The following is a 72,089-nucleotide window of genomic DNA, read 5'->3' as shown; positions in this document are numbered from 1 at the left end:
AATAAGATTAGTCCTTCTCCTTTGGGAATATGGCCATCATTGAGACAAGCAGGTCAGGAACTACTTCCACATTTTTGTGTGTAAAACATAGCACCTGAAATTAGTTTCTAGAAGCTAAAATAGAAAATTAGCAGGTTTAGAGAGGTAAGTATTTTCAAACAGAAGTAAATGACAGAAGCTGTATTTTTTTGATACAAAACACGTGAGAAATATGTCCCCTGGAATTTCCAAAATAAGTTGACCACTTTTCAGCAACTGAAATGATCACAGAAGGCTGCCAAATGAAATGTAATTATGTCATGAACATTTGAAATAAATAAAAATTTTCCTCTTTATACCTGATGCCACAAAAGCACATCTGCTTGTCCAGGGAGAGAGAGCAGTAAAGAAATGGGACAAAAGATATAGAGGGAAGAAAACTTTTTGCCTCCACAATACACATGTTGAAAGGTTTCAGCTGTGTTATCAGGAAGCTCGTTAGCCTAATCCCAAATTGTAATTCCAAGTAAGCACTTATGTTGTGATAAACACTAGAAGAGCTCACATACAATGAAATGCAGAGGAAGAGCGTGTTTGCATGCTGCATGTCCAGTGCTGGTATTAGCCCTTTGGCAATGATGCTGACTAAATGATGCTGTTTTTCTTCCGAACAAATGTGACAAAGCTTTCTTTGAAGTCATAGAATCATATAGCTTAGGGTAGTTTGGTTTGGACTTCTGGCTTGCCAGAACCACATCTAAGGAAAGGGGTACTCAGGCTGCTGGGTATTGAATACCAGCAGCTGAGACCTGTATTTGTGTATCCATCTTGCAAGTACTGCTGGTTGGTGCCTGGTGAACCTGTGAATGCCATTGAGACTTCAGCTCCTTAGTGACAGAGTTCTTTGAAATGATGACTTAAGTTCCTAAGTCATTGGATCGTCCTTTCCTAAGTCATTGGATTGTCCTTGAAAATATTTTCCTTCTCAGAGGCTTGTTGAAAAAAATACGGTATTCACTGTTACCCTTGACTCAAGGCTACTCTTGGCTGCAAGTGTTTAGATGATTGGATCCTGTGTTAGCCAGTGTTTCTGAGACTAACATTCTTAGGGATTTTTTTTTAAAAAAAGCAGGGATTTTGAACATAAAAATTCTTCTGTTCTTATGGGCCTCTGTGCATCTCAGAGACCCATCTTGGGATGGTGACAAGATAAACTGCTGTGTTGTAAGAGGGGAGGAAATTTTGCAGGATGCTGGATCATGGAATCTTTATAATGTATTCTTGAAAAAATAACATCTGTTCCCTGTGGTATATTTCACTAGGTCTTAAATGACACCCTTTACGCTATATAGTGTCACCTATAGGGTTTGTGTCTGCTCTATATACTTGCATCTGATATTTTGGGGGGTTTTCATAAACAAGCAGACCACTCAGTGTAATTCAGGAGTCATACAACTTGCTACTGAGTTCAACACAATTATTTTTCTTTCAAGCAACAATTATTTTTCTTTCACAAAGAAAACTTGGAACTAGAATCTCAAGTTGCATTCATAGTTTTTTTTCCAGTTTTATCTTAAGTAGTGTTGTTATTAATGAATCTTAGGTGGACCTTGATTCAAATTCATTGTATACATGTTTAATTTATGTTTTTTTTCTCTCTCTCTTTGTCTCCCTCCTTGTCTTTTTCCCCTTTTCAACAGTCCTGGTACCTGGGCTAGCTTGGTTCCTTTCCAAGTATCAAATAGAACACCGATCCTGCCGACAAATGTCCCAAATTATGGCTTGAACATAATTGGAGAGCCTTTCCTTCAAGCAGAAACAAGCAACTGAGGGAAACAAAATTAAAAGAAAAAATAAAAAAATTAAAAAAAAAAAAAAAAAAAAAAGGAGAAAGAAAGAAAGAAAAAGAAAAAAGAAAAGAAGACAGTATGAGAAAAGAACCTGAAGAAAGAAGAACAAAAATAGACCAGCAATTGCAGCTCTTACAATCACTAATTCCCTTATGGTTGAAACTGAAATGATATACAAAGGGTCGATGATATTTCACTGATGGGTAGAATGCAGCTCCTCCTAAGTAGCCTTTGTTATATGAAGTCCGCTGGGAAATAGATGTTCTGTCTCCGATAATATATTTTAACTGACTTTCTAGATGCCTTAATATTTGCATGATAAGCTAGTTATATTGGTTTAGTATTCTTGTTGTTTACGCATGAGATCACTATTCCTGGTTATCTCACAAAACAAAGGCTAGGCAGCAAGAGCAGAGCTGCAGGAGGACAACGGCTGTGAGCCAGCCATTTTCTCAGTAGTCTGATTTCTAAATGTTATAAAAATAAGCTCTGTAGCTGTTAGTTATCAGTATGGATTTATTAAACTTTGGCCCTTAATTCAGACTTTTTCTAGTGTGTTATGCAGTCTGAAATTTTCAATCAGTATGGACACACAGGCTCTATGGAAGAAATGCCTCTATGCAGGTAAAAGTGTTATCTTTTCATGCAACAAGAAAAGAAAAGAAAAAAGAAAAGAAAAGAAAAGAAAAGAAAAGAAAAGAAAAGAAAAGAGGAAAAAAGTGACAGTTTCCCCACTAAAGAAACACTTACAGAGGCAAGTGCAATTTAAAAATCATATCTAAGAGGTCATCACTATAAGTCCTTCAGCCCTTGGACTCTAAATTGAGGGGTTTAAAAATAAAAAATTACTTTGAACAAACTTATTTTTCCCCTCAGTTTTTGAGGGCATTACAAATCACATCCTTGAGAACAAGAAATAAATGGAAACACAGCACTTATGTTGGTTTAGCTGCTGCCTCCACAGAGGGGTAGGATTTATTTATTTAAAGTTACTTGTTGCATCAAGAACCCATAGGGTTTACATGTTTCTGTAAAATCTACATCATAGAGACAAAGACATAGGCAAATCCATGTCACAAGGGCAAAGCTTTCCGTTTACAAACTGGTAATACCAGGATGGGGATATGTTGTATTTAAATAATGCACTCTTAATGTAAGTCTAATTACAGGGTGCTGTAAACTTGCATGGTGCTTTCAGAAGTTAGCCTTGTTCAACAATTTTCACATATTGACAGAAATATAATGTGCATGGGCAGACATTTTGCCTCTATGTCTCTTTAAAAATTTAAAATACTCTTTCCAGTAATCCTAATTTGCACGAAGATATAATGTCCACATTACGTGCCTTGCCTTGAAATGTAAAAAATGGAAAAAAAACAAAAAGAAGAAAAAAAATACAAAAAAATTGACATCACTACACTTTTTTTGCTGCATTTATTATAATTTTAAATCTTTACCATTTTTATGACAAAATATTTTGTACTCCAGATACGAAAAATGTGTGACATCGTGGATTTTTTAAACAGTTATACCTTTATCTTACATTTATAAAGCATATCATGGCTGTTTATAGTTGCCGCTTAAAAATTGTAATCGACCAGCAATATTTTCAGTATTTTGGTGTTTTTTCTATTAACCTTTCATGTTTTTTCATCTTCCAATTAATATTGTGGGGAGGGGATACAAATTTATATGAATTATGCAATACCAAGTTTTGCCTATGTAGGTAGTGCTTTTAGCTGTATTGGTTATTATAGGTAAGTACACAAATCTAAAAAAAAAAAAAAAAAAAAAAAAAAAAAAAAAAAAAAAAAGGAAAGAAAAAAAAGTATGCTTTTTTTGTTTGTTTTAATTGACCAAAGTGGGTACTGCTATTTTTGCAGTGTGATGAGGTCCTTTTCTGTACTGAGGTGGACAGGGGATTTTTTTTTATACATACATATATATATATTCTGGGGTTGGGGGGAGGATTTTTAACACTTTACAGTGTAGCTGTGAAGCAGTGCACCCTTAGCCAGGCAAGCTGCAAAGCAACTGTTCTGCCTACTGTGACAAACTTTTGAATCGGTTCCCTCTTTTTAACTTCCCACCTGGGGTGCAAGCTGAAATCATTTCTGGATTTAAAAAATAAATAATGAATTCTGTTGGAGGCAGACTTGACTTGAGGAAATTGTTTTCCTTCAAGATTTTTTTTCATGAGAAAGAGAGACAGACATAGAAAGAGGTCAAGACCCACAGTGAGATGAAGCCTTTTCCATTCTGGCGAAGATAGTGCATCCTGAAGTGTTCATGTTAAAAAATGTTTTTAGCTCAGAATGACAAAGACATTCACTTTGTCTAGGAAATGCAAGTACAGGGCCAAAATCTTTGCTGGCAAAATTCCACTGGCTCCAATTCCAGTGGACTCCTGAGCTGTGCAAATTGAGAATTTTCCTCCCTTATCCTGCTTGATTTTTTCCCTGTACATAACTTTTTAATATTCTACTCCCCTCTCACCCCACCAAGTTTCTTAATTCAGCATTTGAATTACAATTTTCAGCCTGCTTGGGCTAGTGTCAGAAGTTTGCAGTCTTCTCATGGAGCAGATCAGATGGAGACCTCTGGGCTGTAGCAGAGAAGGAGTTTCTTTATGCAAGGAATTAAACCATGGTGGAAATAAAAGTGTGTTTCCAGTAAAATCCCATTTTGCAGTAGTGGGCCTAATGCTTGTGACCTCTTACACAAAAGGGATATTTGCAATGTATAGCTCAAATCAGGGTGTTTTCTTTAAAGCCCAGTCTTCTAATAGCATGAAAACAGAGAAGCAAATAGTCCTGTGGATAGGAAAATTCATCCCTTTGCAGTTCTCTGTGTTTTTGTGTTTTTCCTACCCTGGAGATATCCCAGAGGCACACCTCCAGCATCAGCCACCCCAGTGAGCACTGGTCAGGGGTGTACCACCCTCAGTCCCTTCTGGCTCCAGCTGTGGTTAACAGCAGTGGTAGTGGCATGTCCCCATGTCTCCAGGAGGAGAGAGGGTGTAGGCAGGGCTTGAATGGCTACAGAGATGGGAATTGTAGGAAAATGAACCTTTGAGATTTAGCTGAACTGGGAAGGGGAAAAAAAAAAAAAAAAAAAAAAAAAAAAAAAAAAAAAAAAAGAGAGAGAGAGAGAAAAAAAAAGATAAGGTGCAAAAAGAAATGTGGGGTTCTTTGGTTCTTTTCAGAACCCTGCAATAAGTAAATTTATTTGCTGAGCACATGGCAGTCTGCTTGACCCAAGCACAGTGCACCTTAGGCTCTGACCTGGTAAAACAAAGTATGTGTTGTCCTTCACACATGTCATGGTACAGAGCAGTTTGGGAGCAGAGCTGTGCTGTCCTAGATTAGTTCCATTAACAAGGTCTTCCCTGAAAGCACATTGAGACAAAACTGGAACAAGTTCCAACTTCAACGTGAAATATCCGGAATAGTGATTGCCCTCTGTAGGAAGATAGATGCCCTTAACAGAGAGTTGTTTATGTTTTAATCTCTGGTGTCCTGTATGAAAAAAAGGTGAGCTTAAAGATGCAACTTTTTTAGAGATGTAAACTCCTTCTTTAACATGGGTTATCCAGCAACTGTGGGTTTTGTCACCTGCCTCTCTAATAGAAATGCCTGCTTGAAAGATAATGAACTTTTCTTTTACTGTATATGTGAATTTAGGTTGGCTTTTTTTTTTTTTTTTTTTTTTTTTTTTAGCTCAGCAGTCAAAAGATTAAGATAAGATTGAGAACTCAAATCCAGTCTCTGGCCTCCTCCTTCACCAGGAAGTGTATTCTGACTAAATTGAGCCACCCCGTTCTATGTGCACTGTTCTGCCTTTATCAAGTTGCTTTGCAGCCCTGGCCTCATGGCTGTGCCACTGAAGTGTGTTTCCCCTGGAATGACATGAACACTTGAGGCTTGACTAAGGAAAGTTAAAAAAGGCAGTGAAGGAGACTGTACATAAAGACATGGCAAAAATATTAATTATAGCAATATAGTTGTGGGGTGATGTTCAGGTGGGCAGCTCCATTGAAAATATGTGAATGAGTTTGTGAAGCTGCAGGTAGCAAGAAGAAAGGATGATATTCTGAATAAATCGCCTGCCTTGTAGACAGTCATTTGTACACTGTATAGTTTTGTTATGATTTTTTTTTTAATTAAAATACCCTTGTTTGTAAAGCTAACTTTTTAACAATTATAATGGAAATATGTTTCCATTTTTAAAAAAGAATATTCTTTGTTTAGAAACTGGACTTGAGTTAAAACTCTCCAGTTTCTTAATTTATGTATTAAAAAAAAAAAAAAATCTGTCCATGTTAGGAGTTATTTCGCAGATTCCTGTGCTTGAAAAGCATAGGTTACTAATCCTTTAAAAATGTAAATGGAGAAAAGTTATATTTTATGAAGGTTATTTTGTTGTATTTAGTATTGGAAAAGTTGGTTTTCAGAGCATTTCAAAATGTTGGAAGTACCACTGTCTTTTTTATTAGTATATATGGCCTTTAGCAAAAGTTTTTGTGATTGTTACATGATGGTATTTAAGATTAGGTTCACAGAGCTATTCAGGATAGGCAGAGAGCTAAAACAGTACTTAAATCTCACACAGCTGTGTCCTCAGGGAGCAGAATTTTGGATTTGCAACTTGTAGCTTCATAAGGACTTAATGAAAGAGATTGCACAAAGACATCTGTGACACCGGAGTGTGTTCTGTACCTAAACTTAAATTATATGTACTGTGTGAGATTATGAAGGCTGCAGAAAGTTATCCCATATTCAGTGTACAGTTTTCACTTAAAATGAAAAAACTCTAATGTTGCTGGCAGTAAGGCCCCGAGCATGACATCCTTTTTGGTTTACATGATCCTGTCAAGGTCTTTTGTTAATGTTAACCAGCTGTATGCTCCTGGATTTTTTTTTAATTGGGTTTCTATAGAAAAATTTAGGAAAAAAAACAGAGTAAATTCCCATGCCAGCTAATCAAGTGAAACAGGAACGGCTCAAAGCTGAATGTTCTCCATGCTGAAGGAGCTGAAAACTGCCTCCTTCTTATTTGCACTTTCTGCTAGTTCCCCAGTTTTATTAATTCCTCAAAATTGTGTGGGTGTGGTGGAGCACTGCAGTTGGAGGATAACATGGACCACTGATTTTGCCCTTTAACCCTGCACAATGACCTTTGCATCAGCCAAACGTATTGCCATGACAACTCTTTGTACTGTTTCCATGCCACAGCTCTGTTGGTCACATTGTCAATAGTAAAGGGGACAAGTTGGAGACGGTCAATTTTTACATTTTTTGTTGCAATTTTTTCTTCAATGGTTGTAAGTAGTTGTTTGGGGTTTTTTGTTTTGTTTTGGTTTTTTTTTTGTTTGTTTGTTTGTTTTTATATGATAAAAGGGTTCACTAGTTAGTACTCTTTAGAAATATCTGTGTGTTGCAATTCAGATGTATGTTAAATTTGTGAAAAGGGCTTCAGTGCCACTAGCATAATGATATCCTAGAATAAGCCTTTTATACTTTCATTGCATGATACCATGACAGTAAAACAAAAGGTGGCCTAAATAAATGGAGAGCAGTGTGAGCTAGTGACACTAAAGCCAGTCTTTGTATTACTGTATTTTTGACAGAATGATTTTGGAAACTGTGCTACAGGGACTGATGTGGCAAATGTATCTATATATGCAGAAGGAAGTTTTTTAAGAAGTATGGATTATTATGCATTTTTCATTGAGGGCATTGAAGTTGCATGAACTGACAGAAGTTGATGCAAAATGAGAAAGAAACAAAAACCAGCAAAATGTTTACCAAAAACTCAAACAAATGAGCAGTGCCTGTTCAATTTCACAGTCTCTGTTGAGTTCAGTTGTAAATATGTTTCAGATAACATTTTCTTCAAAAATAATCTCTACAACATTGTAGAATGTGAGGGGTTCCTCAATCCCAGGCATAGGCTTCTCAAGAGCTGCATTAGATTATGTCTTCATCAAGCTGTTAATTTGTGCTTATATCATATAGAACTTTTAGTAGTCTGGGAAGAGGCACCCCATCTCAATGATACTTGTCTGAGAAAAACTTTTGTAGGGCTGTGTGTTTCTTTAGTACAACTGTAGGTGACAAGTAGTCAGTTATTGCTTGCTAGCTACATACCAGGGTTGAGCCATTTTAAAACTTTTGGCATTTTTTCCCATACTGTAGGCCATAAGTCCTAAAGGTTACATTTTAATAAAAAAGTAGGTGCGTGCAGATTCTTTGTGTAATGAACCTTCACTAGCAGGATGCATTACAGTACAGCTACTTAATTTTGGAATTAGGGCCCTCTGGCATTAGACCTGATTTTAGCCTGTCTAAACAAAGGTTTTTTATAGTGCCTGGTTGGAGGATAAAGTGTTCTTTCTGGTACTTTTTTTTAGGTTACAAATGAACTCAACTGCCACAAGTTTTAAACTGGTGTAAATCAAGCTTGACTTAATGTGATTGTTACTGTTATATCCAGCCTATACTGCTAGCAGCTGCTCATACTGCAGTCAATTACTGGAAGCGGATATATTTCCTATGCAAAAACTGTTTAAACAATAAAAATGAGCTATGCTACAGACCTGGCCTTACGTTTTCTTTTCTGTCTCTGTGAGTCATAATTGTTAATATCTTAGAAACAAACCTTAAACCTTGTAGCCTAATAGCATGGCACAATTTATGGAGTTGCGTGTATATCTAGTTTAGATTTAACATATTTTAATGTGGCACACATTAGGGCTTAGCTTACACCGGAAAAAGGAGGAGAAAAGGACAAAAGGAGATACAACCAGGTAATCAGCTCAGTTTAAATTTTACATTTTGCTTTCATCATCATGTTCAACAAACCCTTGTAATTATACAGGTGATCTTGATGCCAAACTGATTTTTGCTTTTATATGTTCTTCACATAGGTTTGTAGCTCTGTAGCTGATTACTGGATAACTATATAGATTCATACTAGTAGTTTCCTATACAGTTTGGCAGAAGGACAAATCACATTCCTGGGCCCTTTTCTTACCTTGCTTTTTCTGAGAATGAAGGTAGAGACACTCTCCCAAAAGCAACTAGCAAGGAAGAAGGGCTTCAGAAGAGAGTAGGACCAAAAAGGGGAATTACCTCAACAGCTGTGTTTCTAACTGGGGATTCTTGTCAATTATGCTATTTTGCTAAACTTACAAAACTGCATTTGCTATATGTCTCATGCATTTTTGGCATATTTTTGGCATGTATTTCGGTGTGTTGTGCATCTGAGGGGACCCTTCATAAAAGGCACCTGCATTTTTATCACCTAATTGTATCTGGCTCATGGTTTTAGGGACCAGACAAAGGCATCCATCTGAACTCAATCTTCTGTGATGTGAGATTAGGCATGATAGCAAAAATGTTAGGAGACCTCTGTTTTGTTTTAATATTATTGGTTTGTGACAGATAGTCAATCTTTGATTTCTTAGCTGTCTTCATGATTATATTTTTGTTGAATAAAGATGGTAAGATCCAATCTTCCCAAAATTCTTCCTGAAACCAGAAATCTTTATCTTGGGTCAAGATCTTTCAACTCTACAAAAGAATTCTTTTTAATAAGTGTGAATTAGATATATATAAGGGACGTTTCATTCAGTTCATGCTCTGGGAAGCAGAAAGTTTTCTTCTCAGACCACTAGGGTTCCATAAACCAGTACCAACAGTTCACAAGTAACAGGAATATGGTCAAAAGACTGGTGGGATAATAGTGTAAAGATTTAAACTGGATGATATATAAATCATCAAATTTTGTCCCACAGTGAAGTGAAACAGCTGTTCATATACTTAGATAAAAGTATTCTTCACTTTCTAGACCATAATCTTTATCCAGCTGCAACTAGTAGAGTAAAAAATAAAAAATGTGGGGTTTTTCTTTTTTTTTTTTCCTCTACTGGTTTGATAACACAAAGAGCATTTGTTTATAAAGTCCACTAAATTTTCTGTGAGAGGCCCTTTTTTGTGTGTATGTCTTTCCAAAATGAATTGTCAGGCATGAAAATGTAAGAAATTAAAATTATTTTTCCTGCTGGAGTTTAATTGAATGGTGTCATTTGGCCTTGATTTGAAGCCTATATTAAGGCCCACAGGTTTCATGTTTAAAGCTCCAAACCAGAAAACTTTCCTGAGTAATCCAGACACAATTAAGTTCAGTTCTGTCTCCCCTTTCTGATAAAAAAATCCCCTACTTCTCCAGCCACTCTTCAGGCCATTGAAAAGCATGCCACTGATGAAGCCTGCAGTAATCCTGCCTGACCTTGATCCCCCCACTCTGTGCATGCCAGCTGTATGGTGGCACTGATGCAAATAGCTGGAAAAAGAATGGCAGCTGCCTGAGACTGTCAGTGCCACAGCCAGGGCTGCAATGCCATTCTCAAGATACACAATACATTTGTCCTAGAACACCAATATGAAAGTAGCAGGAGGTAGACAATGCAAAGACCATGGCTTGGCACTTTGTGGTGACATAAAAAGGGGAACACTCCTGGTTCAGGCCTTTCTGCTTTCCCATTTACAAGGTTTTTGAGAAGCTGACAATATTTTTTTTTTCCCAAGTCCAGTGTTATTTTTGTGCATTTTCCCTTGAGCTTAAAAATTATAATTGAAAAATAACATAAATCTTGACGCCAGGTCTAAACATATGCACAAGCAACAAAGTACATATGTGCAGAGCCACCTCAAAGATTTTTTTGCTGCTTAAGTCATTACATGTAGTTCTGAAATTTTTGCTGTATTGGGGTTTCTTTCTGAGTCTTATCTTAATTTTTATGCTGGTGACAGAGCTAAATTTGCAGTTAGACTGTTGGTCAATCGGCTTCTGGTTTCTCGGGTAACACTTAAAGCTAATATAGTCTTAATATCTTGCTTGTGAGCCTTGGTCCCCAGGCATCTGTTTCTTTGAGGATCTTCCCCTGATGTTCTGTTTCTTTGGATCTGTTCCTGGGTGCTAGGGGACCCTAAGGAGTGTTTAACTGCCAGTATCTGAGTCACATCCAGGACTGTCTATGAACACAAGGAGGTTACTGAATGCTCATCACTGAACCAAAATTTGTCTGGAATGTGCTGGAGGGAAGAACATTGCAGCTATCCAGGTGATTCTCATGCACTTTGTCACATCTCCATTCAAGAGAGCAGCAGCCTAACATCTTTCTAGTAAGGTAACTACAGGATTATTTCACAGGATTGTTTCATAGATAGGTTATATAAGTCACTTTAGGAAATGGTAGAACTATGTCCACTAAGACTTAACAGCAGAGACCAGTCTAAAGCAAACTGTTGGCATTATCAGACTTTGACAGACTTAAGCAGGACCTAACCAAGACCACCATTAGAAGAGCTATCCTACTTCTTCCTGGCAATTAGATCTTTAGAGTGACCACTAACAGTTTACTTAAGGTTCTTGACATGAGATCAGCCACTATTACCAAGGCCATTACCCACAAATGTTGATGGACTGAGTTGCTGAGCACTGTAAAGAGCTAAGCAAGGCCTCAAGTGTGTGTTGAACTCAATTTACCTTTTATGGCATTCACCATTATGTTGTACCCTTGTCCACTTTCCTTACTCTGTCATATCGGTATGTTCTCCAGAAAAAGAATGGAATGAACAAAGTTACAGGACATTGTAAAATATGAAATGTAAGGAAAAAAACAACATATGGGAGCTATAAGAACACTATTAGTCTTTTATATCAACATTCTCTTACAGCAGGTCTCTGCATATGCTGCTACATGGTATCAAAACTGAACCTTATGATTTTTTAAAAAAAAAGGGATTGAGGAGTAGATGGGACCTCTTCTCTGGAAAAGCTGACTGATGCCATTGGGAGTCAATAGAAATTCCTCAACTGATTTTTAGCAAGTCTTGTTAAAAACCACCTATATTGCTGTTGAAGCACCTTAGTAAAAGTGAACATGTATTTTTTCTAGATCTTAATATGTATACCTCTTTCTTTTTTCCCCTGAAGTGGGTGCCTTAGGGTGAAAGCAGATGTTCAAAGCAGAAAATAGCTTATGCAGCTAACATGATGCTCACTACTAAAAGAATTGTCTCCATTGGCTATATTTAGATGCATTGCAGCTGCCAAAACCAGTACACATTGCTGTGGACAGACAGGCAAGAAAGTCTGATACACCACAGGACTGAGGCTGGGGTAAGAAATACATTTCTTAATAACTGACAAATCAAGATCTGCAGCACTGTGAAGCTGGAACCATATTAATTGGAAGCAGCTGTCTATTCAGTTTTCAGAAACTCTCTGATCAGATAATTGCTGATTAAAACTGATGTTTCAAGAAACAAGTGTTTCTCACAATGCCATGATGCAATGAAGTCATTCAAGGGTAGGTGGGGGCTTTAGTACTTAAACACTTTTCACACGTTATTCTGGTTGTAAAACACCTCTCTCCCAAATTATTTGAGATTGAAATATTTCCCTCAGTGTATTTTTCTGATGAGGTACACTGAAAAAATGTCACGGTTACTTATAGTGTATTTATTTCACAAACCAGAAAACCAGGATCTGTGATAAACATTAGAAGCTGAGTGTTATCTTCTGTTTCATGGAGACAAGAATACAAAGATAAGGTTGGGTTTTTTCTTGATGGTGTTTTGGTTTCTTTTCCTTTTGTTGCCTTTTTTCTTCCCCTCTTTTTAGTTGTCTCGATCTCCTCCCACGCCCAGTCCCTCCTTTTGGAAGAATGTGATATAGGAATTCACTTTGTGTCCAACACGTGAAATATCTAATATATGCTAGTTTATTTTGACTTTGAATGGGAGATGAGGACACACACCACAGTAGTCCTAAAATACACTCAGTTATAAGAAAATTAACTACATTAAATCTATGGGGTTCTGGCAAGCCTGGACTGGTGCATCAATAGGAAGCTCCAACAGTATCTGCTGTGAATGATGTGTTCCTTTAGGAATAGTGGCTTTTAATCTTTGGTCCTAAGAAATCTTGGGGATCTTTGGAGCACTTCTGCAAAGGAGTGGAATAGGGAAGATAAATTGAGTGATACAATGACGGCCTTCTAGTAGCTAGTTTTTCTGTCACATCATTATGTTTTTAAGGAGAAATGCAAGACTTTTTCACAGCAGTTTTTAGATTTATAACTCTTCTCTTCAGACTTGTGGCGTTTCATCAAAAGAGCAATGTGGTGAACAGAAACCCTGGATATCTTATACATTTGCAAGTTAATTAACTTTGTATTTTGATAATTGTTCAGAGGTTCCAGGAAGATGATATTAGGGTAAGACAAGAAAAGAAACAGTCTTGTCCTGTGCTCAAGGATGAAATTTGTCTGGGCACAGCATCTCACTGTGAAACATCAAAACTCTGTGTTCTTGGTGTTCTAGAGACTGAAAAGACAGACAGCTGACATATCCAGACTAACAGCTGCCTTCATAAACAATTCTGCTGCCAGTCCCGTCCTCATCTTTCCATGGGCTCACAAGGTTCTTCTCCAGTATGCTCAGTGAACCCCCTTCCCTTTACTGCCTTTACCCTAATTCTTCAGTTCCTTAGGCTCCTTGCTTACCATTCCCCACTGTCTCAGCCTGATGTCAATCAGAGGTTCCCTCATGCCATGTGTCCTTGTCTCTCCTGAGGATAAAAGGTGGTGGAGTTGGATCACTTTGCCCCAATGAAGAAGGTGGCAAATATTGGGTGAGCAGCAGCTCAAGTAGGATTCCTTCTCATCCCAGGCAGCAGTGGAGGGACAAGTGAGTACCAAGAGCACCTGCAAGGATGACAGATATCCTACCTCTTCTTCACCTACAGTGGCATCAATTCTGCAAGGAGCAGATATGCCACAGCACCACTATGTCAGAAGACCCTCTCCAGCCTGACTTTAAGCTGGCTGATGTGATGTCTCAAGAGAAGGTGGGACCTGCTTGGTTCAGTCATCTCAGAGTTTAATCTTCAGATAAAGGTATATTCTGTCTTGGCTGCACTAAATCCATTTTTTAATGGTGACTATTAAAATAAATTAACAAAAGGTGAGAGTCTGTGGTAGCCATATGTTTTACTGCTGGGGGCTTGATTATCTTGTCCTATAGAGACAGTCAAGTAATTATAGTATGGTAAGGAGAAACAATTTCCCTTTGATGTATTTGTTCCAGGGTTGTGGTGAAAGCAAGAAAGACTTAACAAAGATGGTTGAGTTATGCTGGTAGACAAAGCCTTTCTGAAGGGCTTTGGTAGGCATGAGTGGAGCAATGGGTGGGGAGTTCCTGTGCAGAAGTATCCAGCAAAGGGAAAGTTCCTGTATTTTGATCATACTATAAGGCAAAATTGTTATTTTGAATGATGTTTTCTAGCAGTTAACCATAAAGGAGTGTATTGAGAACAATCTATAAAAATGAAGGAAGGATTTGTATAGAAAGATAATGTTTCAAATTAATGGCATCTAGAAGCAGCTTCAAGGATGTATTCACTTCCTGTTCCCTGGGACAGGCAATACCTCAGGGGGGTCTGTGCTCCAGTCAAGTCCCCAGGCTGAGGAAGCAGGGAGGTGTGAGCTGGGGTCAGGAGCCTGCCCTAGGACCAAACAGTGCTCTGTGCTCTGCACAGTAGCTGCTGATACATGTAGCACTATGGTGGGTCCCAGGTGCTGTATCACAGAATCTATAGGAGATTAAAAGCAGAGATATTAAAAGCAGTCTATAAACAGGAGCTTAATCTCTAATGCCTTCATCCAGCCCGGTCTAATGACACCAAACGTAAATGCTCTGCTCTTGGTCTTGTGTGCCATTATTCAGGCACATTGATGACACATGTACAGTGTTAAGATCCTTTCCCTGAATTAAAAATCTGCTTAAAAAAAAAAAAAAATAAAAAATGCAGGCACTTCCTGAGGGGAATGGGTCAAATCACAATCATTATCTTTAGCTCTTAGTAAAGCACAGAGCAGATGCTGGAGATAATAAAGTTCATTCGGACTCAACAATTTTGTTGTGTTGTTTCATAAGAAAAAGTAGCTCTTGGAGACAGTAAAATTTCAAGGTTGTGTTTTGAGAGCTACACATTGAACTTTCCAGTTGATTTGCCGGTAAAATATATACGTATGTCACCAAAGGCTTAATTGTGAGTACTCTTAGCAGAAGCACAGTCTACTAAATGATGGTTGCCAATAATAATTTTCAAAATGAAACCCCATGGAGGCTGAAAGCTGGAATAGTTAGGCTTTAATTTTCCTGTATCTTTGATTGTGTATGGTCAAATAGGATAACAGCGCTTATTTATCTTATAGGAACTTATGCCCCCAGATTTCACTGAGGGTTCTAGGTCTTCCCATTAATATAAGTAAAAACTACTATTACAAGTTCAATACACATTTATGAAAGAACCAGATTTTGCAGCCTTCTAAAACAGCTTGTTTTTACGAAGTTTGAGTGATGATCAGTGCTTTCTCTCTCTATGGAAGTCACTCGAATACATTAAGAGTTTTAAGGGATCTCAAATTCTTCAAGCTGAAGTTTTCTAGCTTGAATGAAGGAATCAAAATTACTTCCTCTACAGTAAAAATTTTCTTGCAAGTCAGAAACCTTGCAATGAATGAAAAGATTCCCCTTTTTGCCTTGCCTCTCAGTACTGCTCCACTTTGCTGTTACCAAAATATGTAGAATAGTCTGATTTCCTCAACTGGGTCTTTGATTAAGAGGAAGGTCTGGCCTGGTTATGAAATAAATAGAGGGATATGGTTTCCAATTATATCATCACCTTAGCAGTTATAAGAAAAAAGGAAATATTAATGACTGCTGCTCAAACCCAGAGCCTCTGCATTGCAAAAAATGTAGCATTAGATTGCATTTAGTGCTGAGACTTCCTCTCTGAAGAGGGATTTGGAAAATTGGAAACTTTCTCCGGACAAGACAACCTTAACCGACTTAGTTAAGAAATCTGATGCTTAGGGAAAAGATAAAAAATTCTTCTGAAAACTACATAACTCTGTACTGGGCTCTGTACTGGGGCTCACGGCTGAGATGCCTGATCAAATATAAACAGTACATTACCTCCACAGAAGGTCACTGAAAATGTTGAACACTGCAGGAATAATTGGACAATAAAGTTCCCCAAGTTGAGTGTCACAATTTTTTGACATTATCCCCATTTATTATTTTCACATTCCATATTCTTTCTTTCCAGCTATTTCAGTGATGTTGATTATACTAATAGGGAAAAACTGATTTTTCAGCTGGAGGAAATGTTATCAAATTAACTGATTGTTGGCATTCCTTTGCACAATTTGCATGATCAGTACGGTTCTGTATACATTGTGATTGTACATTCAGAACCTGGGTGAAAGTCTTTGTTCCCTTACCAAGTACAAATTTTATGAAAAAGTATGACTTCACTGATAGTGATCAAAATTTAAAAAAGATGAAGAGATGTATATCTGGATGTCAAGTCAGCTCACAAATGAATGTGAATCAGCTTTAAACTGAACCAAGTGTCACATACAGTGGTGCTGCATGTCGCAGCTGAACAGCTGCTCTAAGAGCACAGCAGAGGTGACTTGGTGAACAAAGCTGCAGGGCAAACACTGTAAGGTGATGATAAGAACTGATGTCAATAAAGGGCAGGAATGTGCTGCTGATTTATGGCCTTTTTCATCATTTAGAGGGATCAATTTAAGGGATCAAGAGTGGCAGGAAGAGCACTCATGTTGGTGTTCCCTGATGTTTTTCCATTGTTTTGCTGTCAAAAACTGCAAATGAGGAATCCACCTGCCAGATGGGATTTGATGTCTAGGTGAAAAGGCTGGGATAGAAAACGCAAGCATTGTCTAAAAATAATTAAGAGCCTTTAGACACTATTGAACAAGTCGTTGTCACTTTTCAGTGTGCCTAGTATCCGTGTAATTTCTTGTGAATAAATTTGTAGGCTGCACAGAGTACAACATTTTTTACATCATATTTTTTGATGATAATGTTCTCAAAGCCAGCCTCATTTACTGCTGTTGAGACATGTGTAGCATGAGTTGCAGCTTCTGTTTTCCTCATTTATAATGTTTTGTAAACTTGAACAATTAGAAGATATTTGTCTTCTGATTACGTTTATGCTGACTGGATATGCCTTTTTCTCCTAGACAGCAAATAATTAATCCAGCACAAAAGAAGTAAGAAATTTGATAGTGATGGTGATCTAAAAACTATTTTCACAATTACCTTGAAAGACTTTTTTCTCCAACTTGAACACCTTAATGAATAATTTAGAATTGCAGTCCTCTCGAGTAGAAAGAAAATAATCTAAATTCTCTAATAAATCTGAAAGCTGTGTTTCAAAAAAACCCAAAAGCTAACAACAAGAATAGCAACAAAACCAAAACAAACCAAAACTGAAAGCCACCAAACCTGCCCCGCCCCCGCCCCCCCCCAAAAACCCCCAACAAACCAAAAACAAGAATGGAAGGAAAAAAGAGAAGCTGTCTGCTAAAGAGATGTACAAAAAAGGAGAGATGTAACATGACAAAAATGATAGAGGGGAAAAAAAAAAAGATATTTAAAAAGTAATATGGTTTAGAGGGTTCAGAATAAAGAGGAGCCAGAATACATTAGGAACAAATAAACCCTTGCAGTGAAACAGGGGCATTACCAAATGGAGATGGTGAAAATTTCATAATGATGCTGGAAAGATGATTCCAGAGAAGTGCTCCCCTAAAGATGTTCCTGTTTTCAAAGAAGCAGAAAATAGTCCTCGTATATTATCTGGATGTTGACATGCTTCTCAGTTCTTTGCCAAGGATGAAGAGCAAATTTGCAAAGCATAGGGCCAGAGTGGGGCCCTTAAAGAGAGTCAAAGGCTATTTATAGCTGCAAGTATATAAATATGGCATTGAGAGTAGATGATATGTAGGGTCCCTCTTAACCCAAACTATCTTATGATTCTATGCAATATATTGACTTAAAAATATTAAGCACTGTAGAAGTTCCAAATGCCTGAAAATATTTTAAAGTTTGAATGAATAGTTTGAAAAATAACTGTATCATAAAAAGTAATGAGAACTGAAAAAATCCAGACAAGTTAATCATAGAACCACAGAACCATTAAGGTTAGAAAAGATCTCCAAGATAATAAAGTCCAACCTTCAGGTGAATAGTACCATGCCCACTAAATTTTATCAAAAAGTGACAAGTCTATTTGTTTTTTGAACATTTCCAGGGACAGTGACTCGGCCGCTTCCCTGGGCAGCCTGTTCCAATGCTTAACCACTCTTTCAGTAAGGAATTTTTTCTTAATATCCAACCTGAATGTCCCTTGGTGCAACTTGAGGTCATTTTCCCTTGTTCTAACACTAGTTGCCTGGAGAAAGAGACTGGCCACCACTTGCTACAACTTCCTTTCAGATAGTTCTAGAACACAATAAGGTCTCCCCTGAACATCCTTTTTCTCCAGAATAAACAACCCCAGTTCCCTCAGCTACTGCTAATGAAACTTGTGCTCCAGACCCTTCACCAGCTTCATTCTCCTTCTCTGGACTCACTCCAGCACCTCAACGTCCTTCTTGTCATTAGGGCACCAAAACTGAACACAGGATTTGAGGTGCAGTCTCACCACTTCCAAGAACAGGGGAATGATCTCTTCCCTGGTCCTGCTGGCCACACTGTTGCTGATACAGGCCAGGATGCAACTGGCCTTCTTGGCTACCTGGGTACATGCTAGGCCATGTTCAGCCACTGTCACCAGCACCCCCAGGTTTTTTTTCCACTAAGCAGCTGTCCAGCTGCTCTTGCCCCCGTCTTGTTTCATTTTTGAATGGGGTTGTTATGACTCAAGGTCAAGACCTTCTACTTGGCGTTGTTGAAGTTAATACTGCTGGCCTTGGCCCATTGATCCAGACTGTTCAGATACCTCTTCAGAGACTTCCTACCTTCCAGCTGGTCAATACTCCCACCCAAATGGGGCAGTGCTGTGGCTTTTAGATGTGTCTGCAATGATAGTGAAAATAATATGGTTGTCCTGCAATAGTTCAAAGCTGTACTTCTACAGCTAAAACAGATTATCTTGGAGGAAGAAGTATTTGATATACTTGGAATTCAGAAAAAAGGATTGTGGGAAATACAGAGTACTTGACCTGGTTTCTTTATCATATATATGATAAATGGTGGGAAAATGCCTTCAAGCGGAAACTGGATAATTCAAATTAAAAAAAAATTAAAATTAGATTTTGTGTTTTAAAATTTGATGTTACTAATAAGCAACCAAAAGAGATGGCAGAGTCTTCAGAGTCTTGGATTCAAACAATTTTTTTTTTTTTTTTTTTACATATTTTGTTAAGCTGTTTTTCCACCCAATGCAAAAATGATATTCATATCAAAATAAAAATATCTGGATAAAATTAACTAAACTGTCATGATTGGACTGCAAACCAGACTGGTACCATACTGCGTTACTTAGCACCTTTGCAGATGTCTGCTCATGAACATGTAATGCTTTAATTCCTCCTGGTATCTTTCAGAGTTACTGCTGAGGGATGACTTACTGCTAAGAAGGTACAAAGAAATAGGTTAAAATGATCATTGTAGAAGTGGTGGAAGCAGGAATTATTCAGTGTTTTACTTTCTTGACCATCTCATTCTTTGTACAAATAAAAAATTCTTGGTTCTGAAACCAACTGGATTGATGGATATTGAACTGTACCTTATACCTACGAAATAAACTCTGTACATTATCCAAGTTTGGTATTAAAAGTTTCATTTCTCTTTGAGAGGCTCCATCAGCCTCATCATTCTATTTGAGAGGCTCATCATTCTATTTGAGGGGCTCATTTTTATTTAAAACTTTAATTTGCTATTTACATTTTAATTATTTTTCGGTAATCTATTGAAATATTCCCTGAATTCTACCTGGGTTTAATTTTCTCAAAAATAGAAATGGTTTTATTTTTTTCTTTTCTTTCCTTATCAGGGTATTCAAGCTTTGGGTGAACTTTGTGCAGGTAAGCTCTTTGTATGTATATGCTGGAGATTCAATTTTCTTGAAATCAGAATTTCTCCTTTTGTATCTGTGATGGGTTGACCTTTTCTGGCTTCAAGACCCCTGCCCATCTGCTTTCTCACTTCTCATTCTCAAAAGGATTGAGGAAAGAAAATAAGATGAAAAAGCTGTTGGATTGAGATAAAGACAGATATGTAATTTAAAAATTATCCTCACAAACAAAACATACTTGGCATATGGAAAATTAATTTGCTTTATAGCCATTTAAAAATGGAGTGCTGAGAAACAAAGACAAAACTAAAACCCCTTTCCCTCCACCTCCCCCTTTTTCCAATGTACAACTACACACTTCCATTCCAAATCCTCTACCTTACCACTTCCCCAAGAAGCACAGGAGGATAGAGACTAGGGGATTACAGTGTATCCGTAACAGCTTCTCCCTGCTGCTTCTTTCTCCTCACCCTCTTCCCCTGCTCCAAAGCAAGGTAACGCACATAAGCAGGCCTTCAGGAAATAAGGCACCAAATCCAATATGGGATCCTTCATGACCAGCCATGTGGATATGTGTTCTGGTGTATTCCTCTCATGGGCTAAAGAGAATTAAATGCTTCAGTGTGGTCTGCTCCATCTCTTCCTTCATCTCCTTTCCTGACCTTGATGTTCACAGGTCCATTCCTCAGACTTTTTTCCTCATTCTTCATAATCTTTGTAGTATTTTTTGCTCATTCTTAAATGTGTTTCCCACAAGGTGTCACAACTTGGCTGATGGATTCAGCTGTGTGCTGTGATGGGTCTGTTGGAGCCATCTGTGCCTAGCACAATGCACTCTAAATTCTTCCACAGAGGCAAACTCATATCAACATATTGACACCTACATTCAGTACAGTATGCTTGTCATTTTCCTTTGTCTCATCTACCCTTAGGATTAGAGGTTAGGTAACTGTATTTTGTGATGCAAGAAAATGGAAAGTTTTCGTAGCCACAGTTGATATTACCTTGCGGAACCACTCATCCAAAATTCCTTCTATTACTGGCAATTTTGTTTTTGATGAGAAATGATTCTTTGAATGAAGTCATGGAGGAAGTGACGAGCTTCTCAATGGCTGTACTTGGAAGGGGAATAAATATTATTTTACTGCATATATTTCTGAAGTGTCCTGAAGACTTCTAAAATATTGTTACTTGTGAAAACAGAGTGATTTTGAGCACCCAAGAAAGAATTTCTGTTTTATTTATTAGATTAAACCAGAACATTATACTCACTCAAACTTGAGTTTCAATGGTTGTTATTCAATCACAGTTCATATTTATGTATTAATAATTCAGGATTCAAAATTCTTTCTGTGTCAGACAAAACTTGCCATAGCAAATGTGGCATAAACATTTGTACATCAAAACACAGGAACACAGAGCTGCCAACAAATAAAAGCGCACTTACAGAAATATTTATGTTTCCATAAATCACAACTATTGTGCCTTTCTGAACAATGGCATAGGAAAAAAATACTAATCAATCTGTGAGATTAAATTACTGTTATAGAGTGGTCATTACTATAGTAACGTTGATCAAATCTGAGCAGGCAGCAAAACACCTGGCTTTAACAAACATGTAGGAGTTTGAGTCTTAATTTGTCCTATATACATTTAATTTTTTTTTTTTGTTCATGTCCATTGTCAGAGATTTCATGAAGCTAAACAAACTGTACTTTCTTCTATCTGTGCATAGGAAAATTAAGGAATGTGTTGTTTTGCTTTGTGCATTTTGTTGATTTATTTGTTTTCTTTCCTGCACATTCAGTTTGGTTTTAGGTAGAAATAGCTTGGGTCATCATGTTATTGTCTACAGAACACATAATGAGAAAAGTGAACTATACTTGAGGTTCTTTTTGTTTTTAAGTAGGCTTTTATAAGCTTCTCTCAGCCATACATTTTCCTCATGCTTCAAAAACAAAAGCAGGTTCTCTGCCTGTCTCATCCAAATGATCTCATCTGATGGTAAAATGAGTCCTGCACTTGAGATAAGTTTGCAGGGCCTCTTGGGATAACCTGTAAACTGACAGACTCATCACTAGTTCAAGTGATGTGGCTTGGCACAGCTGGTAATATAGGCTCAGTAAATGACGGAAACTGAGTGAGATGGGGGTTGAATTTACACATCATATATCAAATAAAGGGAATTTTCTCAAGGGGAATGTTTAAGTGAAGAAGTGGAAGAATATTTGGCGATGGGCCAAGTGCTCACCAGTTTAAGCACCCCGCATTCAGCTTCTGCCCTAGGATCATGCAGCAGTGAGAAAACATTTATCTTCCCAGAGATACAGGAATGAATTAAGATAATAAGTACTCCCCTCTTCCATTCTCCACAACACACTACTTCTCAAAGTCAGGCTGCCTTTGCTCATATGCAACAAAGAGCACATTAAAACAGAGATGACAAAAGAGAAACTAAGAAAAGGAAAAAAACTTCTTACCAAAGTTACTGATTGAAAAAATTTCTAGCAAGCAAAAATGCCCAGTTTGAGGTGCAAGGGAAAAATTCTCTGTAAAAACCAGCTAAACTTTGCAATTTCAATTGCATTTGTAAGCTATTTCCTTCTAAACCTAATGGCCTAACCCAAGAAATTGCTGTGTCACATTTAAAAAAAATCAAACAAAACTGAGCACTTATTGATCTTTCCTGTTGTTTTAGTCCATGGAGTTTACAGGCAATGAGGATCACCTGATCCTCATTTCCTGTAAATTCCATGGACTAAAACTTTAGGGGATGACTACTAAATAATTTCTATTCACTTGAGATAATTCATAAAGAAACTCCTTTTCTGGCCCATGACCACTATGCCTTTCAGCCACTGCAATAAGGGGATGGCTAAAGTATAAGCTACAGGGCTTGCCCTCAAGTATGAAGGGAAGTGCACTTCTCCAAAAGAAATAGGAAATTTCCTATAGCTGAAAGACTAACTTTTGTTTCTACAAGGAAACCTCTCTGGGCTTACAAAATGTGACAAGGCAATAGATCACAGTAAAAATTGATATTTCTCTGGTTAAAGAAAAACTGGAAAATTACCTTTTTCTCTTAACTTTAGAAAGGTTATCTTTGGGGTTTGTGAGAGGAATCCTACTGAGCAACAGGAAATTTTTCACTATGTAGGATTTAGCTAAGATGAGACTTAATAATGATTAACTGTGATTTTGGGGATTTGGGGGAGGTTTATTAAAATGCCCTTTAGTCTTGTAATAAAGAAATTTTATTAAGAGAACTCCAAGTTCTCCCTACCCTGAACATAAATTCTGCCTAATGTCAACATTCACTGAGTATTTTGGATTTTATTTTGGTAGTTCATGATATGGGAAATAAAGCTGATCATGCACACAATATTTGTAACTCATACTAAAAGTGAATGGGAAAAAATAGGAAGCATTGCTACCACTAAAAGAGATTGGCAGTTAATTTCAGGACTAAATTGTGGTGGTAGCAGTTATAAAGCATTCTAGCTTCTTCATCTCCTGAATATCATCTGATTGTGCAGTCGTTAAATCACACTATTTTCCTTGTGCATGTGTTAAATTCTAAGGTAGCCAAGATAAGATTGTATGCTGAAATGTAATCTTGGCCACTGTGCCACAGCTCCTAATTAGAGCAAGCCAGAAAAAGGTTTTAAACACATAGGCCATGCTTTTAAAAACATGGCCCCCTCCTTTCAGTGAATTGCTTCCTGCTTTTCCACAAAATCGAGATTCTGTCTACTGTGTTATTAAAATTTCCTTTTACTTTTGCCAGTTGTCTCTGTGCCTTGCTGCACTAAGTCCGCATTTTCCTGACAGAGCGATTGCTTGCTGGCACTGATTTTGTGCAAGTTAGCTCTATTAGAGGTGAACTACAAGGGCTGGAAGGATAGTGTTATCAGAAAGATGCTTCTCTTTATCTCCTCTTCCACCCTTCCATTCTCAACTATTCTCTTTCTTTCCACCTTAAACCAGCTAGCACATTCATACTGAGATTTCTCACCAGTCTGGCAGTCAGTTTAGTTACTGCAGCCCTTGCCTTGGTGAAAATGGCTGAGCCGTGCTGCACCGCTGTTACGGCTGCAGAATGACCTGGAGATCTGAAGCAAAAACCAGATGTCTCAATATATTTTTGTCAAAATGTAATTATCTTGGGAGCAGGGAAACAAATGGAGGGAGAGGCAGAACCAGATGCATGACTTTAAAATATGCAATCATAATTATGAGGAAATGTTGAATAACTATGTGGAGGAGCCAATGACTGGAGAGAGAAGTTCTTCTTCACTTCTCATGATTATGATTTCAAGTGAATCCTGAGACTCAGTTTCTGATAAAGGTGCTCAAAGCAGAAATAAGGAGGGCTGCACAAAAAAAAAATCCTGAGTGCTTTTTCACAAATAAATCTTTTCAAATATGACAGGCTGTCTTTCCCCAAGGAATCCAGCCAAGATGTTTCTTCCTTTTTATCAAATAAAACACTTTTGATTTTGCATGGTAAGTGGGAGTTCATTTCTCTAAGACATCAGGTTAAATAACACAAGAAGAGAAAACTAATTTACTCAATCAGTGGGGGACTAATATAAATATTTTTTTAGTGCTGGTTAAATATTAGATAATTCAATTAATTTCAAAGAGAGATTTTAATGGTTTTTTTAATCAAAATAGACCATTCTACAGCTGCATTTAAACAACATGTTGTGAAAAATCAGACCAGTTTGTTAATCTGCTTTTACACGAATATAAAATGCCATACTCATCAAACATGAGTAATGTTTCAGAAATTCTAGGGAGGGCTTCCTAGGAGCACTCAGGTTCTCCTCACCCTGTGCAAAGCTCAGTGTCATTCCCTGAAGGAGTGCATACCATAGCTTCGTACTTCTGCTGATCACTTTACCGGAAATGCTGGCATGTATCTGAAGCCTCATGTGTAGCCAGGCTGCCTTCCATATATTCTTTTCTCCAGGGGGCTTGCTGGAGTTTTTATATTTAGAAAATGTTTAATAAATTGCACCTCTACTGAAGGCAAGTTTTAGCTCACTCATTGGAGAGGCTACTCCCTCATTTCCTCTTTTTTGTCTCATGTTCTCATCTGTCCTGTGAGTATAAAGGATTTGGCTGTTGTTTTCCTTCACATAGAAATAGCAGTTTATGGGAAGCATTCTCACAGCTTGGAAGGCAGCTGGCTGGGATCCATTCTGTGAAGAAGAATAAAGATTATTCAGGAAACAGTAAAACTTTACTCCTGTAGTTGACACTTTGTTTAAACACTTTAGGGTTTGGACACATCCATGGACAAGGTATGAACATCAAAAAGAGAAAACATGCAAGCCAGTCTTTTTGAAAAAGGAGGTTGGTTCCTCCAAGATGCCTTGTTTTAGTTGTGCTACCAGACACAAAGTCAAAAGTTTTGTGCTGTCCATAACTTAAGAAGTGTCTGGGACCCCTTATTTAACCTCATCAGTGAAAGCGCTGTTTCTGGTTTTGTTTAATAAATATGATAATTGATTTATAGAATATAACAGCTTAGAAACTTCATTAGCAAGACAGTTTTATCCCCTTTATATGGGCCATTTTTAATTGATATTGAATAATATTCTCCCACTCCCCAAATATCAAGTGTTCTTTAGTCTTTCAAAGGCAAAGAAGACTCACACTGACTGACTGTAATTTCCCTTCTCCCACACTGACATAATTTCAGCTCTTTCTAAACAGTCATTGGATGGAAAAGAATTGGAGAGGAATTAAAACTATGTGGGAATCAAATTCTAGGGTTCATTGTAACCAGTCTACTGAATTTTATTCCCCTCTGAATAGTAACAGAACTAAAATGTTGGCATGAGTGGATGCCGTTCAAAAATAACTTAGGACAAGAAGATTTGCTATTCTCTGCTTCAGACTGAAGATGAAGACTGAAATTAAAACTTTAATTACAAGTTAATAATTTATTCAGTAGAACAAGCCTAACACTTCCAAAGATACCTTATAGATTAGTTATCCAGGTTACTGATTTTCAGTGGCAGTGGACAGATAATTTTGGCTTTACAGGTAGACTTTAAAAAGCCTTTTAAAATTTAAACATGAACATAAAATAGCCTCAGGTGTAAGAAGTTACCTGAGATCTAAGACAAAGGTGAAAAGAATAAAGATCCAAGTGTGCTCTTTAGAGTAGCTAGTTAGAGCTGCCTCACTATGGAGATGGCCAGGTTTTTCCATGGTATTTTTTTATTCTTCCTATAAATGTTTAATATAGCCAAAATATATCTAAAAAGCAAAATTAAGTTCTGGCAGTAACAAGTTCTAGATTAATTTCTTTATTGAAAGGGTATTCATGCGCTGGAACAGGCTGCCAAGGAAGTGACAAAATCGCTTGCCCTGGAAGTGTTAAAAAAAGTAGATATGGTACCTGGGAACATGGGTTATCTCTGAATATAGCAGTGCTCAGTTAAGAGTTATATTAAAAGTGCTTTGCAACCTTAATAATTCTATGATTCTATGAAAACAAATGCATAGATGAAGCATTTAAAAGAATATTATCTCCTTATTGTTGAAAAGGTAGTAGAGTTTTTTTGTTACATATTCAAATTGTTCTGCAAACTGCAAGATTGTCTTTAATTTCATAGTGATTTGGGACAGACTATCAGGGTTTAGTACTGCATGCAATACCTCTGCCTATGGGATTATAGTTTTTTTGTTTGTTTGTTTGTTTTACTGCATCTATGATATTAATTTATAATTTATTTAAATTAATATATATATATTATACATATATATATATATATATGTATCTCCAAAAGTTCTTAAAATGAATTTTCGAAACTTGGTTGTAAAGCATAGACACATCTGCGGACTGTACCTTTTTTTCACACCTATCAAAGTTCTCAGAGAATACAACATAGCTTATAAACATGCACATATGTATTTATACAACAAGAAATGCTGGGTAGGAAATGCTGAGATCTGCAGGGCCAAGCATGACCTGCTTGACCTGCAAAGTAATAAATAAATAGTCTCCTCCAGGTATAAACTAAGAATGTAAAGTTCTGCAGTCTTTTTCAAGACTGAAAAGTGATAAATTGAAATTCAGGGCTACAGGAAAAGAGGGTTAGAATAGAAAGCACTATATGACCTTTGTAACATGTTATTGTAGGACATCTGAATAGGCATATGCCTCTATATAAACAGGATGTTGATCATTTAGACTGTGAATTGAAGGAGCAACAAGGACAGAAAATCAGAAATACTTTTCATTTCTTGATGTTTTAAATAGCCTGCTACCTACTCAGAGAACTGTCTTTTTATAGAGCAGGAAAGTGTATTTTCACTAATGCACTGTATCAGGTAGATAATCAGATGAAGAGTGAAACTATCAAATGTAAATAACAAGGATGATCACCTGTGTTCCACTTCATTGTATGATCATTTTGGAAATGTGCAATGTTTATTGCTGGTTAAATTTTATATGTCTAGATTTAGAAAACTTTAGAGAGAGAAGTTAACATGCCACATGATTTATGATTGGAAGGCCCTGGATTTCTTGTCCTTGATTTAAGTAAGATAACCAAATAGTGGGTGGACTTAAGCATACTTTCTGTGGTATTTCAGCATAGAATCTGTCCAAGGTTGTCACAGTCTCAGGCAAAGCAGTGAATGAGTTATAATTTTTCATATTCTCATTTTATATAAAATAAAACATTGAAAAACATTGCATAAATTTAACAAAAGTGGCATAATCCAGTGAAAACAAAATAATTCTAAAGTGCAATGTTTTTGCTGTCACACATTACTAAGAATAGAACCTAAATTATAAAACATATTTAGAACTTAGTACTTTGTTCATCAAAAAAACTTAGTAAATGCCTAATTTTATTTGAACTTGCTCTGGACTTTTTGCAGCAGCCTTTTTTTTTTTTTTTCCTCATGTGTCTCTGTTTCTTCCAATCCAACCCCCATACCACATGCTCTGCAATTCTTCTTGTTTCCATTTCACCCTTCTGAGAACTGCTCAGTCTAAGTACATTGAGAACACCATGACATGTTCCAAAAACATAAAGTTAACCCTTAAGCGTCCCATGACACACTGCACAAATTCAGGGAAACAGTTCTTCCATAACCTTGTCAATCAATACACACTTCCTAGTAGCTGTCACAGCCCTGAAATAATTATAAAACATGCCTTCCTGAACTGACCAGTGATGCACTTTGTTGAAGGGGTTAATTGCCATCAGTTATGTACTCAATATAATTTTTCTCATCAGTTCTCACTCCACCTTATGCACACATGGCATCTCATAAATGAGAAGATAAAAACCTTTGAACAAAATCTTCTTATCAAAACCACCAGAATCTGGACTACATGTGCTTGGGTATCTTAAAACCTCTTGCTTTCCAAGGCAATGAAATACTTAAGACCTTTAATGGATGAAAAATAGATTCCAGTACTTCTTTGCTATTTCATAGCTGTAATGGTTAGCTGTAAGCATGCTCTTTAATTTATTTTTAATTTTCATTCATTTGAATAAAGCCTTCAGGTTTACAGTTCCACGACTCATTGTATGTATGTGCCTACAGATGTAGGTATGTATGTATATGTGCATTCATTTCAGAACCTAAAACCAGATGGAGAATTCTGCTTTCTTAGGTATTCTTTAGTTTTGTACCAGAAAGCAGTAAAACGTTTTGAGATATTATTAAGTCTTTAAGTTACAAAATCTTGATTCCACCTTAAAAATGTTCCATACTATATGTTGCACAGCCTGGGGTTCTGACTAGCTGCCAAATATCTATCAGAGAGTGATTTATGATATATGATATGTTCCTCAGCCCAAGTGGAGACTGTTTAGTTGAAACATGAGAAAGGAGAGGCCTTGTGCACTCCAAACCATGATGACAAGTTTCTGTTTGGCTTTCTCAGTGAACACACAGTACAAAATGTGCCATATTTTACAACAGCAAAACTTATGTAAGGAACAAAACTAAATTCACGTAACCCCTGGTTTCATTAGTTTTTCCCTTTTTTCCTTTCTATTTTTTTGGTGAAGTCTGCTTCCCAGTGTAAGAAGCCCGTTTTTCTTTTGTTGTTTACAGGGTCTGTAAAATAGATTTGCTACAGCTTAGTTTTGAAAATTAAAATAATTTCAATAGCTGTGTGACCATATTTTTTTAAAAGAGATTTCAGTCATACCATTTAAATTTTGCTTGTACTTTTCTATCAACTGTAACTAAAGCCTGTGCTATGATTTCTGGTGCATTTTGTTCTGAAAATAATTTTTACCTGAAGCTGTAAAGAAGTTCCTCTCCCTTGCTGTTTTTCAGGTCCCCACTTTAAAATGCCTGGGTAGAGCAATATGGTCAGTGACCTCTATGGTCTTGAACAAGAAAATTCCTCAAAGCTTTTTTACTGTATTCACAGATACTTGCAGCCATGAGAAAGAAGGGAAAAAAAAAGAAAAAAAAAAAAGAAAAAGAGAAAAACAGAATGCCACCTCTTTAATCTAGTTGACATATCTGTTTTCATATTCATTCACCACAGTACCGAAATCCTAAAGTACAGCATAGAAAAAAAATAAACCAAACTCTTGTAACTTAAAGGGGGATGGATTTGTTTCTTCATATTATTATATTATCTTTGCATGTTCTCTCTCTGCTTTTGTTATCCATTATTTTCTGTGGGAGAACAGCTGGTATGGAAGGCTGGTTTTACACAGGGAAATGAAACAGTCGTCCTGGAGCATGCTCTGATCTCAAGCAAAGCTTTCCACAGCTGCACAGAAAATGCATGTCATCTTCAGCATCTTGTATGGATGATAAGCCTCTGCCTACTTAGAAGATGAAGTAAGCGCATATTATGAAAACCTGTATGCGCTCGCACCCCGCCCCCCCCCCCCAATTTACAAAACCTTGCAGTAGGAGTCAAAATGCAGAAGGAAACTTTTTTTTTTTTTTTTGTCTACAAAAGAACAGTTGTGACAAAGGCCATATCTAGTCCCAAGAGTGTTTCCCAGATCTACTATGATATGGTTCCAGTGCTCTATTTAAGGAAAGAACAATAACCAGGATGGCACTATTCAGTGTCTGGATTTTTTCTAAAGGATATGGACCACTAGAGCTAGTGAGTACTTTTACCATACACCAGTCCTGACAACTGTGATCATGGTATGTGTAATGGCATCTATCCTCCACTCAGCCCAGATCCAGACAGGAGATCAAAGTGATATGCCCTATAACACAACAAGAAACTGCTAGCAGCAAAAAACCCTTACTTCTCCTGTTCTGAGTCTTTGGAAGATCTTTAAACACAAACTTTATTCATTGAAGATGAATCTTATATGAATATATAATATTGAATATATAATATCTGTCTTCAATATATATATGAATATATATATTGAAGACAGATAATTTTCACATACGTGATTTGCACTTGTTTGGAGAAGCTGCAAATCATGTGGATTTGAGAGATCACTTTGACCTCAGTCCATTGAGGCTGTCAGGATGAAAGATCAGGCTTTTGTATTGGACATGCAGGAAAGGGAGTGAGTAGATAATCAACACGCTCTGGTCTCAGACCATTAAGACAGAGGCGAGACTGCTGAAGAGGCAGGATAAATGAACTAGGACACAAGTATGTTTCTGTTTACGTAGAATATTATTTTTGCTCTGTTAGAATTATATCTCTGAAAAGACAATTTGACTAGGCAGTTAACATCAGTAAAAAATGAAAAAAACACTGTCTATTGAGGCTGACTGTCCTTTCTATTTCTATTCCTGGGTCAGTATGCTATAAATAGATGTCTTCAGGCTCAGTTATTGGCTCTTTCTGGATATGAGCAAATAAACAACTCAGGAAAGCCCCACTCTGAGGGCTTCCCTAGTACTGCTTTTTATTTTGTTACCCACAAGTCCAGGCATTGAAAGATGTTGTGGGGTAATGCGGCTGATTGCTTTAGGAAAACATGCAAACTGGAAACCCAAGAACTATGTATATGCCTAGAAGGTAAGCATTATTTGGTTTGGGAATAAGGACACTCCATCATTCAGAGCTGTGCAGTGATTTCATCTTACTTATTCTGACATATTTAGAAACCTGTAACTTTTTAAAGCCCTGTCTAAAATGATAACTTGGCTGTAGTCACATATTGCCTTTTTAGAGGGAAAAAAAAAATAGGACTCTGAGTCTGAGCACACTCGCTACGCTTGAGATATGTATGAAGGTATACAATATTGAGAGAAAATATCAACAGAATCTTTCTAACTCGTAAAAAAGGATTTATAGAGAGGAACAGAAGCCTGTGAATAGAATCGTCCTCTAAACTGTAACAAGTGTGAACATTTGTGTTCTGAATTAATCCTTCTTGCTGTATGGCTTTTTAGTTAATACAGAGTAATAATAATAATACAATTATTACTGTTTAACCAGTTGTAGGGATCTCATTTACCTTGAAGTCTTTGCTTTCTTCTGTCCAAATAGGCACAATTTTCACCATTTTGTGTAAAGTGACCCAGCCTCTTCTGTCATCAGGGTGCAAATATGACCCAGCTGTGTTTTATCTGGAAGATCCACAAGCATGTTAGCAGTAGAGAATGGAGCAGCACATAGAAAATACATAGTGAGCTAGTATGATCCCTGGAAATCTCTTTTGGTTGTCTTTCCACAATATCTCACACTGTTACACTAATATTTTATGTCCTAAAATAAACATGTTTTGCAATCAGAGTAGAATTGTGTCTATGCAATGCTAAATAGTGACTATTTTAAATTAATCTGGAGGAAAAAATAAATAGTTTTTAGATCTCTCAGACTGTGTAATGCTGGTATTACTTGTTACTTTCCTGACATTACCTAAAAGGTCTAGTTGTGTTTAAAAGTTTAAATTTTTATGTTGTCTGGTACCTGTTCTGCAGAAATATTAGAATATAAAAATTGTTGAAGATTATGGGTTCACCAGCAAGTTTTCCTCACTTGGGAGTGATCTGTTGCTTATTTAGAGTATAAACAATCCCATTAATGTTAAAATAATTGTTTGAGACATTTTATTGTGCTTGGATTTTCAGTATAAGTGCTGAGAATTGCAACTTGGCTAACGTCAGCAGCAAACAAACATCCTGTCAGTGTGCCTGGCACTCTATGTTCCTGTACGATTGGCAGGAAACAGTGTTTGGGGAAAGGGAAGATGGACATTACAAAAATTATAAACTTGTTTTCCCAAGACAATGACATGATACAAACCCAAAGGAGCCTTTTATTAAAATATTTGCTGTTAGATTAATGAGTTGCGGGGGTAAGTGGGGGGAGGAATGGGTAGAGGGTGTGATTGCTCAACGTGTAACTGAGGTTTAATATAACTGGCATATTATACACATATTTCTTTTCCCATAAGCTATGCTTTAGCCACACTTTAGTATGCATGGAGTTGAAACCACCTCTCTATATGTGCCCATCCCACTGAGGTTCATTTCCAGTACACTGTACCGGCAGTAGTTGCTATGTTAACTTGGTCTGCCTTCATCATCCATGTCCAGTGCAGATGTCCTTCTAATTTATGGGTCTATCACAGCTCAAAGTGTAAAGCAGACCATTTTGTTGTTGTTGTTGTTGTACTAGTGCCATCCTGGAATTGTGCAGAAGTTTAGCTTTAATCTCTGCAGGGCATTTTATGCAAGTCCAGCAGGCCAAAGCTGCAGTATATGTGCTAGCAAGCATGTTTCCTAGCTACCTGGGCGGTGTTCTGCTCAGTCACTCTCCAAAACTCTTAGAGCTGTGCTGCAACCTGAAAGCTCCTACAATGAAGTGAGAAAGCTCTTCACCAGACTGCAGTCCTTCAATCTCAAAACCTTCTGGCTTTCTCTGATGCTTCTGTCCTGAAAAGTAGTCTGGAGCAATTTATGAGTTTTATACATCCCTATGGGCAACCAGATAGCTTGTTTTGTCATCTATACAGCACACAAGCAGGTAAGGCCTGTCTGGAGGGGATCGTTGAATCAGGTTGTGTGGTGCTACATTTAAGTCATTAAAGGATTCAACAGTTATAAGTTCTGTACCACCCTGTTCATGTTTGGAAGTTGTTTTATCCCTGGAATTGTACCCTTCCTTGAGGCATCCATCTGTCCCTGCCTTGCCCCCTTTTCCAAAGTGTTCCTCATCAGTCTTCCCTATGGACAAACCCCTTGCCCAATTCCCCACCTACCAAATTGTCAATTCTTGTTTGTTCTGCCTTTAGTTCTAGAAAATTCTACAGTAATCAATGTGCCTTTGGTTTGTATATGTTGTACCCTCCCATCAGGTCTTCTCATTGGTTATTCTTATAAGCCATTCCTTGTGATCCTCCCACTCCCTTTCCCGATTGGTTGTATTCAGGTCTCCAGTCCTTGGTCCTCCCCTGTTTATAAGTCAGTGTAACCCAGGTTCTGGGCTCTTCTGCCTTGTCCCTTCAAGAGTTTGTTCTCTGAATAAATGCTTTAGATTATACAAGCAGGAGAGTTTCCTCTTCGTGTTTGCTTCCAACCTGCGCCTGTTGTCCATCTCAGTGCCGTAGAGCAACAGCTCTAAGCCACTGCTCCCCTCAACCTGCTTGGGGGTAGTGTCCCTTTGGCACCAGTGCTGGGGTGGCAGAGAACTAGCCCTAGAGTCTTTCAGGGTGTCAAGGTTGTGTTTGAAGGACAGTCACAACTGGGAAGTGGAATTTTTTTTTTTCTTACTCTTTCCAGGAGGCATATCTAGAAATATACCATCTTGTCAGAGAGACTCAATAGCATCTTCTGAAACCACCAAAGTAAATTGAAGTTAGTTCTTAAAAAAGGGGTTCAAAACATGCAATTGATAACCAAGAGTGTGATGGTGAAGGTATGAATCAGTTCTCTTCTCTCTGAAGGAGCTGTGCACAGGACATGGGAAAATCTGTGATTCTTTGTTTTCAATCTGTTTCATACTGAGTTCATTGACCATCTGTGGAATAAAAGAAATTATAATGTTGTGACCTCCATAACTGATTGTTATAAACATATATGTTAAGAAATTAAAGAAGCTTCCAATAATCTTAGGTTGGAGAGAAGATATTAGTAAATTATTTGCGTTTTGTTCGACTGTGAAAGATTTTTTGCTGTTGTGAAAGACTTTGAACTAAAAGATGTCAGCTTTGCATTGGTGTGTGATACCATCTGGCACATTTGTGGCAGCAATTGCTTAGTACCAGTGGTGGTTCAAGCAAGGAGCAATTTTGGCAGCAAGTTTGAATAACAATGAGAAAGTTGAGTTTCTGTTCGTTGCTCATAAACAAGGACATTTGTGTCGCCTTACAGTGTTAGACTCAATGAAAAGAAAAGCTTCTGGTGAATATTTGTACTGGTCTTAGCCAATAGAGTGAACTTTCTTAGAAGCTGGTGTGTAGCTGTGTTTTGGATTTGTGCCAAAAACAGTGTTGATAACGGCGGATGTCCTTGTTATAGCTAAGCAGCACTGACGCATCATCAAGGCCTTTTCCTCTCCTCGCACTGCCCCAACAGTGAGTGCATCGGGGGTGCACAACTTGTTGGGAGGCAGCAAACCAGGACAGCTGACCCCAGCTGACCAAAGGGATATAACTTACCACAGAGTGTCATGCTCACCATATAGAGCTGGGGAGAGAAGGTTAGAAAGGGGACATTTGTAGTTGTGGGATTTTTCTTCCCAAGACACGGTTACATGTGATGGAACCCTGATTTCCTAAGGATGGCTGAACACCTGCCTGTCCATGGGAATCAGTGAATTAATTCCTTGTTTTGCTTCTGCTTTTGCTTCTGCTGTACCTATTTAATCTGTTTTTATCTCAATACATGAATTTTTTTTGGTTTTACTGCTTCAGTTCTCTTCCCCATCCCATTGTGCAGGCCTGAATGAGGTGGTGATAGTGGCTGGTTTCTGGCTCAGTTAAAGCTGGGTGCTTCTCTGGAGTCACATGCTTTCCACCTACTCAGGATCTGCCAGCCATACAAGGGGTATTATGCTGCAAAAATGTCGAGAAAAGTTGAAATGTGGAGCAGATAATGTTGTGGAGAAACAACAGTTACAACTTTATGGAAATCAGTGGAACGCATCACCCCATTGGACATTACTATATTGCCATCACACTGTAAATCTTTAAAAGAATTGTCTGACATGCTGTGTCTAGAGTTCCTTTCTTTCCTGTAGAGATGATGCATCTACATGTCCATGGATCAATGTAGAGACACTTATTTCTTCAATTATAGGCAGATGCAGTAGGTGTCGAGGTGTGTTGGAGCAGGTAAGGAGAATCATGTCTAAGTCCAGAAGGCAATTCCTCCTCCAGATCTGTCTTAATCTACAAATAATGCACGTGCAGCATAAAACAAAGAAACCAACCAGTTTAACCAGTTTAACCAAACTGAGCCCTACAGCTTCTTTAGTTCCAGATCTTAGTCATGAAAATGACAATAAGCACTCCTCAGGGGGAAAGGACGGTGTAATTTTTATTGTGGAAATTTAACGTGTTCTTCCTTCCCCTAGTATTGTCACTCCTTCTTACCACAACTGGCTAGTGGATGTTTGATCAAGGATGTCACCTTGTAGACATTGCAGTAAGTCTACCTCTATTTGACTACATGTTCTCTAGCCCAATGCAAAGGTGTGGGCAGGTGTGGCAGCATGCTACCCTCTCAATCCACACAGGTACGAGAGCTTGGGACATGGCTGTCAAGCTTGCTGTCTAAAAGACTAACTTGCACTAGTGGAGCCGTAGGACTCAGTTTGGTTAAGGCTGTCTGAAGCTTCCTTTTTCTTCAGATTCGAGCTCATGAATGTTTGCAATTATATTGCTGTGAAGACTTGGTCACCGGTTTCCTACAATGCTTTCCAGCCTCACTTAGGAGTCTTGTCTTGAGTAAAAATATTCTCCTTCTGGTGAGCTGGTTAGCTGGTGTATAAATGGAGCAAACACAGAGTAGGGAAAGAAAAACCAGCAGCAGATTCTATTTTCAATTGGAACAAATATCATTGGGGAAACTGCATGTAGTCATCATCAGTCACAGTGAGAGATTCCTCTGTGAGTGGCATCTAATTTAATGATTTCACAAAAGGGTGGGGGTGACTCTATCAGTTTTTGGTGGAGTTGACATGCTCATTACATTTATAATAGCCAGGACTTGATCCTGCAAACCTTACTCACCAGAGTGAAAAACAATTTGAGGCAATGCCATTGTTATGTACCAAAAAAAAAAAAAAAAAAAAAAAAAAGGAGAAAAAAAGATCAAATTAAACATATTTTTTTCCTCCCTTTTTACCATCAACAGAATATTTCTGATGCTGATAAAGTGATGCTCTTTCTTGTCTGCCCTAAGATTTAAATCAGTCTTCCATTTTTAATTTGATGTGTACTTGAGGTAAAAACACATTACAGCAATAACCATTATAAAATCTATAATGCAGAACTCACAGGGTAAGCAAATTCTTAGTTATGCTCTATGTTATGACAAAGCAGTAATGTGAAGGGAATAGAATCAAATACTTATTTCTTACAATAGTAGAACTAAAACACTCCAATATCTTGCAATGGTGTCTTTTTGCCAGATTTCATTCCTCCATTTAGTGGTTTAACAAAAGGAGAAAGTAAAATTCAAAATATACCAGGCTGCCTGTGTATCAACTGTCTTGCTAAATGTCCTTCTCTAGTGCATTACTAGAACAATAGCTTGCAGCTGGGCAGCACATGATGATCCCAAGGTTTAAGTCGGTGATCGTGAGGAAACAATCTTACCTTCACTGCTCTATTTCTATCCTCGACTAAGAAGTAAGGTTTGCTGATGCATGTAAAATACAGATCAACATTTATTATACTTTGAGCATAAAAGTATTTTTAAAGTAGTTTTATTGCAAAGGACACTAAAATTGTTTATGGTTAACTGAGAACAGCCCTCTCCAAGAATGAGAGTTGTTCTCTGCCAGCTATGATACACAATTTTGAGGAAAAAAAGATAATGGGAAAGAAAAAGAGAAAAGGAAGATAAGAAAAGGAGAATGAACGTGAGACATAAGTGCAGCTGAAGAGTACAGCTGAATTTGTGGAGACACTGAGATTAATAATTGTGGTAAAAAGTCCCTGAAGGTCATAAATAGGAAAAAGACAATTTTGCATTTCATACTCTAGAGGGAAAAAATATTATCTCATTCTGATAATCAACATATAATGTCTTGAGGCATGCTGTGGGGGGTTTGCACTACCCTATAAAGCATTTATCTATGATCAGTACAGTAAGGATGCATGTTAACCGAGGGCAGCATTATGTTAGCTTTACTTTATGGCAAATCCATCCTTTATAAATTGATAAAAAGGCTGATTTACTTGCAAAGTTTAATTCTATCCTGATTAGTGATCACTTTATCACTCAAAATACGAGAGCAAGGGGGAATTAGAAGGGAAGGTACCAGTTTCCTATTTATGCTTAAAATAATAAGCATTGGACACCTGGCACCCTATAAATACTGTGACACTGTACGATGGCAAATATGGGCACAATGCACTGCTTATTCTCAGTTGGAATCCATCTGTACACTACAGCAGTAAGACAAAAGAGGATTGTAAGCACTTAAAGGCACCTTGATGCAGTCATACCACTTGACTGTTTTATTAATTACCCCATCTGTTAAGTGAAAACTTTCTGACATAGGTTGGTACACGCTCTTAAACCCCTTGGTCTGCTTCCTATTGGTTCCACATGTGTTTGTATTTGTTCTCAGTAGGCAGAGATTCCAGAGAGAAAATGAACCGCTGCAGATCGATTGCAGTATCAGTCATGCAGAAGACATGGTTATGCAGGCCACTTCAGTCTGATTTGCTGTTAACCCTTTGAACACAGAGAAGTAGTGGGTGTGGGGCAGAGAAAAAGAAAGTAAGCTGACAGAGTCCACTGCGAGAAATAGGATTGGTATCATGACTTCTAAATTACTCATCTCATTAGGGGCTCTCTGCCTTCCAATAAGTCTTTGCAAATTATATTTCCACTGCTGCCTGTCTTAGAGCTATGTACTTTAATACAGCCAAGCCAGACAGTATTAGGATAATGTGAAAGATTGCACTGTTGTGCTGAGTATTCCTGCCCATTCTGCACTGCCTGGATAATTCTCTGACAAAATTATAGTGACAAGAGCAGCAACTGAGACCTAGAGTGACAAAAGCCAGAGCATTTAAAAGTAAGGCCGTGATTCACACAAGAAGAAATAAAACAAAGGAATACTGTTGCTAAGTAGTCACAGAAGGTGTAGGTCTGCTTCCCAGAATTTTTGGTTGACGTTTATGGTATTGCTTAAAATTGTATTCTAAAACGTGATTTTCAAAGGCATTGAGGGAAAATTTGAAGTTTGAAGACCTATACTTGACTATGGACACATGGACAATAATTTAGAGCATTTCAATTTATTGAACAAGTGGGATTAAAATCAAAAGACCATCTTTATGTGAACTCACAGGTAGAAAAGCAGTATTCTCATTAATTAAAAAGGATGGCAGTGTGGTACCTGGTAGGGCTTTAAAAACTCAGTGAAAAATTTCTTTAAATGTGACTTCTGTTAATTGTGCACAAGTATTCCTATGATGATGCTTGTAGGAGGCTAGTAGGACTTGTTTCCTCAAAATTTCAAGGCAACATAAAAATTTTTTTTTGTGTTGACTGCGAAATCTGCTAAAGTCTAAACTGAATATAAAGGTCCACATAACCCAGTCATTGTTCATAGAACCATTTAGGTTGGAAAAGGCTAGTGAAGTCATCAAGCCCAACCAAAAACCTGAAAATGGCAATTCTCCTAGTGCCATTTCTACCTCTCTTTGAAATACCTTCATGGGGAGTGAAACAACCACTTTCCTGGATTGCCGTTTTCAGTGCCTGTCTGGTTTCTGTGACGAAATGTTTCCTAATATCCAATTAAACTTTTCCTGGTGCAACTTGAGGTCATTCTGTCTCATGCTGTCACTTGTTTCTTGGAAGAAGAGACTGATCCTCACCTTGCCACAACCTCAGGTAGTTGCAGAGAGTGATTAAGTCTCTCCTGACCCTCCTTTTCTCCAGGTTAAACAAGTGCAGCTCCCTCAGCTGCTTCTCATGGAACTCAGACCTTTCACTAACTTTGCTGACCTTCTCTGGATAACAATCCTCAATGTCTTTCTTGTAGTGAGGGGCCCAGAACAGGACACGGTCCATGATATGTGGACAATCACAACTGTCTTAAACCCTCTAATTAGATATAAAATAATTGTGTAATGGTTACACTAGAGAGCTAGAGGATGTATTTGAGATGACTCCTACAAATTTTAATGCAGCGTTTACATGATATTTTAGCTTTACCAATCATAGAATCATAGAATGGTTTGGGTTGGAAGGGACTTTAAAGAGCATCTAGTTCCAAACCCATTGCCATGGGCAGGGACACCTTTCACTAGAACATGTTGCTCAGAGCCCCATCCAATCTAGTCTTGAACACTTCCAGGAAGAGGGCACCCACAACTTCTCTGGGCCTCTGGTTCTTCGCCACTCTCACAGTAACGAATTTTTTTCTTGTATTTGACCTAAACCCACTCTCTTTCAGTTTGGAGCCATTCGCCATTGTCCTGTCACTACATGCCCGTGTAAGTAGTGTCTCTCCATTTCTCTTGTAGATTCCCTTCAGCTGCTGCAAGGCTGCAATTAGGTCACCTTGAAGCATTCTCTTTTCTGGGGTGAAAAACCCCAGTTCCCCCAGCCTTTCCTCATGGGGGAGATGCTCCATTTTTTCTGATAAACTTGGCAGTACTTCTCTGGACTTGCTCCAAGATGTCTTTTCTGTTCAGAATAATCCTAAAAAAAGTCATCAAAGATTTAGTCTCAGAGTTTATGTGAGATGGACAGTTTATGTACTTGGGAGGGTAACAGACACTCTACATGAACAGAATTAAAAGATGACTGATGGTGTTTCAGTCATCTACTTCTCTTTAAAGATCTAAATTTTCTAAAAAAGCTCAGGTTTAGTCAAGCATGGAAGTTTCCAGGTGTACATGAAGGATATGTAAATTGACCCATTCTTTCAGGGTCACCTGGCAGAATACCATGTGTACATCTTTCCCACAGAAGACTGTAATAAGAAGATGTGGAAATTTCCTAGTTTTGGAGCATTTGAGTCAGATTTTCTATTCTAACATTACTATTTTTCACGTGTTGAATTTGTTTGGCTTGTTAACACATCTTGGTGACTCAGGGATGTTTCCGCTAAAATTAGTTATTTCTCAATGTTCCTTTAGGTGCTCTATTGTTACTGCCAATTATCTTAGTGTATGGTGCTTGTTGAGAGGTATTCAGGGCTGTACTGTTAAAGTTTTGCCTATTTTTAAACTGAGAGATCACATGGAAAAAAGATTTGTGAGCACTGGATCATGTTTAGAGATTAAAGTGTTATGAACATTATAATTTTATTTTTTTATTATACTTTTTATTTTTTAAGGCCAGAAAGAATCTTGACCAATAAAATGTTAATATTTCATTTACATGTATGTACATGTATTAGCCAATTATTCCTCTTTTCCAAGCTATTACCTTAAAACTGATGTTGTTATTATTGAAAATTTATGTAGAAGTATTTGCTATGTTCTGTTTCTGAGGGAGTGAAATAAAAATGGGAAACAGTTATCACCACAAGCCTACAAAACAATCTTGAATCCAACTCAGTTAAGAACAGCACACTAGCCCGAAAAGTGGTCCTTTGTACAAATAGAGTTAATAAAGAGATTTTTATATATATAATTTCTAAGATTATTAGACTTAATATGATGATAAATTCAGGGAAGTCACAATAAGTAGTGGGAGAGACAACAAGTGATTTCTTCCATGTCCCGGTGTTCCTAACCCCTGTGGTTTTGCCTCTGTAGCCTCTTTATATGAAAAGAGAATGTTAAAGACATGGTATTAAAGGTTTTAATAAACCCTTTATTTCTAACAAAATATTTTTATGTAAACATTCATTTCACAGAACATTTTAAGAGGATTTATAATGAAGAGCCAATGCCCATGGACTAGAATAGGTCAATAACCTCCTGCTGATTCATGAATGCAGAAACATTTATATTCAAAACAGCTGATCCTCTGACACTGTTGTATTAGAGCAACTATTATTATTATTATTATTATTATTATTACTATTATTATTATTATTATTATTATTATTATTATTATATTAAATGTGTAGGGCAGGTTTATCTGACAGATATAGGTGCACAGGTGTAACAGACACTGTACTGTTTGCCCCAATGCACTCTTACAGAGTTGAAAGTGACTCCCTCTAAGCCCTAGATAAATTACTGATTTTGCACAGACCTTGTTATTTAATTGGGCTACTTGAACGCTTCTTGTTTTGATGTTTCTATTCTCTTCCATTCTATTTCTAAGAAAAAGACAGTAAAATTTAAACTTCTAGCAATTCATAATTATTTCCACAAAACAGTTCCACAAAACAGGCTGTCATTAGGAAAGTGCTGGGAAATAAGAAAGAAAATGAAGAAGTATATCCTCTAGAAAGCGAACGAGGATTAATAAAACTGCCTGTTACTGGGACTGCACAAGGGAAAACATGCTTCCAACAGTCTATGTGCAGCTTGTGTTTTACTTTACATCTTGCCTTTGTTATGATTCCCAGAAGTGACCAGTGTCATGTTAACAGGAGTAAAGACAGAATTTCTCTTCCAGAAGAGAGGTGGTCTGTCTGCTCTTTTTTTTTTTTTTTTTTTTTTTTTTAAATGTGGACGCAGCTGTGACTCAAACATCAAGAAAATAGTGAAGGAGAAATGTGAATTTATGGAACAGTCAGTCTCATAGTCAGCTGAACATAGCCTCTAATACAAGCTATGTCACTGGCTCATTCTATCACCCTGAGTATCTAACTTCTCTGTCTCCCTCCTGGGACTGTGGCATTAGATTATTAGCATTTGCACAAAACGTCAAGAGACGAGAAAAACCTTTAGCAATGTTTTCTTGGGGATGTAGTAGGAAAATGAACTGGGTAGCAGTTACAGAAGAAGTAAGTCCTAGAGAATGAGTGCTGAACATGAAAATGGATCATCACTGAAGGTACCTATGAAGAAAAAATGACATGATTTTTTTTTAAAATCTCACAGAACAGGTACTATAAATAAGTGGTAATACTGTGAAATATTAACCAGACAAGGCAAGTGATGATTATGAAATTTCAGAGTTAAGGGGCTTTCATTATAACTTTTTGATATGAATACTGTGGAAGATGTTGCAAAATGCCTTCCAGTGATAAAGAGTTAACCATCACAATGGCTAGATATCCTGTTGGTTATGAAATGTTTCTTCTTTGTCAGACTGCCTCACTCCTTTGGAAGACTTTATGAGTTAGGTCACCTAGCAGTTTCCTTTGAAAGATATTTTTTGAGTAGAACTATAAATTCTTTATAAAAATGTATATAAATAAAAATGTATAAAAATGTATAAAAATGTATAATAACACTATTTCTGATGTTGAACACAGTTGGCCTGCACTAAATTAATTAAAGAAAATTCATTTTCTTTACTAGGAGGGGGAGAAAGTGCATAAGAAAGCAGGAAATGTTCTTTACACATCTCTCTCTCTTAGGGAATAATTGAATGCCAAGACTGCTGACCAGGATGCAGCTATAATGAGCTTTTATTAACTTTTCTATTAGTTCTCCAATTCCTTGTCTACTAAGATCCCCTCCTTTCATATGACAGCAATCCCAGGTGGATGACTATGCAGTAATGTGTTGATTTTGCTCAGCTAATAAATGTGGAAATAAGAAAATGCTTTCCCTGAAGCTAAGCAGCATTGTCTGGAAATATATCCTTTGCACACAGTGTGTCCATATGTCTGGCAACAATGTAAATATGGGTTCCCATCACTCAAAGTTTAAGTGTCTATCGAAGAGCAGGACAGAGCTGGGCCATTACTGTGGGATCATAGTTCACTATTGGAGGTAACACACCATTGCTGTTTGGTAACAACATATATTTGAAAAGCTTATGCACCTAATAGCTTAGTAAAATCTTATGCCATTATTACTCAGGTGCATTAGTACTGCTAAAGGGCTACTCCAGACCGAGATAGTAAAACCATGGCTGAACCCAGTTTCTGGCTGGACAAAAGTCTTTGTCTTCCTTCTTTTCCAAGGAAAGTAACTTTACAGCTTTGTATGTCCAGCAAGTTCAAAGGGAGGAGGTAATGGAGAGTTGAGGAAAGAGCTGATTCATTCCTTAAAATACAATGTAGCTTATGGGATAGTCATTCCAGGTAAAATATCTTATGTTTTGTGTTTTATGGATTGTAGAGAAAAAAACCTGTGTACCTACATACCCTTGGTACTAGCCAGAATGTTCTCCCAATAATATCTCTTCAGTAGGGGTGAATGAGAAGGTAAGATGGGGCACAGGGAGTGTGCAAAGTACACAGGAAGAAGGGTAAGGAGCAAAAAGAGATGCCAGTGCCAGTATAATTGACTAAGTTGGATCTCACAGCTAAGTACAACTCTACTAAGTCTTCCTGTGGGGACCTCACCCACGTCTCTGGCACTTCCACTCCAGATAACCTAAGCTGACATTCACCTTGGCTGCATTACAGAAGTAATATTTTCAGCTGGACGAACTGTTGTCAAACAGCAGCTCCATTGCATTACTCATGCCTTCTTCTGGTAAATATGAGCATGCATGTTGTCTTTTCCATAGCATAGGGTTTTGGTTTGGATTTTTTTTTTTTTTTTTTTTTTTTTTTTTGGCATACTGAGGTATTCTCAATCTCCCTTTCCACTTTTCAGTCTTCCCAGGTTTACTACCAAAGAATGGTTGTGTATCATTCACTTACAGTACTTTGACAGGAAGCAAACCATGGTTTTGATCAATTTTGTAAAGCAGTTTTTTTTAGTGTGTGAGATGTAGTTGTGGGGAAAAGTTATTGCACTTTACATTTTGCCTTCCAGTTTTTTAACTTTATGGTAAAAATGAGGCCTTCATGGATATTAATACAACACTGACAGGACCAGCCTTTTTTCATCCTAGTCTACAACAGACAAGATCCTAGATATTAACAAGAGGAATTGCAAAATATTTGCGCAATGGGAATACTACTTAGAATAGCATCAAAATTGTTACATTGGATAAAGAATCATTCAGCTAGTTACCCAGTTGCCTCTGAAAAAAAAAAATATTTAGGAAAAAGGGTGGGATGATTTGCACCAATATTTATCCTCCCAAAAAACTGTCAGTCAACAATGTTTTTCTCTCTTCTGAGAAACAGGATTTGTCAGACTTCCTGAGCCAGTGGTATTTAACATATAAACAAAGATTTAAAAAAATATATTTTTTAAAAAAAATAGGTGTTTTTCTACAAAGTGGCTGTTCATTTGGGTTTGGCTTTTCATTTAAAAAAAAAAAAAAAATTGCAAAATGTCTAACTACAGACCTGCGTAAAAACAATTATGTGTAGGGCAATCTCTATTTTTTTCCCATCAGCTTTCAATTTTTTATTAGTCTACTTCCCAATCAACTTGTTCAGTAAAAAATCATAAATCTGGCTACTTTATTCTGCTCTGATTTTTGTGATATTTCCTTTCTTTGATCATTGTCAAATCGTAGTCAATGAATAGTCTAAAATTAGTGGATCTATGTGTGTAGTAAGGTGATAATGTGCTAGGCAGATGGTAGGATTTGTCCTTTCGTCTGTGCTGTCAGCTGCAGACAGACACTGGTGGAAGAGTACAGAATTACAGCTTTAAAATATGTTCCCCAGATGTAACCATTTTATAATCAGCACAGTAAAACAAATATAATGCCCTAGACCAAAAGCAGCTAAAAAAGGTCCCTACTTTCAGGCTTTATTTACATGCACTCTTTCATCCAAACACCTTCAGTCTCAAAAAACTGATGAACAATGGAATATGTTTTTATTGTCATGTGTTAGGAACACTATGGCATAACTTTCCTGGGGTTTCATTGGTCTGTCTCTTGTTTAGGACATCATACTTCTGTCAGATCATAAAAAGTAAACAGATGGACGAAACCAAACTAGATCTACCCATATTTACCAGAAAAACTAATTATACTTTTTTCACATTTTCTCTATTTAGCAAGGAATTTGAACTCTTTGACCCTGCTGTAAAGCTCATGGCAGAAGAGGTGATTAGAACCCCTTTTTGTGGCAGGAACACAAATGCGTCTTGGTGTATCGTCCTAGGAAAAGCAGAAACTTTGCTCTAGTTAGTGTGGCCCCTGTCTCCCATGTTTTTCCTATAGGTCCAGTATTTTACTTCAAGGAGATATGTATGTGCAGGGGATGTTCAGCACTGTCTGTCCTGCCCACCGCACATAATTTCTGTTTCCTGGTTGAATGTCTGGGAGTATTCATGTGTGGAGGCTCAGTGCCAGTTATGGGTCACAGGTTCACGTGGGTCACAGAGGTGCGCACGAGGTGCCAGCAACAGCAGACACCAATGGTGTATAGGGTAAGAGGTTTGGGAGCCACAAACCAGTGGCCTATGCTGGGAACTGTTGAGAATAGAAGGTGTGAGGATTGTCTACTGGACTGACTATAGGTTCAAGTCAGGTACTTCAGAGACACAGGATCTGAGCTGAGCAATAGTAAGTTCCTCCAGTCTGAACCAGCTAGCAGAGAGAATTGCTGATGAGTCCGAAGCAGCTGCAGATGTATGTCTACAGCCATTTACTGGAGTGATACATATTAATTTAAACCTATGGGCCTTGAAGTAACATCCTTTCCATTTTACACTTGGAAAAGCTGAGGCAGAAAAAGGAGACAGAAACCAATTTACCTAACAGGCCAAAGGCAGATCACCTGTGGTTTTGACTTCTGGAAAAGTGAGAGTCACCACTCAAATGTAGTGAATAACACAGAACATCTCTAAGCTCGGAGTGCTGTGGGTGAAGAGGAGTGGAGAGGAACAAAAGCCCTTCGGCTCAACTAGCAGTTGTGTCTGTGAGAAGAAGGTGATGATTGTAGATGTCTGCCACTTCTCACTTCAGCAGGCACAGGTTAATATCTTGCAAAATATTCAAAGTTAAGGCACCATGCATTTTATGCTACATGTCCTAAATCAAATCAAAGAAACATAGAACCAGGACACTTCTAAGAAGTCATATTTTAGGCTGGTAACCTGTTATACATAAGGTATAATAACTACTTGTGGGAACTGACAGTGGTCAGAGGAATTTCTTAGGCATCAGGCAGTAACAGCAGAGCCTAAGTCTGTGTGAAATCAAGTCACATGACTTTCTCACACTGGCTGAGAAATTGTGAGGAGGAATCAAAAATAATCCTTGGAAGGTGAAAAACCATTAAGGTGGAAAACCGTTAAGGTGAAAAACAGTTTGCAGGTGGTGTTTATTCTGACTTGTTGTTTACTTGTAAAAAATGGTCACAGGGTGTTGTTCTGAATACCCAGTCATGTTCAGTGTATCATAAAAATGTACAAAAAGGACATGCCTTTCAATAAACTTTGCTTTTTGTGCCCTCCAAGGAGATTGGAGTTATATAGTTATTACTGCCATCCCGAATACAATAACGATAGCTACTATAATGCATGATTTATCCTGTCTTATTATTTAGTAGTCTTTCAAACTGTATAGCTTTCCATTCTATCCTCTGCCTTGCTCCAAACCACACACTGAAGAAAATATTTCTACCACTTAGCATTAAAGTCATTAAGACAGACCACAGTGCAATTAGACTATTGTCTTACTGAAGGTGCATAATAGAATGGCATATGTTTTTTTCTTATACTTTGCACTTGGTTTGTGTCAAGAGCAAATCTCAAATGGCAACATATGAAGTCTGTTATATGTATGAACATATGAAGTCTGAAGATGATGGCTAAATATATTCTACTGTGACTACTCTGTAGATCCTTTTTCCTTGCTTCAAGCACCACTAAGCAAGCTAGAAGCTATGCAAAAATGCAGGCTGCTAGTCTTGACTTCCTCTGTGGCTGGTGAATTCTAGAGGTTTTCATCCTGAGTTCCTTAGTTAAAACTTGTCAGGACACTGAGAATTTTTTACTGGCATACATGAACTGGGGTCTGTGGCAGAGACAGGAGACAAACCAGACGTGAACCCTTGTAGTGTTAGAGAAAAATACTGACCTGGCTAAGCTTATCTCGATAGTTTCATTTTGTGTGAAAGCTACCAGGAAAGTCTTCTGAGTCAGCTAGAGTATGACAACACTTGCCAAAATATCAGTCCATGCTAATCTCAATGCTAGTTATTAAGTTGCTATTGGAATCATGAAGGAGTGAAGTGAATGTGTCAGGAAGTGTAAGACTGGGGGCAGTGGATGTTGTCTTTACTTCCTACAAAGCAACAGTATCATAACTCCTAGCTTCAGAGCACCACATTTACGCATTGATGTCTTTGTATATGGGGTGAGATTTTACATATATATATATACACACATGTGTGTAACTGCACACAAAATAAAAATACACGTGCCTGAATATACTTATTCATGTATATGCTCTTCACATGTCTGCAAGAGCAAGCGCAAGATCTAGCAAACAGCTTGAAGTCTTCTGTGTGAATGCTTGCATTTTGATAGGAATTATTATGACATTATAATTCAAGCACAAAAAAATCATGCTTCATTTTTTTACTCTCATCCAAGTCTGCCTGAATGTGACAGGGATTATTGGAAACAGGCATTCTCTTTGAAGGGAAACCATCCCTGCTATCTTCTGTATCGAAACTCTGAGACTTGAAGAAAAGGCACTATAAGATGACAGTAGCACAGCAATTTGATATTTGATATTTTTGAGGTTTAGATGGCCCTAGGGTTTTATTGCCCTAGGTGTCATCCTATATCTTAATGTTGACAAAAATGAGTTACCACTGTATGAAGAAAGTAAGAAAAAGGGTAACAAGGTACCTGGTTGGGAGAATTCTGAATACAGCCTGAGTCATTTACTTAACATTGGTTAGCTGGATCTTTGACAAACATTCAGATTCATTCCCATCCCTGTTTTGAAGCAGATGAATTCCTCTGTCAGCATAAGTGGGTTGTTGCAGTTGCTAGTATACATGAACATATACTGTGCCTATATGGTGCCTTCAAATAAAAGGCTGGGGAATAATGCCACTCAATTTGCAGCAAACAGAAACTGAATGAAGATGATTAAATTTTTGTTGCTTGCTAGGAAGGCAGAGGTTCCTGTGCTTTAAATTAATGGTTAAAGGAACTGAGAACACTTTAAAGGTTCTCCAAAGCTATTATGACCTTTCAAGCCAATAGCTATCTTAGGAAAAATGAGTTAGAAACTTTAATTAAGAAGGAACTGGTATAATTTCAGAATAAATGGGAACAGAATGCTGTGTAGAACTAAATGATATCAGTGTTGAAAAATGATAGCAGACTGGAAAAAAAATGTTTTAAGGGCAGAGCCTGTATTATGAGTTCATGAGGGCCTGTTCCCTGTCGTACTGCACTGTTTGACTGATTAGTGTCCAGAATAGGTCACAAGGCACTCTGTTTTAGGATAACTTTTCAGAATGAAAATTTTAAGGTCTATTTAAGCAATACATTCACTTCCACACTATGTAAATCAATAAAACTTCTAACAACTTCCCAGCTTCCAGAATTTATTCAGACATAAATATTGTGGGGATTTTTTTTTCTTTTCTTTTCTTTCCACTAAAAAAATCCCCAGTCTTTTACTACCTTCTTACTGGCCGGTTTTTACAAGGATTTTTTTAGTTAGTTAGTTAGTTAGTTAGTTAGTTAGTTAGTTAGTTAGTTAGTTTGTTTGTTTGTTTGTTTGTTTGTTTTTTATGATACAAAATACACAATAGTGAATTCACTCAAGAATGTGCTGTAGCTGAAATTAACTCTTCTGATATCACTTAAATGTGTTTTTGTCCAAGTTTACTATAAACTGCATCATCATGGCTTTTTAAAAAATTTGGGACAAGGTCAATCATGATTAAATTAGGATCATTAAAGAATGCTGGTAAGAATGGAGTGTGAATTATAAAGAACAGCAGTTAAGGAGTGCAAGTGAAAAAAACTAGCGAGGCCTAGTTTTCAGTGAATTTAAAGCAGACATCTTAGCTACCAGACCTTCTCCTGAATCAGGCACTGATCTTGGGCTCTCTTCCACTCAGATTTTACATGAATTTGTAGTTAACAGATATTTGTCCTCTAGTTTCATTTTTGGATGAAAAAGATATCTAGCACTTTAAAAGGCACATTACTTATCATCCATTTAAAATAATTTAAAATAATTAAAATAAAATATAAGGAGAAAACTAGAATTATTTCATTACTTTTTCATAAAAGGAAAATAAATTTAAGTGACTGTGAATATCAGAGTTAGAAGCAGCTGTAATGATCAGAAAAGATGTTGCAGATATGTAAGTTTACTGGGGAGAAAAAGCCATATATAAAGTCAGATATGTTTTAAAAAAAGGAATTGCTCCATTGCTCAACACAAACTTGTTAAAGATTGCTGTACAGTACTTGGTCATCCTTCTAAGGCTTTCTTTGGGAGGGGATGTGTTTGAGATATATGCAGAGGGACTGAAATGTGCTGGCAGGAAATAAGCCAGTGTATATGGTATTTGGGGCTTTTTGTTTGGTAGGCTGGACTAGTTCTGGAAACTGTTCTTAGGATTTGGCTCTAGAACAGAAAACTTCTGAGAAGGAAGCAAGTGGAATTGTACAACAGCTGGTCCATCCACAACAGCAGGTCAGTGGGAAAGTGCTAATGTCATGCTTTTTAGTGGGTCTTTGGATGCAAGAATCCAGAGTGAATTTTTCCATGAAAGGAGCAAAAATTGCTATATGATAGCTGTGCCCAGAACAACAGTGATGTAATGAACCCTTTACAACACTCCTGTCCCACTGAGCCTTTCCTCTATACACCATACTGTCTCTGATAACAACCTTGAATGAGAGGTTTCTAAGCTGAAAGGTTCAATATGTTGTAGGAAAGGGGTCACTGAGCCTGAACTACATCCAACAAAGTCTAACTGGTTAACAAAGGCCTTTTGATGAAAGATGTTTTGTATCTGCAACTGGATCCCTTTTCACTGCCTCTCTTCTACCACCTGCTCAAAGAAACTCATGTACATTCATAAAATAAAGACTATCCAAATGCGTCAGATCAGCACACTGTAAGCTTTTCAGCTCTCTTCCTACATAATGAAGAAATTCTTATTATTTCTGTAAGGAAGCAGCAAATCTAATTTAAAAAGATGAGGGAAATTCTTAATTATATGCATATATAAAGTTTATCATTCAAATGTACTGAGATGTACAAAATATTATTTGCTTTAAAGTTGGACAGTCATTGCATATCGGGGCACTGAAACAATTGCACAATGAGGTTACATTTAAAAAAATGTGTTTGAATTGGTTGCAAACTGCTGAAAACATTTAAGGAACAGGGAGATTGTGCTTATAATAGTTTAGGGTCTGTGTGTTTGAGTTCAGCAATTACATGTTCTTGTTGCACAGAAGAGAATATGATCCATCATGGGAAGCATTAAATGGAAAAGGAATGTTTTCATTAAATTCAAAACTGATTTATGGCCCATTGGTTGCATCTCATACTGGAAAAAGGAAACTATAAATAAAATTGTTTAGTGGGAGTTCAGTATACTTTCGAAAGGGCAGTTTAAGTTGTTGGTTTTAAACTTTAAATTAAACTTCAAAATTTTAAAATATATTTTGAATAATGACATCAGTTTCAGTCCTAGATGCTTTTCCATGGTTTGTGACTTTCCATGCTTTGTGACTGTATTCCTTGAAGTTTCTGTGGTGTTTCTTTAGAGAGACGCAGACGTCTGTCGATGGCAAAAGGAAAGAGAGTCTGCTCTTTCTCTGGGGGAGGGGGATCAGGGCTTTATTTGGGTTCCAGTTCCTTTAGCTCCTTCAGCTCCTTCCCTGTCCCCGTCCCATGGCAAAAGAGGCTGCCCCGTCTCCATCCCAGGGCTTTTATCCAGGGGGCAGGCCCTAGGGGCAGGGACAAGCCACTGCCCCATCAGGGATAAGGTGGGAGTGGAACAGAGTTGGGTTACATTCCAGTGTGGGAGGGTGGGTGAGGCAGAGGAGCAGGGACAAACCACGTGATACAGTTTCCAGGGAACAGAAGAAACATTATAAACCCCAATATAGAAATACAATATAAACCAAATTAACGCACTGCAACATCTCCCTCTTTCTTATTAAATTGAGGAGGAAGGCTCAGTCTGTGGGAGATGCTCAGAGTTCGGACCTTGAGTACCTTTAAAGCTGAGTAACTTTAAAGCTGAGTACCTTTTTCAGCTTTAAAGCTGAAAAATAAAAAATAACATTGAGTGCAAACGAACTGTCCAGAAAACACTGTTAAGGGAAAAGGATAATTAGAAGGAGAGGGTTTGGCGCTTTGTCCTCCTCCAGGCAGCACTGGCCACTTGTAAACCCTCTGCAGGTGGCTTTGCAGTTTTAGGGATGAAAGGTTTCACCCACTTGACTGGCACCCACTTGAGACCTGGGGGAGTGGACACACAGGTGTACCCACGACCCCAGCTGACTTGATCATGAGGACTTTTTGTTTCTCTGGTCGCTGGATCCTTTACTATCACATCCAGTAACTTTTGCTGAAAAGTGGAACTGGTTAAAGCACAGTTTCTTAATTCAACATTAGCATTTTCCATTTTTTTCTCCCTCCTCCTCGGACTTGCCCCATTTATGTCAGCCCGCTGGGCAAGCTGGTGCTCATCTTTTAGTTTTCTGAAAGGTTCTCCTTGGGCCCCTGAGACCCCTTGCCCTCATTGTCCCAAAAGTCCAGAAATTGCTTCTTTAAAGGGCATTGAGATGCCCAATGTCCAGCCTGATCGCACAGGAGACACGTTGTTCCTCTCTTGGGCGGTGGCTGTGGCACAGGCACAGGAGGCACAGTGTCTGCAGCAGCAGCTTTTTGTGGTGGCTTGACTCTGGAATTGTGGTTTTGGTGACCTGTTGTGAAGGGAACCTTCTTGGCACACACCTGGAGCATGCCATCTAAGGTTGGCACTGGTTCCATGGGCAGGCTGAGGATGGCTGCCTTGCACTGTTCGTTTGCATCAGCCAGAGCCATCTCCTCCAGGACCTGTTCCTGGGCTCCTTCTTTCTTAACCTGTAACTAGATAGCTCGGGTTAACCTCTCCACAAATGCTACAAAAGGTTCTGATGGAAGCAGAGGAATTTCCTGAGCCTGCTTGAGGGCTGAGACCCCTTCACTATCACCACATAGATGAATTGAATTAGGAAATTATTATTATTAACAGCTGTTTCAGGATTTTGCCAAAGCTCCAGAAATAAATCTCTTTGGAAGTTAAAGAGAACTGTAGGATTCCCTGCTAGATTTGCTTTTAAAAGGTTGTAGAAGTATTCACTTTCATATCCAAAATTGATCTGAGCTTTGCATAAATCCTGAATCACTTGTTGGGGGAAGGATTCCCAACAGCCATGGACAACACCCCCTCTTTTTGACTGTCAATATGTGAAAGGGGTGGCAGAAAACCAGGATTGCTTCCTGCTTCCTGCTTCCGGGTTCCCGGTTCCCGGTTCCCCCTCCTTCCCCTCTGGGGCATGGGAACCGGGACTGTGGGCGGGGAAACCGTGGGAACCAGGGGCAGGGAGGGGCTGGAGGCTTGAGTCACACGGGGAGGAGTCGGAGGGCGGAGGTTTGAGGGTAGGGGGCAGAGACAGAGGAGAGGGCAGTGCCAGGGGTGCACCGAAGGGAAGGAGGGGTCTGGGAGAGGAATGGGTTGCTCAGGTTATGAAAGGGATTGAGGGAAGGAGGGACAGACAAAGAAAAAGGCTCCTCATGGCTGGAAAAAGGAGTCTCCGCCATCTTGTGATCCCCCTAGAACTGAGACCAGCTTGGGAATCACTAAGATGGGGGGGTTTGAGCACCCAAACTGTCTGCAAAAGTACAAACTGGGGAAGAAGGGAGGTTTGGGGAAAGTTTAGGGGTTTCTTGAGGAATCTGGACAGAATTCCTTGAGCAGGGGAACTCTGGAATTTGGGGAAAGCCTGGGGAGTTGCAGCTTCCCTGCCCTGTCTGGTGGGCTGCTTTCCTCAGAATATCCAAGCCTGAGGGAAGGGTTTTAGGGTCGGGAGAGAGGGAAACTGAGGAAACTGGGGAAAATCCACAAAGAACTGGCTTTTTTTTATTATTATTTTTATTTTTTATTTTTTTTCCTTTTCATTTTGCTTTTGCAACTAACTGAATTTTTAAGCTCCAAAAAGCAAAATTTGCAGTTTTGTTACCCTTTGGGGAGCCTGATTCAATTAATTTTTTCGTTGTATCCTCCAAAAATTCTGGGAAGTTTATTTGCTCTAATGATACATGTGGAAACTGAGAAAACAACCACCAAATTAATTTTTTTCAGCTGTTTCTTTGAACAATGGGTCCCCCATCATCCAAAGCACTTAGAATTTGGTAATACTCTTTTTTTGATACACAGACAGCCTAGCACCCATTTTTGGCTCAGATTTTAAGTTTCTGTGTCCCCTTTAACTGTGACTGGGAAACCGAAAGGAAAAAAACCCCGTGCTGGAGAGAAAAAACAGCAGAAGGGGAAACAGTTACCTTTTCCACCCCCTGGGCTGCACAGCCAAAACTGAATTTGCTACTTAAGCACCCTGAAGGTTTACTCTGAAAGTAAAAACCTTCCCCCGAAAGGAAAAAAAACCCTTTTCCTGAGGAACAATGCCTCTGAAAAGATTTTTCCTTAGATCCCAAAGTGGTAATACTTACCAAACATCCAGTGTTCAGATGAATCTTTCCTTTCTTTCCCAATCACTCCTTTTGCCTGAGACTGACCCTTTTGGTGCAAAAAGACCTTCCAGTCTCGGTTCCCAGGGTCGGCTGTCCACTCACACATGGTCACCTTCTCTGGGAGCAGCCTGCTGTTCGGGGGGCTTCTTCGCAGCACTCTGATGGGGTTTTTAAGTCCAAGGGAAAACTACAGCCTTGGTCTGTGGAGTCCTGTGTTTTAGAGGCTCCACAGTGAACACCAAGCCTGACGGGTCTGTCCCTCTGTGTGGATGTGCTACTTTTCAGGACTCATGTGTCTGCATGAGGTTCCTCAGCCACGTGCTCCATGCGTGATTCTTCCATCCTTCTGGGAACCCCTTGTGGCATCGAGCCTTATGTTTGGGCATCAGCTCTGGTGGTTCTTTAGAAAGATATAGATGTCTGTCAATGGCAAAAGGAAAGAGAGTCTGCTCTTTCTCCAGGGTGGGGGGATCAGGGCTTTATTTGGGTTCCAGTTCCTTTAGCTCCTTCAGCTCCTTCCCTGTCCCCGTCCCATGGCAAAAGAGGCTGCCCCGTCTCCATCCCAGGGCTTTTATCCAGGGGGCAGGCCCTAGGGGCAGGGACAAGCCACTGCCCCATCAGGGATAAGGTGGGAGTGGAACAGAGTTGGGTTACATTCCAGTGTGGGAGGGTGGGTGAGGCAGAGGAGCAGGGACAAACCACGTGATACAGTTTCCAGGGAACAGAAGAAACATTATAAACCCCAATATAGAAATACAATATAAACCAAATTAACACACTGCAACAAGTTTCTAATATATCTTCCTAAAGAGAAAAATTCCTGATGAAAAAATTGATCCAAAACTGATATACTAGATGGGTAAAGAAATGCCTGAATACATCAAAATTGATTATCTCAGTAATGTCTGAAGGTCAACTCATTGAGAATCAGTTTTAACGCAAATTATATTTCCCATAACCTACTTAAAACAACAACAACAACAACAAAAAAAACACCTAAAAAACCCCCCCAAAACCCAAACCCAAACCCAAACCCAAGCCAAACAAACAAACAAACAAAAAAAAAACACAAAACCCCCCTCAAAATCAAAACAAACAAAACCTCAACAACAAAAACAACCAAACCAAAACCACCACCAACAACAAACCCCAAAACAAACCAAAACAACAACAACAGCAAAAAAAAAGACTAGAAGGAGAGAAAGAAAACGAAAAAAGTCCGCGGATACATCATGTTGGTCTTCACTGCAGTACAAATCTGCCTAAAGGAAGAATGTTGCTACTTTGTATCAATTCCTTAAAGGTCAACATCACCATTGCTAGTCTTTGGATACCTGGTACCAGGGACTTAGATTTATATTAACTAGTGATATTACAAGAAAATGGGTTTAAAATTGATTTCTGAATGACACAGAGATAAAAAGAGAGTGGAGTGGGGAAAAAAAGTTATATTATAACCTTATTTCAGAAAGAAATCTGTCATGCCCTAAGACAACCTATGACACAGAAATTAATTTTGTGTATGTGAAAAAATTAGTTATTCATTAATAAGTTTTTCAGTTCAGCTATATAGTGAAATAGTTGGTGTTTCCCTTTTCCATATTTAGGTCTCCTTCTGAACAGTTTACCTTCCTTGCATGAATAAATGAACACCTTATCTGAAGTTGATAATACAAATAATAATAAAAAGAGAAAATTTGTATATGTTTACAAACCTGCATCTTACACTGAAGGAAATTTAGTTAAGCAAGAACTTTAAGCATTTTTTACCTTCCTGAAATGTTAAATTGAGTGAAACCTCAAGATCTTGCTCCAAACGCTCACCATATTTGGAGAAATTCAAGCAGAGCCAATCTCCTCAGCTGTTTCTGTTCTGTATATGAGACTAAACCAATATCTCATATCCAAACACCAATGCCTTGAGTGAGAGGGAAAAATTAGTGATGACAGGGAATGAACAAAATAATTTTTGATGCAGCAATCCAGAAAACATAATCTATGAAACAGGCCCAGTTCCAAACTAATTAAGCAGACAACTAACTACAGCTGTTGATTATGACTGATTGTGCCAGTTTAATACTATGGAATAATTTTTGTAAAAAGATAAAAGGGAAGGTGATAAAGAACAAACTTTAGCCATGCTTTTATCATCAATTAAGGTAATTTCAGAGAAATTACATATAATTTGTTAAAGAATTCTTCCCATTTAATGATAACTCTGATTTCACAATTAGAGGACACTGCTTTCTAAGACTTTCAAGGCAGGATAAAACATACCTGAGGCAGTAGTATCCCTCACTAGGGATCTAATGTTGCTGTGAGAGGTATTTTGTCAGATTTTAGCTATATACTTTTAAATCTGCAATTCCTTAACCAGCGCAGTGATCCTAATGAAGACAAGGTGCTTTTCCTACCCTTCAGACAAGGAACTAGCATAGGTGCTACTGTGTGATATGTGGGGGCCTCTCATTTGTCTCTCCAAATAGGCTTTGATGGTTGCCATAAGGTGCCTTTTCAAATTTCTGGAGTGGAAAGAAGCTCAAGCCTGCAAGAAAGTCTAGTGGAGAAATCAGGTAAGGTCAGACAGGGAAAACAAACAAATATGGTGGCTATGTGTGGAACAAGCAAACATCTTGTACTAAAAAAAGGTATTTAATTAAGGGTATGCAGCCATTACCTATTTTTTTCTTACTGAGATCTACGTCAGAGACCTGACTATGCAGGAAATAGCAATAAAATAGCTATAAAACCTGCAAGATAGATATCAAAGAGGCAGATGCTAGATAGTCCATTTGAAGGTTTGCTATTTAGTCTGGAAATGAGTAATGGATGTCTTAAGCAAGACTTATTTTTAACAAAACACAAGGTTTTAATTGGGATTGCACTTACGTAGATATAACATCCCAATATGGAGCCTCAAAACTTTTAAAAGTAATTCCTTAGAGAGGACTTTTCTCGCTTTTCTTTGCATTTCCATGTGTTAATTTTGATGTTGTCCACTCCCTGAAATTTATAACAGTTAAGGAGAAGTTAATGGCTCTGACAAGAGGAAAATAAGAAACCTGTTTAAAGGGAAAAGAAAGGAGAAAAGGTCTACATTTTCAGCAGGAGCTTAGTTAATTATCTGAATCCTTCCCAGCCACCTCTGGCACATGGCATTACCTCAATTTAAAAAAGAAAAATTAGCATTTCTACATTGAGGGGAAAAAACAGGGATGGGAAAATACCAATATATGTGACACAGTTCTTAAGTTTAAAATCCAGGCTTTGTTAGAGTGGACTTGACGCACTGCAGATATAGGGCTTATTTTTCCTCTTTCCTTTTAAATATAATCTTGAACTAAAAGTACAGAGTGGGAGGAGACAGAAAAGTTTTGTGTAAGGTAGAGTTTTGAAGGCTAAGCTGTGGTGCAGAGAATGTAATGAATCTTCTTGTGCTGTTCCATTTATGAATTCTATAGCGAACTCTGGTGCAGCAAAGAAGTGGAATGACCCAAAGTGCTTTCTTTCTCTGCTTATTTGTTAATGACTTTACTCTTTGTTTGGGATGCCTATGGAGTTTTTGGCCAAAAATGACTTGGGCCACAATACATTCAAACCTTTTGAAACTAACAAACCAATCTGTTTACATAATCTGAACACTGTGGATCTACTGTTTTTTTCTGATAAGTCACCTTCACCCTGATCCTTGATACCTCTGGTGGAACACCTCCTCCATTTCCAAGCAGATAAAGGATGAGAAAAGGATGAAACAATTATCAGGAGCACGGTTTTACCATAGGGAAGTAATGACTGACCAACATTATAAGCTTCTGCAATAAATTACAGCAGAGGATGTTGCCTACATGACTTCAGTAAGGCTTTTCACACTGTCACCCATAAGATCCCTGTAGACAAGCTCTTAATGTTGGATGAATAGTCAGTGATGTGGGTTGAAAACTGACTGAATGTCCCAGCCCAGAGAGTGAAACCAAGTCTAGTTAGAGGCCAATAATGGTGGTAAAATATTGGGTAATTACTGAGTCAAGTTCTGTTAAACATCTTTATTAATAATCTGGCTGATGAAGCAAAATTTACCCTCAGCAAATTTGCTGCAGACACAAAACTGGAAGGAGTGGCTGATACACCAGGTGATCCTGCTGCCAGCCAGAGGGATCTCAACAGCCCAGAGAAATGGGCCAACAAGAACTTGGTGAGGTTGAGCAATGGGAAGTGCATGGTCTTGCCCCTGGGGATAAACAAGCTGAAGGCCACTCAACTGGAGAGCAGCTAGACAAATAGCCTAGGATCCTGGTAGCTCCCAAGTTGCACAAGTCAACAATGTGTCCTTGCAGCAAAGACAGCCAATGGAGGAGATGGGATCCTGTGTTGTGTTGAAATACTGCCAGCAGGTCAAGGGAGGTGATCCTTCACTGTACACCCCTCCCCCTGTCCTAGGCACTGCGAAGACCCACTTTAAATCCTGTGTTCAATTTTGGGCCTCTTACGGCAAGATAAACTTTGGGCTGCTGGAGCATGTCCATAGAAAGGCAAAGGAGCTGGTGAAGGTTTTGGAGCACAAGCCCTGTGAGGAACAACCAAGGGAACTGGGGTAGTATAGACTGGAAAAAAGGAGGCTCAGGGGAGAGCTTATCGCTCTCTACAACTGTTTGAGAGGTGACTGTGGTAAGGCATGGGTTTTGTTAATGATCCCAAGTAACAAGTGAAAGGACAAGAGGAAATGGCCTCAAGCTGTGCCAGAGGAGGTTTAGAATGGAAATTAGGAATTTTTTTTTCCTCTGGTAGAGCAATCAGGCATTGGAACAGACCACCCAGGGAAGTTGTAGAATCACCATGCCTGGAAGTGTTCAAAATGTATATGGATGTGCTATTTGGGGTTATGGCTTAGTGGTGAACATGGTGGTGCCAAGTTGATGACTTTTTCAAGGTCTTTTTCAACTGTAACAATTCTATGATTCATCTTTCCTCAGCACTGGTGAGGCCACCCCTGGATTTCTGATTGAGATTTGAGCTTCTCAGTCTAAGAGAGATATGGAAGACATGGAATACTGAAGATTCTCCAGCAATCCAGTCCATGAAGACTGTGAAGGAGAGGTAGCATCTCGCCTTTGAGTAAAGGCTGAGAGGACTGGAGACAGTTCAGGCTGGAAAGAGAAGGTTCTTCAGGAAAGTTATTAATGCATATAAATACTTAAATGATGACTGCAAAGAGGACAGAAACAGGCTATTTAAAAAGCGACAGGACCAGAGGAAATGGGCGCAAACTGAAATATATGAAGTTTCCTGTGAACTTCAGGAAGTACTCTACTGTGAGCGTGTGCGCTGGTTTTGCATTGATTGACATTTGGTGGGGAGGGGAGCTACCCACAGAAGTGATCTTCCTAAGAAAAGCTGTGACAAAGCAAATCAGTGACTAGTTTTGAATATTGACTTCTTGTTAAACCACTAGAAAGTTGAACACACCTCTGTTAATACACATATTAAAAACCGGGAAAGCCTGTGAAAAGTTCTCTTTTCTTCCGTCCTGGGAAGAGGTAAGCTGGCTCGGCTCGCTCTTTGCTGCAGGAGCCGGGTCAGGTGGGCCCTGCCAACAGGGCCGGGCGCCTTCCCGGGAAGGGGCTGGACTGGGCCTGGCGGCTACCGGGCAAGGGCAGGGGAGGAGACAAGGCCCCTCGGTGGGCCCTGGGTGAGATATTATCTCTTCCTTTGCACAGATGAAACTTGCAAAACATTGAATCCCCTCTGAGTGAGAGAAAAGGACAGAATGACAACACGTAGAGACACAACATGAAGACATCAAGGTCAGTGGAGGAGGAGTCGCATCCTAGATGGGAAGAACATGAGAAGATGCTTTAGGCTGAAATTCTTTTGTAAAGCCATGGTGATGGACTGTGGTATATTAGAATATCCCTTTAAGTCATGAAAGATATGGATGGGGAGATGGAGAATAAGTAGAGTGTTCAAATTGCAGGTATGAGCAAAAGGTATTTTGTGTTAAAGTATAAATAAATAAAATAATAAATGTTGAAGTAGCTGTGATCTCATGAGAAGCTTGAACAGAGAGAGGATGAGATGAAGATGAAGGCCTGACTCAGTTCCCAAAGACGAAATTATCTCAGAGAGACATGAAGAAATCCTTTGCTTTTGACCTACTCATCCTTAAAATGGTACCCCATTGCCCATAATGCAACTTTTGGGAAGGCTGCATGAAATGGGAGGGACTTCATAAATGCAGATTCCTGGGCAGCTGTTATTTGTGAGAATTGAAGCCATAGAACTATTTTTCTTATGGAGGAGCTTCCATGGCATGGAAAAAGAGACCCCTCTCTAAAAGAACTGATGAAAGACTATTTTAGAGGTGATAAATTGACCTGGGTTTTAAGCTTAAAGAAAAGAAGCTTGTATGGGAAATGTGTTTTGAAGTTTTTATTCTGATTCGTATTCATTTTTTCTCCCTTTCTAAAGCTTTCTTTATGCCCCTTAAAGTTTGAGCCTGCTTTGTTTTTTTTCCCAATCCTGTCTCACAGCAGGAAAAAGGAGTAAATAATTCAAGTGAGCACTCAACCCATTACAGAGTGAGCAAGCACTGGTGCAGATTGCCCAGAGAATCTCCTTCCTTGGAGACAGTCCTGGATCAGCTGTTCCAGGTGGTCCTGCTTTATCAGAGCAGATCAAAGCTGCTTAAACAAGGCAGATTATATCCACAGTTCGTTTCCAACATAAATCATTCATGTTCTTTCCTTCAATGATCTCTGGATAAAACACTTTCCCATAGCTATTTTTGCATAGCTATAATATCTTCTTAAACTCCTGCCAGCATACCTCCTAGGAAAAGAAAATGTTCTTATTGAAATTGTTAGAACTATTGCTAGTATTGTTTATGCTAATGCAACAATATATTTAGATATATTAGTATTAAAAAAAATCTGCTCTGCTACATAGTCTGTTCCTCTTTTTACTTGAAGTTATAGTGTAAATGCTGTCTTTTATAAGAAGTTTATATGTTCTAATGAATAACCCACACCAGGATGATTATACTTGAAATGAAGCAAAAAAGACAATGATACCAGCTGCTGTCAATGAGGTTTTATTCTGAAGTATATAGTAATTGTGCTAGGAATGCACAACATAGTAAGAATGTCTAGAAATGAGAGAGCAATCTTATATAACTGATTCATTAATATTTTGCTTAGTTTTCACGTAATTTTATTATAAAAACTTGAGAGGGTGTTTTACTCTTTGTGAGTGTCTGGACACAAATATAAAGCATTGAACTATTTAGTTAGCAGAAAATGGACACACAAAACCTCAATGTTTATGCTTTATCTACATTTTACAGAATTAAAATATTTATCTGCATGGTTAGACAACTAATGACACGTTCTTGAAACATCTCTGATTTTCCTAATATCTTTTTGGCAGCTGAGAATTGACCTGTAGTTCCTGCCAAAAAGACTGTGACAAAGCAACCCCTGAACAGGGATGAAGAATCCTGGCCACCTGTAGTGCTAGTTCTTCATGTCCAACCTGCTTGAACCTCTGGCACAACAAAGTTATTTCAGAAATCTTTACAGAATCTTTATAATTATCATGTACTAATTACAGGAGAGGAACAAACCTATGAACAGCCTAGGCCAATCTATTGTCTATAAGAATTTCCAAGTGTCTCCATGGACAGCACAAATTATTTGAAAGACACAAAGTCATGGAACAGGTTACCATGGGAAGAATCTTTTCCTAATGCTGGCTGATAATCAGTTTTGTACCAAGGCATGAGTCCTTTTGTCTCAGATATACATGTAAACTGAACGAGAGAGCCTTGCCTCCCCTTCACAGTCCAAGGATTACAGTGTGTGGTTCCTGTCAAGCAATGACTTTAGTCTCCAAAAGAGTGACTATATGACAGTGACACTTCTATCCCTAGGTTTTCTGCCATGGAGAGACACAGTCTGTGTTATCACAAGTTATACCCCAGACAAAAATTAACTCCCCAGTTCTTCAATCAACAGCAAAACCACAATTACATATATTCATAATGCACCTTTTAGCTGACTTTCATAAGAATGCCTGATTAAACCTGAGGTATCTTGCACCTGGGTGCCCACAGGTTTTCTTCGAAAACCATACACTGCAGCCGTTAAAAATAAATGCCACTTATTGTTTCCTGAATCTGTCTTTCTTCAGTCTTTCTTGTTCTTTTTTTAACTGCCTGTAATCTGTTTGAACAAAAAGATAGATGTGAAGCAGCTTATTATCTTCTTTCATGGTCTTTGGATAGGTAAAATGGAAAATGACATTGTATTTCTACATGTCTGAGTTTTAACCTATCCTGACAGTGAGAATATTGCAGTTTGCAAATGTTCTCAGTCATAAAAGAGATAAACAGATATTTCTCATAGTGGAAAGCTGGATTCAAAATCATTCTTTTCTTCTGGCTTTTTTTCTTTGTATATTACTGCATTCTCTGTATATGCCCTGCAAGCTCTGTCCCATGTGTCTAACTGCAAATTTGGTAACTGACATCAGCCTCCAACAATGTAGCTTTCATTGTTCTCACATTCTGTTCTCTAATGCACATAGTTTTTCTTCTTTGATAATAAAACCTTTTTGTACTATTCATTAAATAGCAATGTCCCACTGAAAACTAATGCACAGAATTCTCATGTAGAATGATATTTCAAATGATGACCTCTTCTACACCATCCATCTTTCCCTCAAAACTTTTAGCTAGTGATGTTTTCATTATCTTTGTTGACTTTGCTGATGCTTGCAAAATGTTATAAGTTTTGCATTTCTTTTTATGTGCTGGCTATGAAGTTGATTTTTGCTATTTGCAATAACATGTGAACCTGAATATCGTTAGTATTTTTCCTGCAATGTGGAGCTCCTAAAGCCTTTCTTTTTAGAAATATATTGCAGTTATTTGAAGAGTATTTGAGTGCCAAAACACTGTTGGCCTTCCATAAGTTTTGGCCTCAGATAGATGACTGTCTTATATTGATTAACTCTAGTTATTCCAGTAGTTACTTCAGACCTGGTCCCTCTGTATTGCATTCTTTAATCTTTCCCCTACATCTGCTACTGCCATATATTTTCTTTTAATTTTATATATATAAAATAAATACATATTTTTATATTATAAATAAATATTATATAATAAATAAATATTATTTTCTTCTCTATTTGAAAGAATCTCACTCATATGTATCATATATCTTCTTATAAACCCATTTGTTAATGTTGTCTTCTTAGTTCACTCTACAGGAGTTAAATGAAAAATCAGGCAGAACTTGAAATTAAAAACATCAAATACATCTGTCAAGGCTAGCTCTGAATAGATAATCATCTTTCTACTTTTTTTTTTTTTTTTTTTTTTTTTTTTTTTTTTTTTTTTTTTTTTTTGGCTGGGACTCATTATTCAAATCGTTTGTCTGGTCCTTTGTAGTGTGAAGTGATCACTCACTGCTTAAGATACTTGCAGGATTTATGCTTTATTCTGTGAAGGACTTCAACTCTCTCTAAACAATGAAATTGCTTTGCCATTGCTTGACTCTGTTTTCTCTAGAATTATAGCTCTTAAGGTACAGCTCCAACAAGAAAAAATACTGGCCCCTGGTTGTTAAAAATTCTTGCAAGAGGAGTTAGTGAGTAAGGTCATAATCCTCAATATACTACAGGAACTAAAGAGAGGTTTGATATGACTACGCTGATATCATCTCCCAGTGTAAGAAAAATAATAATAATAATAATAATAATAATTATTATTATTATTATTATTATTATTATTATTTTTCTTACACTTATTACACTTACACAATAATAATATTAATAATAATAATCATCTTCATCATCTAGGCTTTATTAAAAGAACCAGTGTGTCATTCAGCTTTTGAAATAGAAACATGAAATGTCAGGGAGACAAAACAGGCTTCTTTTTGAAAGTAGTGTTTATACAAAGATTTTCCACTTGCTGTTCTGGTCTTAAAGGTAGGTTTCAGACTTGTTTTGAATTGCTTTTTGTAACCTTCAGAGTTTTGGTGACACCACAACCTCATCTGGCCACCAACACATTCTTTCTACCATATCTGGCTTGTATGGCTACTCATTCAGCTTTCCCAGGGAATGAGCTCTTTCCCTGCCACCCCAGAGCTCACCCCACCCTGCCCCCCACCAACCTTTTTCCTGAGAGAGCTCATCTGAATTCTTCTTCTAAAAGGAAAAGAGTGCAAACTGAGAAATAAACTAAACTAACATACTGTCCACCAGAGATCTTGTGTCTATAATAGAGAATAGTGAAGTCTAAAGTCCTCAGACACAGTCAATTGCAGCAGTGTTTCATTATGCATTTTAGGGTCTGCTTTTCTCTCCAGGCTGTTTATTTTTGTTTGGTTTGAGGTTGTTTAGTGTTTTGTTTTGTTGGGGGAGGGGGCAGGGAAGTGTTTTTGTTTGTTTGTTTTTGTTTTGTTTTTGTTTTGTTTCTTTTTTGTTGTTGTTGTTGTTTGTTTGTTTGTTTTTAAGTGAAAGATGCATGGTATGTGCATTATCCAGTGTAAATTCTGTCAGATATTCAATCCACCTACTGGATTAAAAGTACTACTTTTCCAAGTACACTGTTGTTTTTAATTACCTCTTCAATGAAGCTGAACAAACTGCCGTCAGGTCACACCATCCAGCATGGTTCAAAAGTTTTATGAGCTATTTTGAACGTCCCAACAAGGTGTGCAACCAGCTTTCACAAAACAGCACACTATTTCTCAGCAAGATAGTGCTTTTACTCTGGATGGTCCCTACAGCGTTGTTGCAAGGCTGCTGTATAAATTCAGCATTTACACTGTTGGGAATGTACACAATCTCCCATTACCAGGATATTGTCCTAAATTTCAAACAGTGGCAGGCACATTTTACCTGTAGCACATGTGCACTGTCTCATGGGAAACTTAACACTGTCTGTAAAAATGGTAATCTAACTATTGAGGAGCTGTAGAGGGAACAGCCCCCTACGCCTTCCATGTGGGTTTATCATGAAGGTAGCACAGTTGCAGGTTGCTCATATGTTCCCAGCTCTGTGATACATCTTCCATTAAGATATTGCAGAGAGTTTTGAATTTGTCTTTTCCATCCAAAATAGTTTCTCTATTTCTGTATTTTTATTTCTTCAGTAAAATTCTTGGTTATTTGTTCAGCACCAACAGCATAGGGGCATAATTGGTGCTTGAACTGTTCATATTAGAGTGTTTAAGGACAACAGGTGGGCACTCGTTATCTTCTAATCCAGATTTCCAATAGAAAAGTGATTTTTAAAATTTCTCTCTGGTTTTTATGCCGGAACTGCTAATAGAGAATCTACTGTTCAACAGTAAATATCATGCCAATTAGAGGTGAGTGAAAGAAATCTTCAGGTTTTCTGCCATGAAAAAGAAAGGGGTGAAGAGCAGGGAAGGGAGAGGTGAGAGAAAGCAAGAAGAATGAAGGGTATTTAATTTCCTACTAGTTCTTATTCACAGCTCAACATTTCTTAGCAGCATGGCAATAATGTTGAGAGACTGAAGTGAGGATCAGGCCATACTGCTAGGCAATGCATATGCAGGAAGAATATTGCCTGTGTTGAAACAGTGCCACAGAAAATCTCTAAGGTCTTCTCCATGGCTTGATAATATTGTTCAAAAATCTAATATAGATCTCCTGGTTTCTGTCTCAAGATATTTGGACCTGGCTGGGATGTGCACACAGAGTCAAGGAGGTGAATGATATCCTGTCAGCCCTGATCCCAGAGCTGTGATAAAAGTGAAAATGGCATGTGAAGGTGACAAGGGAGAGGGATGAGAAACATAGAGGGAGAAGAAGTACACGGAATTAATATGCCTTTGGGAGTTTTGCCCATGGTTTATAGAGACAGTATGTCAGTTAAAGGTAAGAATGCAGCAAACCCAAAGGAGGGTGAGTACTGGAATCAGGAAAAGCAGTCTGAAACAATCTTCCTAATGAATAAACGCAGAGGGCAGCAGAATTCTGAGGTTTTACTCTGCCCTGTATCACCTGCAAATTATACCTAAATATTTTTACAACTTCACATTAGTTACAACAGAGCATACTTCTGGGGTGTTACAGTTGTTTCTTCTGTTGGCATAAAATTTCCTCTTTTCCTTTTCCTCTTACTCCATGCCAGCCCACATCTCATGGAACATGATCAAGTTTCAAACTGCAGTCTGAGATGAAAAGAAAAAAAGGAATAATAAGGAAGGGCCCTGGAAAGGAAAAAATAACTTGTGGTTTTAAGGACCTCCTAAGGAATTCCCAGTGTGGGCCACCTCCAACTTAAAATGCTTTATCTACGAATGCAAACTTTATAGTATCATCTCTAATGTTATGTCTTTGCAGAAAGGATTTAATTACTATTCCATGGACAAATTGCCAGACAATTCCTGCTTGAGTAATTTGTACCTCAGACAAGCAATGTGCCAGATCATTTGAAGAGAATCAGAAGGAACCTATAGTTTTAACACTTTGAATAAAAACCAAAGTTCAGTTTGAGGTTTGGATTAGAAACCTACCCAAACCACCACCCTTGCTATAAATAACTCCACGTTTTAGAGATGTTTGATGTAGGTTTGGATCTGATTTTCAGGTTTGGTCTCATTCCAAGTTTGTTTTTCTGTCATTCGATTTCCAGGAAATATAGGGAATGTTACTCCTGTAAGCAGGCGAATTTAATGACACTTGTAAGTATACAAATTAACAGCAGGTATATCTCTTTTTCTCTGATTCATTCTCAAACTTAGTGACACTGCTGTGACTCTGAATAAAGGACCAAAAATAGTCTAACTGTATCAATGGAAGCACTTTATAATAAATAACTTTTCCACATCAAGGGAACTGCTAAATATTTGGTGTTCCAATTAAACTTTTACATGTACTAGTTCCTTTGCAGGACCAGGATGTATATTTGGCTGTTCTACGTCTGGTTCAGAGGTATCACAATTCTGATTTTATAGATATGAGGACTATCTATCTGTTAAGAAACTTTTTCAAGAAATATAAGAATGAAATGTTGCAATAATTTAGACCTAAATAAATAGGGAACACATGCCTCACCATTTTAATATTCAGATAAGTAGATTTTTGTCATGTCAGATTTTCACCTTGAAACTTGTTAGGTTTGATTGCTGCCTCTTGCTGATTCTGGTATTTACCCTGACTTAAAACATCAAGGTTTCTTGCTATTTTACACATTAGATGCAGAAAACAAATGTCAGTTTGTCCACTTTGAGACACTGGAGGTCAGGGTCTTTTCAAGTGTCCAGAGCATTATTCTTTACTTGGTCTTGCAGATATTAAGCACATTTTAAAAGTATTTCTTTGGCTGTTCCAAGCTGGATGCTTTCAGAACACACCATTCTCACTAATACCTTTAACTAGAAGAAAGGCATTTTGTTGAGGCACTTCAGTAACATTATATTGGTGCACTTTTTATAAGGTGAAAAATTTTCACCTCAGGGTTTGCTTTTTACTGCTGGATAAGAACATCTTGTGCCTAAAGTCAGTCATGCAGGTTTTTCTTCTAGCCTCAGTTTTATACTGAAACAGACATTCAGTAGAAAAATGACAAAGCTAGCATGTATTTTCTTTGGTCTTTATCTGTGTTAACCCACCTGGGGAAATGTCCACACAAACGAAATAACAAGAATAATTAAGTAAATAGAACATCCATTTAAAAAATGTATTTCAACTTTTTTGGGGTTCTGTTTTTGGGAACAGCTTTTGAGTTGGCCTATCTGCTACAAGTGTCCTGGAGCGGGACAGGCAAGATGTATATACTCCTCATTTTCAGTTGCTTTCCTGCTTGGCTGACTTCATACAGAGGTTTTGTGGAGGGATGTTTTTAATGGCAGGATTTCACATGGAAAGGATGCAATTCAGGAAACAAAATTTGATATGTTGGCATCTGGTAGAGCCAGTCAGCCCATCTAGATGAAGAAAGCCTGACATGACCACGGTGATGCTTTCTCTTACAATTTTATCTTAAAAAATTAAACTAGTCTGCTGTTGTGAATGTTTCTAGGGATACAAATCTCTTTTCCATGGTCTAAATGAAAGCTGAAAGTGACAACAGACAGTGACGTAAGTGTGAATTTTAGGTAGATCAGAGTCCATCCTTACCACTTCATTTTTCAGTTTATTGTACTGAACATTCAGAAAATCAAAAAAGTCCCAAGCCAAACTCTTTTACTTTCTGCATATGTTTGAAATACTGTCTGCTGAAAACAAAACATTGCACCTGCTGTATGGATTTCATAATGCAGTTTGTACTTTACACTGTAGATGTCATCAACATATTGGTTCATTCTGAATAGTGTCCTAGGGAAATGTTTTCACCCTTGACTACTTTTATGCTAATAAAAAGCTGGTTTTATCCTTTTTCTACAATGGTACACTGCAATCTTCAGATTCTGAAGTGAGTCTTTTGAAATGTCTCAATAACAAATAAAGAGCTTTAAATCCTCTTTTGTTGCTCATATTGCCATGTTCTTTCTAGAAAGGAGAGTGATGTAAGCTTGCATTTCACAACCGCCCTTCAGAAAGATATTTTATTTTGGTTAATTTCTTAGGAATGGAATTGGGAAAGCTAAAGATGTTTGAACTGCTTTTGGTGCATAACTGGTAGCTACTGCCTTGGAGGCTTTTTTTTAAACACCTGTTTGGTTGCAGTTCTGGTAAAGAGTGGAAAACAGCAGTTTCTGGACAGGTTTATGAATACACTGGCATATTCCATTTTGTCAACAGGCTGTTCTAGAGAGAGATTATTACAAAGATTATATTGTTCCTCTGTTACCCTCAGATCTAAAGTGGGACAACATGACTGTATAAATGTTAAATAAGGAACTAAATTACCTTAAAATTAGAAAACTTAAAAGAAGAAATGAAGGATTATTTAGGATCAAATGTGTATGTCAAAATACCATATTTTCATTTTTCTGTGCCACATTTTATAAATTATGAACCAATTTTGCTTCAAAAGTTTTTTTCTAGATTATTAACAATTTCCCTTTAAAATTAGCATGTGCATATGTTTTCACAGAAGGTTGTTAGCTAAATATATAGTTAAGCCTCAGTTTGTAGCCAGAAAAGTATTATTTAATTCTCATTGTACTTAATTCAGTTGGATAAATCAATCAGCATTCAGACAGATGAATATTTGAAGAATTTCTAAGAAGTGCCTTGAATCCTGCATGAGACAAAGCCCTGAATTCTGTTTGTGTTTAAAAACTTGAATGCAACGTCAGTTGCTTAGATTTATTTTTGGCAACAATTCTACACTTGAAAATGAAATAAACTCCCAAGCCCCTGTTTCCTTAACATCATAACTTTTGCTTGTGACAGAAATTGTTGCAATAGATTGTTTAGATTACCAACCAGATTTGGCTTTATAAATTATACCACCACCATTTCAGGGTTATTTATAGTGGAAGAAAAATGCCTGCATTTTTTTACCTTTCATTGCATTTAAAGTGATCTATTAACTTTGTTCTGATTTGGAAGATGAAAAATTTTGGAGGTATTGGAATTCTAAGTAGAATGAAACTCCTTTTGTTAGTTCCACTTATAACACAGATCCTAAACCAGGCCAGCTGGCATACTCTCACTTGAAAGATGTCAGCACATCTCTTGGAATGCTTGAATGATCCATATATACAAATAAACACTTGGATCTATCACACACTTGTATCAGCTCTGCCTCATACTGTTGTCTGGCAGCTGTTATATTCTCCCCATCCTGTCTCCCCACCCTGGTTTGTTGAAATGCCTTAAGGATATCAAACTGCAGTAAGCCAGGTGCATTCATTGACTTGTACTTGGTGGATGTCAACATGTGTTTTTCCCTGCCGCTGTCTTTTGTGATATGCTGTAGGCTAACTAGATGGAAATGACAAATTATTTAATGGCAATTCATGTCAGGGGTCTACAGACATCTGCAGGGATACTGTCTCACTTTAAAGTGACTCTGCTTCCTAGTTAAAAAATGGCTTTTTCAGTTTATCTCAACAGTCCTCTGTTCCTCAAAAGGTGATAATGCTATGACAAGCTCAATCTGTGCTTGCATTGTAAGGTGTCTGGGAACTTCAAAGGATCTGTTGCAGCACTTTCCAGGGGCCTCAGTGCTATCCAATCAATCAATCAATCAATCAATCAATCATCAATGTGCCACTAATATGGTGTCATTAGTGGATCAGTAAGGAAACCCCTAAACCAAACATCTTAGGAATCAATTGTGAGTATAGACATTTACAGCACAGTTTATCAGACTTTTTGGCATGCACATCTAACCTGAATTAACACCCAGAACTGCAAACGTTCCCACAGCAAAGCTACAACTCTGATAGCGCAGCACCATTGGTTCTCCTATTGATCTGTTTAAGTTTGAGGATAGACCTACCCTAAGACATCCCATGTTTCTCCATGGAATTCATTCTGGAGGAGCTCTGAAGGGTGGACTAGATGACCTGCTGAGTCTTGGTAAGTGTTTCACCCTTCCTAACAAAGAAATGCTTGAACTGTAACTGCCATACTGACCTACATAACATAGCTAATACTGTCAAACTTCCAGATGTGATTCTGAGAGTTTTCAAGATGCATGACACAGAGGAAGGTAGCAGTCAAATACAGACTCTCTACTTGTCTCTCACAAGGGAAACCAGTTTCCACAAAAGGAAATATTACAATTCCTTCTATTTTCAATAATTATGGGGATTATTTTCATAGTGATTTTTAACCACTTAAATATATTTCAGTGACTGCTGGAGCACCTGAAGCAGGCAGAGGTACAAGGTATTCTCTTAAAAAATAGTTTGGTGTCTTGGTAATTCCTGTGGAAAGCCACTATTTCAGCTTAGATTTGAGATTTAATCCCACTGCTAAAGTCTTAGTTTGTAAGAAAGTTTCTCATTACGTACACCAGGAAGCTGAAGAAAAGTTGTGGGAAATGGTGAAGTGTAGAATACTGTTCTGAGAGGAAATACCACATATGAAATGGGAAGCAGGAACTAGGAATGCAATACAGAGACTGGTGCCCTTGAAGGGCACTGATGAGTTACCTGTATGCAGCACTAGGCAAGGCAAGGAAGATCAACCAATGCACTGCGGAAAGCCATGTTTGCATGATGATACTCTGATTCAGTCTAATTTCTATGTTTCTAAGGTGATTAAATCAATCAATAATACAGTGAATATAAGCAAGCCTGTTACAAGATTTTGCAGGGGAAAGAAGTCACTTCTTTCAAGAATTTTCTACTTCTTGGATGAATATTAGTCAACTTCAGTAAATATCATGTTGGGGAGTAGCAAACAGCCGATTGCGGATATGAAGTTGCATAAGCTCACCTGATGAAATTTTTTTCTTTTTTTCTTTTTCTTTTTTTTAATTGTTAGAATTTCTAAGCCCTACAGTAATTACTTTTATAAGGAAAAAATAAAATTAATACATTCACCCATGGGATTTCATGCTGATAGTTTGTTTAGTACAAAGTGGAAAATGAGTTTGAAATATTTTTAATGCTTTATTAATTATTTGCCTAGAAAATTATTCATTAAGCTTTCATTTATTTCACTAATTTTGAGCTGCTGGTTCAAGCTTTGTCTCTTGGGATTCTCAACTAGACTGTGGACTAGTTCTGCTGAATATGAATATATACAGTGTATTTCTTGTTGGCCATGATGTGGGAAATATAGATGCTGAGAATTTTGAATAACATCAACACACTGATTCTCTTTCTCTTTTCTAGCGGTTATCAGTGCATCATAAACCTCACTCTTTTTCTTGTTATGCTACCATCTATGATGCAATAATCCATGAATGGATAATAGAACTTCTTTCTGTTTATTCTTTTAATTTATTGGTTTAGTTACAATCTTGTTTATTGCATCTGTTTCTTCTTAACTGAGTGATCCTATATCTTTGGGGGTAGTTGTCATCGAATGGTTATTTGCATTATTAATTGTTGTCAGTTAAATGATACTGAGATACACTAGCTCATTTTTTTTCCCCTGTAGAAAAAAGTTCATACTCAACTCCAGTATAAGAGTGAAATAAGCACAACTGGTTTTACGCATTCCCAGTTTCCACAGGTAGATTCTGAGCAGCAATCTTGTTGTGTAGGGTCATCATAACAAATTACTTTAATACATGTCTGTCTTCTTGTCTAAAAAGGCCAGATCTACCTGTCTGCTGTTTCTAGTTCATGGAAGAAATTCTTCAGCAATTACAAAGCTTTTCAGAAAACAGTCTTTGTTTCCTCTGTCCTTGGCACAGGACTGATGTTCCATGTGATATTCTGCAGACACCCTAGATTCAATTCACCTTTTATTTGGGTGATAATGCTTTCTAATATTTTCTATCACAAAAGCTGGAAATACAGACACACTTTCCACACAGTGCCTTGTAATCTCAACTTCATTTATATAATTACTTATTTTTCCAGAACTAATCAAACAGGCTTT

The 72,089-nt window shown here is 37.9% G+C and overlaps 1 protein-coding gene and 1 long non-coding RNA gene across 13 annotated transcripts in view; both read left to right on the top strand.

The window, feature by feature from the left end:
• NFIB (nuclear factor I B) overlaps window positions 1-4,942 on the top strand; it is a 148,379-nt gene extending 143,437 nt beyond the window's left edge. For 7 of the 11 annotated variants that reach the window (XM_040089351.2, XM_040089361.2, XM_040089358.2 and 4 more), the window contains one exon: window positions 1,680-4,941. In XM_040089351.2, the coding sequence (XP_039945285.1) occupies window positions 1,680-1,809 (130 nt within the window). In that variant the 3' untranslated portion in view covers window positions 1,810-4,941. Of the gene's footprint in view, window positions 1-1,679 lie in introns of all 11 variants that reach the window. The other 4 variants (XM_040089360.2, XM_040089356.2, XM_040089354.2 and 1 more) reach the window with 2 other exon arrangements.
• A 25,704-nt stretch (window positions 4,943-30,646) lies between these two features.
• LOC120765993 (uncharacterized) lies at window positions 30,647-62,677 on the top strand. 2 transcript variants are annotated; one of them, XR_005704542.2, is made up of 4 exons: window positions 30,647-30,801; window positions 56,084-56,170; window positions 58,568-59,131; window positions 59,312-62,677. It is a non-coding gene; the product is annotated as an uncharacterized LOC120765993 (long non-coding RNA). The 2 variants fall into 2 exon arrangements; XR_005704543.2 differs by lacking the exon at window positions 56,084-56,170.
• The last annotated feature ends 9,412 nt before the right edge of the window (window positions 62,678-72,089 follow it).

Source organism: Hirundo rustica, chromosome Z, assembly GCF_015227805.2.
Source record: "Hirundo rustica isolate bHirRus1 chromosome Z, bHirRus1.pri.v3, whole genome shotgun sequence".
Lineage (NCBI taxonomy): Eukaryota > Metazoa > Chordata > Aves > Passeriformes > Hirundinidae > Hirundo > Hirundo rustica.
Note: the sequence above shows the minus strand (reverse complement) of the source record. Positions and strands in the feature narration are given on the sequence as shown.